The sequence below is a fragment of the Staurois parvus genome, unplaced genomic scaffold (assembly GCF_062004578.1).
Source record: "Staurois parvus isolate SC_StPar_1 unplaced genomic scaffold, SC_StPar_1.0 ptg000013l, whole genome shotgun sequence".
Lineage (NCBI taxonomy): Eukaryota > Metazoa > Chordata > Amphibia > Anura > Ranidae > Staurois > Staurois parvus.
Window position 1 is genome coordinate 15,702,989 of NW_028317809.1, and position 72,089 is coordinate 15,775,077.

The window sequence follows — 72,089 nt, forward strand, 5'->3', positions numbered from 1 at the left end:
TAAATATAAACTGCTAAATATCTTTTATCATCAGCAGTATATAGCAGTCTTGTGACTTCTATCAGTGTCCAGCAGAGCACTGGTTACAGCTTGTAGGAGGAGTTTTCATTCTCCTGTAGCAGGATGCAGGACCCCTGACCTCTGTTTGGAGAGCGCTGATTGGCTCTGTGCTGATCACATGCACTCTCCCAAGAAAAAAAAAACTCTCTAGCAATATGCACTAAACTGAGCATGTGCAGGTTGTCCCTAGCCTCTGTTCTATCAGGACATATTTGGGAGACACTGGAAGAAGGAGAGGATCAGAGAAGACAGGATCAAACATCTGTTGTAAACATTGTGGAGGATTAACCCCATAGGTTCCACAGTGAGTACAACCAGCATGCTTTACTGCATATACAGACTTTACTGTTGTGGGTTTAGTAACACTTTAACTCATAGTGTGCCTTCACTTTTTACAGGAGCTGAATTCCAGCCTGTTTTAGTTGCTGTCTTTGTACTGGGCTTTTCTTGGCACTCTTTGTGTCTGTGTCTAGTACCCCGTTTGCTGTATCCAGTCAGGATTTCAGATATCAACTGTTGTAAGGTAGTGGCGTCGCTACAGGGGGTCAATTGCCCCCCTAGGTTATTCCTTGCCCTCACGTGTGCCCTCCCACTAAATCAGGTATTTGTGGAACTACCAGGGTTGCAGCAAGCAGACCCTGGCATTCCGCCACCTGGGGTGGGGACCTGCCAAGTGGAATGGGGCCCCTGCTGCCATTATGGGCAGTATCGGGGCTCCTCCTGCATGCACGAGCACCTGTGCACCCAGTGACATCGCTAGGGGAGTGCAGACCGCACCCAGGTGACACCCGCCAGAAGGGTGATGTCCAGGGAATCTTTATCTTTAACATGGGGCAAAAGGGTGCATGGAGGCCATGTAACTTCGTCCTCTAGTGCTGTACTTCCCGGCTCTGTACTTCACGGCTCCGGGCTTCCTGCTGACAACAGAAGGGGCTGGGAGTTTGAATGGACCTGTCGTCTTGACCGGGACACTGCTGATGAGCTGACCGTGCTGGAAGTCTGAGTGGTCCTGCGTGATGTCCAGACTGAGACACTGCTGCTAATCTGAGTGAGATTCCTGGGGGGAAAGTAAGCAAGTCTTATAGCTGTATACACCGACAGCAACATCACCACACCTATCCACAGTACTTGTACTATGTTTGCAGTCTCTGATCCTCTCCTGTATTATGTATGCAGTCTTTGACAATCTCCTGCAGTACGTCCGCAGTCTCTGACCATCTACTGTAGTATTTCTGCAGTTTCTGATCCTCTCCTGTAATATGTCTGCAGTCTCTGATTAACTCCTGTATGATGTCTCCAGTGTCTGATCCTCTTCTGTAGTATGTCTGCAGTCTCTGACCATTTCCTGTAGTATTTTTGCAATCTCTGATCCTCTTTGTAGTATGTCTGCAGTCTCTTACTATCTCCTGTAGTATTTCTGCAGTCTCTGATGATCTCCTGTAGTATATCTGCAGTCTCTGACCATCTCCTGTAGTATTTCTGCAGTCTCTGACCATCTCCTGTAGTATCTCTGCAGTCTCTGACCAACTCCTATAGTATGTCTGCAGTCTCTGACCATCTCCTGTACTATGTCTGTAGTCTCTGACCATCTCCTGTAGCATGTCTGCAGTCTCTGACCAACTCCTATAGTATGTCTGCAGTCTCTGACCATCTCCTGTAGTATCTCTGCAGTCTCTGACCAACTCCTATAGTATGTCTGCAGTCTCTGACCATCTCCTGTATTATGTCTGTAGTCTCTGACCATCTCCTGTAGCATGTCTGCAGTCTCTGACCATCTCCTGTAGCATGTCTGCAGTCTCTGACCCTAATTCTGTACTCTGGCCATCTCCTGTACTATGTCTGCAGTCTTTGATCATCTCCTGTAGTATGCCTGCAGTCTGTAACCATCTCCTGTAGTATTTCTGCAGTCTTCTATCCTCTCCTGTACTGTGTCTGCAGTCTCCGATCCTCTCCTGTACTGTGTCTGCAGTCTCTGACCATTTCCTGTAGTATGTCTGCAGTCTCTGACAATCTCCTGTAGTATGTCTGCAATCTCTGACAATCTCCTGTAGTATTTCTGCTTTCTCTTACCACCTCCTGTAGTGTTTCTGCAGTCTCCAATCCTATCCTGTACTGTGTCTGCAGTCTCTGATCATCTCCTGTAGTATGTCTGCAATCTCTGACCATCTCCTGTGGTATGTCTGCAATCTCTGACCATCTCCTGTAGTATGTCTGCAATCTCTGACCATCTCCTGTAGTATGTCTGCAGTCTCTGACCATATCCTGTACTATGTCTACAGACTCTGAGAGTTTTCCTCTCTTTCTCAGGTCTGAAGCAATACCTGAGGAAGAAAGGAAAATTCTTGAAAGTTTGTATTTTAGGTGTTAGGTTAGCACAATAAAAAGGTAACATTGCATACTGCATTATTCTTGTATTTTGGAATCTTATGTACTGTATATATATACTTATTTTGTTTTTTTCAGTGATTTAATGGTGAAATCTATTAGTGCCCCCCAGTTTTGACTATGGTATCTTGCCTCCCTATATATTGTTCCTAGAATCGCCACTGCTGCTAGGCAGATCAACTAATTGCTTTCATCCTTTAATTGGCTACAGACTTTCTGAGGTAAACCTATCACCCAGCTGGGAATCACACTCATCTTTAAATATCTTCTCCCTGAAGTGTTTGTCCGCAGTTAGACCTCCAATCAAGACAAGCTGTCCCATCCTCCCTACCCTTAGTTGTGGCTATCCTTTTGATGGTGATATTGTCACCCACTATTGTGGGTGGACAGTGTTGTTAAAGACTTTCAGGCCCTGTTCACATTTGGGTGATGAGGAATCGTGGGCAGAATCGGTGTGACTCTACCTGTGATTCTAACTCATTTGCAACACTCATTTGGGTGCCATACAGCCTTAATGGCACCCCAAATGTGGCACAGTTTGTCGTGCGGCAAAACGTGAGTGAAAACTATTGCCTGGTTAAGGGCCAAAATTTGGTCCCTGAGCTTCTTTGGCATGACAAAATCATATAGAGCAGCCCATTCAAGGTATTTACATAGAGGAAGGCAAAAATCCCAGCAAAGCATGATCCAATTTGCTCCTGCAGGGGTAAAAATTCCTTCCTGAGCCCCCGAAAGGCAATCGGTTATTCTCTGGATCAACGTTACCTATAAATGTTAGTATCCAGTTATATTCTGTGTATCGAAGAAATAATCCAGGCCTTTTTTAAAACAATCCACTGAGCTGGCCAGAACCAACTCTTGAGGAGTCTATTCCACATTCTCACAGCTCTTACTGTGAAGAAACCTTTCCATGTTTGGAGATTAAATTTCTTTTTCTCCAGATGTAAAGAGTGCCCCTTGTCCTCTGTAATGACCTCAGGGTGAATAGCTCTACACCGAGTTCACTATATGAACCACTGATGTATTTATATATGTTGATCATATAACCCCCTTAATCTCCTCTTCTCAAGAGAGAATAAATCCAGTTCCTCTAATCTTTCCTCATAGCTGAGCTCCTCCATGCCTCTTATCAGTCTGGTTGCCCTTCTCTGTACTTTCTCCAGTTCCCCAATGTTCTTTTTGTGAATTGGTGCCCAAAAGTGAACTGCATATTCCAGATGAGGTCTTACTAATTTGTACAGGGGTAGAATGATATCTCTCTCTCTGGAGTCTATACCTCTTTTAATACAAGAGAGGATTTTGCTCGCTTTAGAAACCGCAGCTTGGTATTGCATGCCATTATTAAGCTTGTGACCTACCAGAACTCCCAGATCCTTCTCTACCATTGATTCCCCCAGTTGTACTCCCCCCTAGTATGTATGATGCATGCATATTCTTAGCCCCCAAGCGCATAACCTTACATTTATCAACATTAAACCTCCTTTGCCACATAGTTACCCAATTAAACAGTGCATTGAGGTTGGCTTGTAAATTGGAGACATCCTGTACGGACGTTATTCCACTGCACAGTTTGGTGTCATCTGCAAAGACTGAAATAGGATTTATAATCTCAGACCCTATATTGTTTATAAATATATTAAAAAGTAAGGGTCCCAACACTGAACCTTGGGGTACACCACTGATGACCCCAGACCATTCAGAGTATGAATCATTAACCACTACTCTCTGAATACAATCTTTAACCAGTTTTCTATCCATTTACATACATATTTTTCCAAGCCTGTAGACTTTACCTTATACATTAGCTGTGTGTGGGGAACTGTGCCAATTGCTTTTGCAAAATCCAAGTATACCACGTCCACCGCCACCCCTCTGTCCAAGGTTTTGCTCTCCTCCTCATAAAAAAGAAATCAGATTTGTTTGACAACTTCTGTCTTTCATGAGTCCATGCTGTCTGTTGCTTAAAATATTTTTTTCCAGCAAGAATTCATCTATGTGGTCTTTTATTAAACTCTCTAGTATCTTCCCAAGTATAGAAGTTATACTAACAGGTCTATAATTAGTCGGTAAAGATTTTGACCCCTATTTAAATATTGGCACCACATTGGCTTAACAGCATTCCAGTGGTACTATGCCAGTCATTAAAGAGTCCCTAAAAACTAGAAACAATGGCTTTGAAATGACAGAGCTCAATTCTTTAAGGACCCATGGGTGTATGCCATCCGGTCCAGGTGCTTTATTCACCTTTATTCTGTCTAAATATTTCTGTATCATATCAATTGTGAGCCAATGTGGATCATCTGGAGCTGTGTCAATACCATGCCCTTTATAGACAAGAACTCCCCCATGCTCCTTTGTATACACAGAGCTGAAGAAGGTATTAAATAAATTTACCTTCTCTTTGTCCCCAGTCACGCACTCTAGATTACTTTGTAAAGGGCCTACATGCTCGGACCGAACCTTTTTACTATTAATATATTTAAAGAATTTTTGGGGTTGGTCCTGCTATCTTTTGCAATCTGTCGTTCGTTTTCAATTTTTGCGACCTTTATTTGCTTTTTGCATATTCTGTTATATTCTTTGTAATGGGCTTCCCTATGCACGACACATGGAAACATGTATGAATCATGCTTTTAAAATCACAAGCAGGAACCCACGTTCCCGCTATGTGATATGTAACAGGGCCTTATGGACTGTTATGTTCAGCTTGAGTCTTGGTGACTGAGCTTTTTTGTTTGATACTAATTTCAAAATAATTATTGGTTTGTTTGTGGTTATAAAGTTTAAAGGTTTAATTATTTTAATTATACGTTTTTAACCCCAATAAAGGGCCAGAGCCTAATATTTCCAAGATGATTGTCTTTTGTTGTTTCCTTTTATTAAAATGTTACTTACCCAGGACCCTGCATTCACTCTATCTGGTCTCCTACAGTACATACTACATGGAAATGCAATTATTTTAGTAAATAAAAACTGCTAAATACCTTTTCTCATCAGCAGTATATAGCAGTCTTTTAACTTCTATCAGTGTCCAGCAGAGCACTGGTTAAAGCTTGTAGGAGGAGTTTTCTTTCTGCTCTAGGAGGATGCAGAACCCCTGAACTCTGTCTGTACAGTGCTGATTGGCCCTGTGCTGGTCACATGCACTCTCCCAAGAAAAAAAAAAAAACCTCTCTAGCAATACACACCAAACTGAGCATGTGCAGAGTGGCTCCACATGATATGTCTTATCATGAAATAAGAGGGGTACACTGGAAGAAGAGGAGGATCAGAGAAGGCAGGATCAAACAGCATTTTTACACAATGCAGGGGATTAACTCCTTCGGATCCGCAGTGAGTATAACAAGCATGCTTTACTGCATATACAGACTGATTTTACTGTTGTGGGTTTAGTAACACTTTTAACTTTTCCTTTTCAGTTGGTTTTGTTATTATTTAGTTAAAGCAGAGTTCCAGCTAAAAAAAAAAAAAAAAGTCAGCAGCTACAAAAACTGTCGCTGCTGCCTTTTAAAATACAGACACTTACCTGTCCCTCGGTCCAGCAGTGTCCTCACCACAGCTGGTTTCACCGACCATCCTCTCTCAAAAACGGTGACACCTCCAGTGTGGGCACCCGGCTGTGACAGCTTGCAGCTTTACAGCCGGGTTCCCACTGCGCACGCGTGAGAAGCGCTGCTCATTGTGAATGGCCCTTTAGTCTTCTGGGACCTGTCACGTGTCCAAGAAGACTACGGGGAGGGAGTAGGGGGAGGAAAACTTCTGCTTCCGATTGCCTTAGGTGATCGCAGTGGAAGTGGGAGCAGGTAACTGTCAAATTCAGGTACCCACTCCCCAAAAGTGCCAATCGTTAATGGGGAGCGGGGGACAAAGACTTAAAGCGGGACTTCCCCTTTTGGGTGGAGCTCTGCTTTAAGGGAGTGCTTGTGGGGTCTGCAATCCCCTGGTAAATGCCTAGCTAATTCTTTATCTTGCTATGCAGCCAGCCAGGTGCCACAATGCAGTACGGCTACTGTATCATCTGAGAACAATTTTTTCCCAAAGCTGCAATTATTACTCTAGGAGTCTAGCAAGTATGAGCTGGGCCACCTGAAACCTACTGATCTGTGTATGAACTCCAGGTTATATCCCCATTCCTTTCCACTACCTGAAACATGATACTGGTTCATTTGTAGAAAGGAGAGGCTAATTTCCTCAATATGTCAATTACAGCTGCTCCAACTCTAACCATACATGTCACAATGCCTTTGTAACGAATCTCCTTTAATTTTATGTACAACTATGATTGTTCAAGGGCATGTCTGGTTGGATACACAGTGAAGGAAATAACTATTTGATCCCCTGCTGATTTTGAATGTTTGCCCACTCACAAAGAAATGATCAGTCTAAAAATCGAATGGTAGGTGTGTTGTAACCCTGAGAGACAGAATAGTAACAACAAATTTAAAAGAAATGCATGTCTAACAAATGATGCACTGATTTGCATGTTCATGAGGGAAATAAGTATTTGATCCCCTATCATTCAGCAGGATTTCTGGCTACCAGGTGTCTTTCATACAGGTAACAAGCTGAGATTAGAAGCAGTCTCCTAAAGGGAGTGCTGCTAAGCTCATTTTGTTACCTGTATAAAAGACACCTGTCCACAGGAGCAATAAAACAATCAGATTCCAAACTCTCCACCATGTAAAAGACCAAAGAGCTGTCCAAGGATGCCAGGGACAAGATTGTAGGTCTACACAAGGCTGGACTGGGCTACCAAACTATCTCCAAGCAGTTTGGTGAGAAGGTGACAACAGTTGGTGCAATCATTTGCAAATGCAAGAAACACAAAACAACTGTCAGTCTTCCTAGGTCTGGTGCACCATGCAAGATCTCACCTCGTGGAGTGTCAATGATCATGAGAACAGTGAGGAATTATCCCAGAACTACACGTGAGGATCTTGTCAATGATCTCCAGGCAGCTGGGACCACAGTCACCAAGAAAACAATTGGTAACACACTACGCCGACAAGGATTGAAATCCTGCAGTGCCCGCAAGGTCCCTCTGCTCAAGAAAGCATATGTCCAGGCCCGTCTGAAGTTTGCCACTGAATCTGAATGATGCAGAGGAGGACTGGTTGAAAGTGTTGTGGTCAGATGAGACCAAAATAGAGCTCTTTGGCATCAACTCAACTCGCTGTGTTTTCTCTGTGAGTGGGCAAACATTAAAAAAATCAGCAGGGGATCAAATACTTATTTCCTTCACTGCAAAAAGAATGGATTGTTCAGGTAGGTCCTCATTATATTTTGCCTCATGCATACTAAGCGTTAAAAACGTATCCCTAATAGCACCCCAAACACTGTTTGACTTTGCCACGATTGTTGTGAGACAGAACTGCAGGGCAGTCACTGCCAAATGCGTATTTAATAATCGTGCTAAGCTTGTCACCCAAGAAGGAGCAGGAGTTTCTTTTGGGCGACAAACATGCATAGGGCAGTGCATTGAACTGTATGGGAAATTGAGCTTTTAAAATCGCAAGCGGAAACGATTGTTTCTGCAACAGAATATCTACACAAAATGTCAACTAAGCAACATTTTATTTATTTGCTCATCCCTAGTTAAAACCATATTTCACTTTATTTTGTTGCTTTTGTTTCATTTTGCAGTTTTATAACAAGTATGTACATCATTACATTGTACTTATAGCTGAGTTTTTTGAGTAGAGAGGGTTTAAAAGATGCCTATTCCTGTCTGTGTCTCGGCTGGAAAGATTCACCCCTCTATGCATCTTGGCGACCACTGTCTCAGGACAAAAAGTGATAGTTAATCCTATTTTTTTACAGTAGTCACAGAACAGAAAGTAAGGGAAAATCTTTCTGTTTGGGAAAAACTGGCGGGGAGGGGGGGCTGATGGGTATCTCCTCAGTTTGTTTATAGAGACTGCTTCCCACTTACTGTTGTGTCTCTGGGGCAGGAAATGAAGGAAAATTTCCCCAACAAGAAGCAGACAAAAAAAACAAACTGTCTGATGTTCTAGCCCAGTGGTCTCCAAACTGGGCTGGATGCGGCCCTTTGCTTGCTTTTGTCTGTATCATCCTATTGTGTATTTATCTATTTCATCCTCAGACACGAACAATGGGGCATAATTTCCTCCACTAAAACCAACGAAGGGGCACAATTCCTCTCAATGACATTAACAATGGGGCACAGTTCCTCCCAATGACACCAATAATGGGGCATAGTTCCTCCCAATGACACCAATGATGGTGTGCAGTTTCTCCCAATGACACCAATGATGGGGCACAATTTCTCCCAATGACACCAATGATGGGGCATGTTTTTTCCCACCCAATGACACCAACAAGGTGCTCAATTCTGCATTGTTTACTCCCACTAATGTTAAGGCATTTTCTACTTCCAGTAGCCACAGTCCGGCCCCCTTAAAGTCTGAAAGACAGTAAACAGGCCCTTTGTTTAGAAAGTTTGGAGACCCCTGTTCTAGCCAACCCTTCTCTAAAAATACTCTAAAATAATTTGAAGGCAGGAAATAAGATTTTAAAAAACTAACAGGAAACAAAGTAAATAATGGAAGAGGTAGCTGGGAAATTCCGTATAGGAATTAAAAAGAAATTCAGGGGAATTCCTAAAACAGATAAAAGTTATTTTTAAACAAGTATTTACCACCGACTGTATGATTCACCTGGCATTAAGTCGTAATGACAATTGAATATACACTGTTTTTATGGTTTACTTAAATAATTAGTAAAGTAAGTCATTATATGGCCTTAAGAGAGCAAAGGGTGTTTTTCCCTTCTTCCCAGTGAGTTACACCAGATTGTCATCAGTGGCTGATGCAATATACGAAACACAGTATCACTATGCAACAGGTTTGCAAATTGCAGAGGAATTTGTGTTTTGCCAACATACTATAGATAGCACTCCTTGTACAGTGTAAACATGTTGTGTTGTCAGTCTCAGACAGCTCACAAAGGAATGTCTCACTTATGACATGATCATTCAGTGTATGACAAAATGTATCCCCTTGTCAGACCAGTTTGTACTAACTATAGAATAATTGTTTGCAGCAATGGAATTATAGTAATTTATTACCTAAAGAGGAGCTCCAGCATGGGCTGCACCTCCCAGATTTCAGATGCCCCCCCCCCCCCAAAGCATTCCACCCACAATCCCCCTCCACACCTAATGATTTACCTGACTGTCTCCTATCCCTGCCCATACATACAGGTGAAACTCGAAAAATTAGAATATCGTGCAAAAGTTCATTTATTTCAGTAATGCAACTTAAAAGGTGAAACTAATATATGAGATAGACTCATTACATGCAAAGCAAGATAGTTCAAGCCGTGATTTGTCATAATTGTGATGATTATGGCTTACAGCTCATGAAAACCCCAAATCCACAATCTCAGAAAATGAGAATATTACATGCAGTCAATAAAACAAGGATTGTACATAGAACAATATCGGACCTCTAAAAAATATAAGCATGCATATGTACTCAGTACTTGGTTTGGGCCCCTTTTGTAGAAATTACTGCCTCAATGCGGTGTGGCATGGAAGCTATCAGCCTGTGGCACTGCTGAGGTGTGATGGAAGACCAGGATGCTTCAATAGCGGCCTTCAGCTCTTCTGCATTGTTCGGTCTCTTGTCTCTCATCTTTCTCTTGGCAATGCCCCATAGATTCTCTATGGGGTTCAGGTCAGGCGAGTTTGCTGGCCAATCAAGCACAGTAATTCTATGGTCATTGAACCAGGTTTTGGTGCTTTTGGCAGTGTGGGCAGGTGCCAAGTCCTGCTGGAAAATGAAGTCAGCATCCCCATAAAGCTCGTCTGTGGAAGGAAGCATGAAGTGCTCCAAAATCTCCTGGTAGACGGCTGGGTTGACCCTGGACTTAATGAAGCACAGTGGACCAAGACCAGCAGATGACATGCCTCCCCAAATCAACACAGACTGTGGAAACTTCACACTGGACTTCAAGCATTTTGCAGTGTGTGCCTCTCCATTCTTCCTCCATACTCTGGGTCCTTGGTTTCCAAATGAGATGCAAAAGTTGCTCTCATCAGAAAAGAGGACTTTGGACCACTCAGCAACAGACCAGGTCTGTTTTTCTTTAGCCTAGGTAAGACGCTTCTGACGTTGTTTGTTGTTCAGGAGCAGCTTGACAAGAGGAATACGACATTTGAAGCCCAAGTCCAGGATCCGTCTGTGTGTGGTGGCTCTTGATGCACTGACACCAGCCTCAGTCCACTGCTTGTGAAAGTCCCCAACACTTTTGAATGGCTTTTTCCTAACAATCCTCTCCAGGCTGTGGTCATCCCTGCTGCTTGTGCACCTTTTTCTTCCACACTTTCCCTTCCACATAACTTTCTAGTAATGTGCTTTGATACAGCACTTCGGGAACATCCAACTTCTTTTGCAATTACCTTTTGAGGCTTTCCCTCCTTATGGAGGGTGTCAATGATGGTTTTCTGCACAACTGTCATGTCAGCAGTCTTTCCCATGATTGTGATTCCTACTGAACCAGACTGAAAGACCATTTAAAGGCTCAGGAACCCTTTGCAGGTGTTATGGCTTAATTAGCTGATTAGAGTGGGACACTTTGAGCCTAGAATATTGCACCTTTTCACAATATTCTAATTTTCTGAGATTGTGGATTTGGGGTTTTCATGAGCTGTAAGGCATAATCATCACAATGATGACAAATCATGGCTTGAACTATCTTGCTTTGCATGTAATGAGTCTATCTCATATATTAGTTTCACCTTTTAAGTTGCATTACTGAAATAAATGAACTTTTGCACAATATTCTAATTTTTCGAGTTTCACCTGTACACAGGCTGAGCACAGGCAGCAAGATCTCCTTCTTTGTTCCTTCACAAACTACACACAGCTGAAATCTGATTCCCAACTGTGACCTCTGTCCTCTCTCCTTCCAGCGGTGACCCTGTCCTCTCTCCTTCCAGCGGTGACCCTGTCCTCTCTCCTTCCAGCAATGACCCTGTCCTCTCTCCTTACAGCAGTGACCCTGTCCTCTCTCCTTCCAGCAGTGACCCTGCCCTCTCTCCTTCCAGCAGTGACCCCTGTCCTCTCTCCTTCCAGCAGTGACCCTGTCCTCTCTCCTTCCAGCAGTGACCCTGCCCTCTCTCCTTCCAGCAGTGACCCCTGTCTTCTCTCCTTCCAGCAGTGACCTTGTCCTCTATCCTTCCTGCTGTGACCCTGTCCTCTATCCTTCCAGCTGTGACCCTGTCCTCTCTCCTTCCAGTGGTGACCCCTGTCCTCTCTCCTTCCAGCGGTGACCCTGTCCTCTCTCCTTCCAGCAGTGACCCTGTCCTCTCTCCTTCCAGTAATGACCCTGTCCTCTCTCCTTCCAGCAGTGACCCCTGTCCTCTCTCCCTCCAGCAGTGACCCCTGTCCTCTCTCCCTCCAGCAGTGACCCCTGTCCTCTCTCCTTTCAGCAGTGACCCTGTCCTCTCTCCTTCCAGCAGTGACCCTGTCCTCTATCCTTCCAGCTGTGACTCTGTCCTCTCTCCTTCCAGTGGTGACCCCTGTCCTCTCTCCTTCCAGCAGTGACCCTGTCCTCTCTCCTTCCAGCGGTGACCCTTGTGCTCTGTTCTTCCAGCAGTTACCCTGTCATCTCTCCTTCCAGTGGTAACCCCTGTGCTTTCTCCTTCCAACAGTGACCCTGTCCTCTCTCCTTCCAGCAATGACCCTGTCCTCTATCCTTCCAGAAGTGACTCTGTCCTGTCTCCTTCCAGTGGTGACCCCTGTGCTCTGTCCTTCCAGCAGTGACCCTGTCCTCTCTCCTTCTAGTGGTGACCCCTGTCCTCTCTCCCTCCAGCAGTGACCCCTGTCCTCTCTCCCTCCAGCAGTGACCCCTGTCCTCTCTCCTTCCAGCAGTGACCCTGTCCTCTCTCCTTCCAGCAGTGACCCTGTCCTCTATCCTTCCAGCTGTGACTCTGTCCTCTCTCCTTCCAGTGGTGACCCCTGTCCTCTCTCCTTCCAGCAGTGACCCTGTCCTCTCTCCTTCCAGCGGTGACCCTTGTGCTCTGTTCTTCCAGCAGTTACCCTGTCATCTCTCCTTCCAGTGGTAACCCCTGTGCTTTCTCCTTCCAACAGTGACCCTGCCCTCTCTCCTTCCAGCAATGACCCTGTTCTCTATCCTTCCAGAAGTGACTCTGTCCTGTCTCCTTCCAGTGGTGACCCCTGTGCTCTGTCCTTCCAGCAGTGACCCTGTCCTCTCTCCTTCTAGTGGTGACCCCTGTCCTCTCTCCTTCCAGCAGTAACCCTGTCCTCTCTCCTTCCAGCAGTGACCCTGTCCTCTCTCCTTCCATCAGTGACCCTGTCCTCTCTCCTTCCATCAGTGACCCTGTCTTCTCTCCTTCCAGCAATGATCCTGTCCTCTCTCATTCCAGAAGTGACTTCTGGCTTGTCTCCTTCCTGCGGTGACCCTGTCCTCTCTCCTTCCAGCGGTGACCCTGCCCTCTCTCCTTCCAGCAGTGACCCCTGTCTTCTCTCCTTCCAGCAGTGACCTTGTCCTCTATCCTTCCTGCTGTGACCCTGTCCTCTATCCTTCTAGTGGTGACCCCTGTCCTCTCTCCTTCCAGCAGTAACCCTGTCCTCTCTCCTTCCAGCAGTGACCCTGTCCTCTCTCCTTCCATCAGTGACCCTGTCCTCTCTCCTTCCATCAGTGACCCTGTCTTCTCTCCTTCCAGCAATGATCCTGTCCTCTCTCATTCCAGAAGTGACTTCTGGCTTGTCTCCTTCCTGCGGTGACCCTGTCCTCTCTCCTTCCAGCGGTGATCCCTATGCTCTCTCCTTCCTGTGGTGACCCCTGTCCTCTCAACTTCCTGCGGTGACCCCTGTCCTCTCTCCTTCCTGCGGTGAACCCTGGGCTCTATCCTTCCAGCGGTGACCCCTGTCCTCTCTCCTACCAGTGGTGACCCTGTCCTCTCTCCTTCCAGAGGTGACTTCTGTCCTGTCTCCTTCCTGCGGTGAACTGTGTTCTCTTTCCTTCCAGTGATGCCCCTGAATGAAAATAAGCGGAATTTCCCATTTTGCATGAAGTTCCGCCTTAAAATGTATCTATGGTCAAAAAGTCAAATCTTCTATACATTTCCACATTGTGTTTCAATTATTTCTAGCCTTCTCCTGTTACTCTGAACGATCTTGAAGACTTACTTAGTGAAGATCCCCACACATTTAGGGTCGTTTCACACTACCACACTGCGGTTTGGCCGCAACACAGGTGTACCTTCAGTTTTCATGAGTATTACCCGCAGTTTCCCAAAGACTTTTTATTACCTTCCATATTTTAAACGTGTTTTTTGAAAGCACACCGAAGATGCTGCGTGCAGGACTTCTTTGTGCGCTTTCAGAAAGCGTGCCGGACATAAAAGAAAATCTATGGGAAACTGCGGGTAACATGCACTATAAAGATAGGTTCACCCACACTACACCTACACTGTAACCAAACCACAGCACAGCAGTGTAAAATGGCCTGTTCTTCCTTGAATATTCTGACACATATTCACTATGTCCTGTGAGTAGGCACTGCTGTGTCACACATTTCACTGTGTTATGGGGAGGAGCTTCAGGAGGTGGAGTCAGTACAGGAATCACTGCTTGCAGAGAGCAATGTACCATGGGATATGTAGTCATTAGAAATGTTAAGTAGCCAACAGAGGAGAAGCTGCAAAGCAGGCAAGGAAACCAGGAAGTTGTGGAAAGAGATGCCCAACAGACAAGCAGTACTCACAACATGAAAGGAGATTGTCCAAGTAAGCTTAGATTGTCAAATATAACTATTGATTCTATTGTTATTAAAATGCTTACATCTCATGTTATTACAATTATTACATTTCAGTCGAAGCTCTGACATCACACCACACACATCCTGCATTTCCTGTTGCATGGGAATGCAGGCCGTACTGATTCCTTCCCTGAATAACACTACGTAACCTAAATAAATAAAGACACTCTTTACTGGCATAAAATTGGCCGCGGCACTTTTATTGGTATAAATTGAAAATTAAATAAATAATAAATAATTCATATCATTTATTCAAATGTAATAAATACACTTAAATAATCAAGAATAGCTCAGTCATTAAGGTCTCAAGCATCAATTGAATATCATAAAACAATAAGTTCCCCCTTTATTAAAGGGTGACAAACCACATAAAGTGCCAGTGACTGGGGAAAGGGAGGGTGGGGAGCTTGTTGAATGACACTTATCAACTGGCAAATTGCCTCAGGAGATCCTTCTTTATATAATAACCCCCCCAGGTTCCAGAACTTTCCAAAAGGTCACGTGGGGAGCTGCTTTTTCCGCTCAAACCACTTATAAATTTCCTAAAGGGCCATACATCTAAAGTGACAGCTGAGGTAAATTGAAATGACCCCTAACATTTGTTTAAATAACCAGAGGGAGTGACAGCCGCATGCCCATGAAAGAGGGCATTGATTGTTTTCCCACTTTTAACATTATGGGAAATGCAGTGCTGTTTCCGCACACGGATGTGAAGTGCGAGAAGACAGAAAGTTCTTCTCCTGGTGTTTTTCAGCGGAATGCGGTGACATCACCAAGGAGAACATGGTTTCACCATGAGCCTAGGTTCACACTACAGCGGTGTGGTAAATCCCATGTGATTCGCACAGGAACCGCACCGCATTTCTGTACAAATCACATACATTTTGTATGGCTCTATTTGTACTGCACCAAAAACGTGCAGGACCCTTTTTTGGGTCCGCACTAGAATCGGATCGCATAGGTATTCACACCTATGCGATCCGATTCTGTGGACCGATGTCGGGGTGTTGTTAACTTAACATACACACCCGCATCGGTTCGTATGAACAGGGTGCGATTGTGATGCGGTGTGTAATTCGCACTGAAAATGCTGCAAATTCCACACCGCATCAGTGTGAACCAGGGCTTACAAGAAAAGTAAGGCAGTCTGATTTACAATTTGTCAGTGTTTTATTAGAGCCTGGGGAGAGGATCTGCAGTGTTATCTGGATATCTCCTGTGCTGACCCTAAAGTATAATAGAAATTTTATGTGAAACTTTTCACCATCTACTGGCTAACTGCACTATTTTCCATTCTAAGTAAATGAAAAACACCCAACCAGCACAGGCAATAGCCAAATAACATTTGTTTTTTTGCTACATTCACACAGAACAAATGTACATGCAATTTCATTGGGTGAATCTATGCACATTTAAATATACACAGACTGCTAAGAGTTGCAGCAAGGGTTAAAATACCCAGTGCTAACAGTGCACCACTCCTATAAACAACTGCTGTTGATTGGAGCAGCCTTTCTCAACCGGGGTGCCCAGCCACTCTGGGGTTCCTTCAGGTGTCTTCAGGGGTGCCTTGGAAAAATGCCTTAAAATTGCCTAAAAATTGTATACATGCCAGCGGGTGCCTTTTAGTTACACAAAGCCACAGGTTTTCATTAAAACCTTCTAGCTGCCAGTGTCCTAACAACTAATCTTGTCATCGGTTGTTAAGGAGGACATTGGGTACCTGCACAGCATCCTTGTTTGCCCATCTCCGTCAGCACTGGGGTCACATTAGCTGAACGAGGGAGAGAAATTCATGGAGAAGAGAAGCATTGGAATACTAGCCAATACCAGTGTGCAAAGGTGTATTTGCTTTGGAAGAATAAATCACCTTTGACTTTGGGTATCCTACGTGTGTGCGGTTGTTGCTGCATTATGTAAAACTTTTCGTTTCGTTTTTTATATTTTAAAATGGGGTGCCACAAGATTGTACAGTATTTTAACCACTTCCCGACCGGCCGTTGTATATAAACGGCCGGAGGGTGGCACTGCAGGGTCGGGTGGCCGTTTATAAACGACCTCCCCGCACCCTGCTTGTGCGCGCTCCCCGATCGTCGGACGGGACCTCTGTATGAGGCCCCGATCATGTGATCACTGATTGGTCAATCAGTGATCACATGCAAAGTAGTAAGCAAGATGTCACTTGTGACATCATTGCTTACTACGTGTGAAATCTGTGAATGATCACAGAGGTCACATGGTACAAGGCTATTCACAACAGCCTTGTACCATGTGACAAGCTGTGACCAATCACAGCTCACTCAGTAGTTCTCAATGGCTGCAGGAATGCAGACAGAGAGAAAGAGAAATGATTGCTTTTACATCCTATATGGGTGTAAAAGCAATCAGTGTAAAGAAAAAAAAACTTCATCACCGCCCAAAAGTTGTACAGTGTCACCATGGTGATACTATACTGCTAGGGTGACAGTATGTTAAAAATAAATAAATAAATAATAATTATATAAAAAAAAATGTTTAAAAATTATAATTTCTGGTTGTAAACTAATTTGGCTTATTTTTTTTTTTACTAAAAAGATAACAGAATAAATTTTGGCCAAGATTTATGATGAAATATTTTTTATTTGTCACATTTTATAAGAAAAACACTTTTTTTCAAAATTTTTGGACATTTTCATTTACATAGCAAAAAAAATAAAAATCCCAGCGATGAATAAATACCACCAAAATAAAGTTTTATCTGTCTTAAAAAAATGGTAAAAAATTCATAAGGGTACAGTGTTGCATGACCGCGCAATTGTCATTCAAAGCGTGATAGCGCTGAAAGCTGAAAATTGCCCTGGTCAGGAAGGGGGTAAAAGTGTCCGGACTGGAAGTGGTTAAAGGGTGTCTTGACTGAAAAAAAGGTTGGGAAATACTGGATTGGAGCACTGTGCAGTGTGAGGTTTGACGCTCAGAAGATGTATTACTGTATATGCAGCCTGATGGCATTAAAATGATAAATACTATGGCTTCTGTTGGGTTTTAATAAATAGGGCTCTTCATCACAGATGATATATGTGGTATGCTGTGTAATAAACACACTTTACTCTGACAACATTGCTACTTTGTAGCAACACATGACATCCACCAGCTGCCATTATGGAATGCCATCAACGTTCCAGACACTGGTCTGGCAATTGGCATAACTACTGTATATATAACACTAGCAGAGTATTTTATTGATTATTATGTCTAAACCTATTTTGTTAAACAGATTTCATGCTTGCTTTGTGTTTTGTGGGAATGAAGGATTAGCTCTAATACTTCTACATAATAAACTACCATTATCCCAATGCCACAAATAAGGATTCTATAGTTAGTACAAACTGGTCTGACAAGGGAATCCATTCTGTCATATGCAAAATTATATCGTCATACCTTACACATTCTTTTGTAAGCTGAGACTGACTAAACAATGTGTTTACACAGTGCAGGGAGGATCTGGATTGGCATCCTTATGAGGCCAGGATAGTGATTTGTGCATATTCATATAATGATGGGAGTTTGAGTTTGATGTACTATAGTTTTAATCCAAATTTTAGTAAACAGAGGTTACATGATTCTAGTTTCCTTTCTCTTTCATGTACGATTCAACGTTGATTCCAGAGTCAACTGCTAAATGCCTCATATATGTGAAAATGGATGACCTCTTTAAATACTTTTAAGTCAACTATTTATTAAAGAGACCTGTTACTAACATAAAAGATTGCAGAAACAAAATCACAGAAAATTAAGTATTTTATGTTTCAAAGAATTTCTTGAGTTTTCTAAGCAAAGTACAGTGAACCGGCATACAAAACAGGGATGCACAAAGATTACATCAAAGAAGAAAGGCACAGAGCAGAGCTCCTATTACCCATAGCAAAAAGGTACAAGTATAAAGACTTCTTGTTTGGAGGATTCATTTATTTATTATTTATTTATTTCAGCTACTTATATAGCGCCATCAATTTACACAGCGCTTTGCATATATATTGTACATTCACATCAGTCCCTAACCCTCAAGGGGCATACAATCTAAGGTCCCTAACACACATTCATACATAAACATACTAGGGCCAATTTAGACAGGAGCCAATTCACCTACCAGCATGTCTTTGGAGTGTGGGATGAAACCAGAGTAACCAGAGGAAACCCACACAGGCACAGGGAGAACATGCAAACTCCAGGCAGGTGGTGCCATGGTTGGGATTTGAACCGGTGACCCTAGTACTGCCAAGCGGAACACTTAGCCACTGTGCTGCTAATAACAGTACATGGAAAAGGCTTGCATGAAAAAGGTTCAGTCCCATGGGTATTCCTCATGTGGAAGAACAACTGATGTTACCTTGTGGATGGTGGAGGGGAATTTGTGAAGTGGCAGTTCATTGGAGCGGTACAAACTTGGCAGCAGAGGAGAGAAATAAAAAGAGAAGTAGAGACAAAAAGGAAATGGAACAGAGTATAAAAACAGAAATCTAGGGTAGTATCGGGAAAGGAGGAGGAGGTGGGTGGGTGTGGAAAATCCCATGAGACCCAGCCGGCAGTAGTGTAACTCAAGGGTCTACAAACTTTCTAAACAAAGAGCCAGTTTACTGTCTTTCAGACTTTAGGAGGGGCCGGACTATGGCCAGTGAGGGTAGCAATTGCCCAAACTTTGATATTAGGGGAAGGAATTGTGCCCTATTTTTAGTTTCAGTGGTAGGAATTATGCCCCATTGTAGGTGTCTGTGGGAAGATTAGTGGCTCATATCAATTGGAGGAATAGTGCCCCAAGGGCCAGGTAAAGGTAAGCAAAGGGCCACATCCAGCCACTGGGCCACAGTTTGGAGGCCACTGCTCTAACTCATAGTGATCACAGAAAACTATTTTAAATGCTTACTAGCAGTCTAAATATTTTTTTATTTGCTTGCAATGTGCTTTTGACCTCACTAGAAAATTTGACTAGCACAGTTTCCTGGCACAACCCACTCTCTCCTTCCTCTTCTGGAAGTGTCTGATTACTGTCTGTGTCAGCACAGCTCCTCAGCCCCTCCCCTCCCTCTATATCTTTTATGTGGCTACCAGAGGGTAATACTATTGCATGTCACAAGGGAGGCATTTACATTTAAAGTGTATCTATGGTCAAGATATAAAAGTAATATATTCATTTTTACATTCATTTTTCAATTATTTCCAGTCAACTCCTACTTGTAAACTTACAGAGATTCTGGGAGGTGGAGTTTAAGGAGGTGGAGTCAATTTAGGAATCACAGCTTGCAGGCAGCAAGGTACCATGGGATTTGTAGTCCTTAGAAATTGAAAGTAAACAGCAGAGGAGAAATTGTAGAGCATGTGTGGAAAGAGATGGCTAGCAGACATACAGCAGGCATAACATGAAAGGAGGGTTTTCAAGTAAGTTTATACTGGATTGTTAAAAATAACTGTTCTTTCTATTGGTATTACTATGCTGGTATTATAAATTGAAAGTGTAGGTTCTGTCCATAGAACTCCTTTAAATAAAATGCATAGAATACATAAAATGGACATATTTACATTTATTGTCAGTGTGGTATATTTTTTGGTATTATAAAGAAAATATATAGAAAGCACTATATATTTTCTCTAAAATGTAAGCAAAGACAGGTGGTCCTCATTTAATGCAGTTCTTTATCTATTAGCTTTGCAGGGTAAAATGACAGTGTCTCTGTAAAGGGCTCCCCCAACCCTCCTAATACTCACTTAATTTATTACAGGTACTTATATAGTACTGTCAACTTACGCAGCGCTTTACATATATATTGTACATTCAGTTCCCTGCCTTCAAGGAGCTTACAATCCATGGTCCCTATCTCATTCATACACATACTAGGGCCAATTTAGACAGGAGACAATTAACCTGCAAGCATGTCTTTGGAGTGCGAGAGGAAACCAGAGTACACAGAGGAAACCCACACAGGGACCCTCGCTGCACCTTCCTTATCTGCAAGTGGTGCTGAAAGGACTGGTTTTGGTGATCTAGAGGAACAGTAACATCATTCTGGCCGTCATATGACACCGCCTGAGGCCTAGCGGTTGGCTGCTGGACCGGAGCGCCATCACAGGGGAGGAGGTCAATGTGCCTCCATATCCAGAAGTACCAGGAACTGTAACCACCTGCTGAAGAGACATAAGTATAAGAGGGTTGGTGGGCCTTTTATAGGAACACTGTCACTTTGCCCTGCATGGACAAGATGACAGTCTTTCCTTAAATACAACCTCCTAGAATCCCTTTCACGTCAGTATTCAGACTGGAAGGGGAACTGGCAGTACAGAAGGTTAATCAAGCCATAAATCTGCCAAATATACAAGGTAGCTTGACTAGTGGAAAGGGTGCAGGGATAACCTCATCAGTGAGCTGCTGTCCTTTCACTATCCAATGTACTTAGTCTTTAAAAATAATGCAGCTCTAATAACGCATTTACAATTAATTGTCATTAGTAATAGTATCATAATTAATAATAATAATGTAATGTAATAATTATGTAATAATAATTACTTAATAATGTGACTCCTTAATGCCTTTTTTTAATGTTTTTTTACCTGACCTGCAGTAAAGAGATTTGTAGGTTTGGATCTTGAGTTTCAACATGACGTTCATAGGCACCAGGCTATGACTAACAGAGATGTGCATTCTAGGTGGTAGGGGTTTTATATGAATGGTTAGAAATAGCACTTCCCTTCTTTAATATATTTGAAAAAGTTATGATAAGGCATAATGGAATCTTTACCTACAAACTTGGAGACATAAAACCTATAAATATGTTCTATGATAAAAATGTTGGGTGGGTAATTTTTCACTTAGGGCCCATTAATATTATTATTATGCTTTTTTGGTTTTAAACACCAACCTAGTGCAGATAGCCATACTATACACCTACACAAACTATCAGGCTGTGTGCTCTTTGGGCCTCAGTATAAACAAAAATAAATAAAAATGAATCAATGGATCCACAGTCAGCACAACCTAAATGTGGTATAGTCACTTTCAGCCCAAAAGGGACCTATTTGATCTCACCTGAATATTTACTGATTTTGTATTCGACACCAACTTCCTGTGTGTTTTTGTGTCAAACAATGACATTCTTAGATTCACTTGCCTGGACTTTGCCATTGAGGTTTGGGGTGAGGAAAAGTTCCTAGTTCAAACTGCATTGTGAGTTTGGTCTTAGTTTACTTTTCAAGTCAAGCACGGTTTTATGGCAGCCTTGAAGCCCTTTAATTTCAGGATCTTTTCAAAGTTGATTCAGTGCTTTTGTTGGATCAACGCCAACAATAAAAGGATGTAGAGCTAAAGTGACACCATTTATTGTCTAAAAACAAGCGGCCTGTGTATTCTTAAGGTGGTCATACACTAGTTGAATTACGTTTGACATTTTACATTTAATTTTTCTCAAACACATGAATTTCTAACAGTAAATGTGGTTTTCATTTGTGAAAGTCCATTCATTCCAATGTTAAAAGCTAACAACATTTTGAAGAACATTCAAATGGCATTTGTCAAGTCATCAGATGTACTGGAAATTTTTGTATGAATGTTTGAAATTCTATTAGTGTATGGCCAGCTTTGTTTTGTATAAATCTTCTAGATCTGTGCTGTAATCCAATGTGAAACTTTGCTTTTATACTGGACCTTCCTGTAATAAAGACAGGTCCCTTTCTCTCCAGGGGTATGTACATTATCACGAGCCGCAGACAAAATGAAGATGCAATTTAGTAAGTGACAAACAAGCATACAATTAGTTGCTAGTAAACAGTCTGAAATTATGTACCTGAATTATGAACATATATACACAAGCTTTGTACAATGTATGATCCCATACAGTGCTACAGTGCCTCTGAGTTCCTGATGAAGCCTCTCACGAATCACATTGAACAAACCCATCCTGCTACTGGATAGAAATACATTGATATAAGAAGAAAAAAAATTAGCACTAACTCGGTGTTCAGCAATGCAGTATAAGGGCTCATGTACACTGCAGCTGCTAAACTGACGTTCAGGAGCTTTTCTGCATTTTTTTCAGCAGCCCCTGAACTCTCCCTAATGTTATATTATGTGTCCATGTACACTATGCCGTTTACAGTCGTTTACAGGCAGTTGAGTTTACGGTCGTTTTTTTTAACGCACCAAAGTTGTGTTCAGGAGTAGATTTTCCCGGCGTTTCAAACGACAAATGTTTGTAAACACGTGTAAACGCAGTTAACCGTGTTTATAAGCATTTGCATTTAGAACCGGTTTTTTAACTGTTCCATATCCAGATGCTGTCCAGAACCTTTTTTCATCATCAGAAATGCATGCAAAGTATTTTCCAGGTACTCAAATGGACCCAGTACACCAGTGCAGTCCGTTTCAGGTTTTGCGTGAAGAAAAAAATGGTAGAACGTACTGCATTATGCTCATGATGGGATCCATAGTGAATACAACCAGAAAAGACAGGTAGTCTCAACAAATACTGCTCTCTCTGCTTCTGCTCTCTCTATTTCTCTCAAAATGTCTGAAATAGTTAATTTTCTACTATTTTTCAGTGCATTCTGGGAAGGTCTCCTGAGGTTATCTTTTAAAAACGCTTCTAAACACGAACGCACATAAATGCACATAAACGCGGTATGCAAACGCGGCTAAACTAACGTTTTTTAACCTACGTTTTCCAGCAGTCAGTTTCCATCATTCAGAAGAGTTTTCCAAATGCCCCGTGTACATGGAGCCCTAAGAAATGTATTATATGCCTAGATCCAAGATAGAAACATAGCAGGACTGGCTTATCACAGTTTTTTTTAGAATGTGCATTGTTATGCATATGTGTAGATAAGGAATACTCAATATTAACTATAGGCATATTTTTTCATTTTGGATAGAGTAAGGGAGGGTTGTAATCCCTGTCAGTTATTTTTGTGCCATTTGTGTCCCATTGGGGAGATTTTCCTTTACCATAGCCAAAGAAGAAAGTGAGAAAATCTCTGAAAATTAAGGGAATTCCATGGGGACCTCAGGTCACCAAAACATTTCCCCTCTATTACTTTTATAAGGACAACCCAAAATTTGAGGTTTCTTTTTTTTTTCACTTTCGATGATAATGGTAAACGGGACAAATGGAGAGGGTGAGTCTACCTAATGGGGACAAAGACTGTAATAAAAACAGAAGTTGTAATCCATCTCCACTCTGTCCAAAACAAAAAAAGTTTTGCCCTTAGTTATAATTTAACTATATGACATATTGTATGATGATTTTAAGGTTAGTTATCTAAATGAACTTGAAAAAATATTCTTAAAAGATTTTGTTTAATGTTGCTAGCTGTAAGTGACACCAAAAAAGTCTGTAACATATAGATATGTACAGGCACAATTCCCCATGTTTTATCCTTTTAGAAAATGCTGCAAGCTCAGGAAATCTGCCAGGAATCCATTGTGTTCCTAACTTTCTGTCTGAGCTGCCAACACAGTACCTGGACTGAAATCCAAAGTGGCATTGTCAGTCCTGCCTGCTAGACTACTAAGCTCTGCCTATCCCCTACCCCTTTCTGTCCCTCTCCCCATGCATATGTAGCATTCTTACCCTAGGATGACTACATTTAATTTTTTGCTCTGCTGTATACAGCTGATAAGCAATTTATGTTTTAGGTCTGGTCAGGTCTTCCTACGCCTGGTGACTGCTCCTGCCTGTTTCTGGAAGTAGGAGGGTTAGCCACTAAGTTATAAAAATTTACCTGACCTCAGCCAATCCCTGGGAAGTAGTCCTAGAAGGTGTGGCTGGGGAGAAGATAAATGTTTTGAAGGGTCTATTCAGAGCTCTCTCTGCTGGGGACTCTAACCCTGGGAGGCAGTCTGTTTTTTTCCTTCTTCACTTCAGGTACAATATTTTTTATTGAGAAAGTACTAAAAAGGAATACACAGCAAAAAAGGTCGTGCACAGGAGATATAAACACTATAACACATAGAAAATGACAATGCTAATGCATAAAGTACAATAAATATATGAAACTGTCAAGCAACAGTCTGGGAGGCAGTTTGTGTTACTGAGCTGTTGCTGTTAGGACTCAGCATGTGCGTGGCCAAAGGCCTGAATGAGCCTGGATTTAGGACAATTTGCTGAAGGACACTACCTTAGGAAGTTGGGTGGGAGAAGGACCTCTTTCACTGAGGAGTGTAGAAGGGAAACTATTGGGGGAGCTGTCTCTGTGCATTGTGAGTAGGACCTTTTGCCTAGAGCTTCAGGTGTTCAAGAACCTTGAGGGATAGACACCAGATGTTGCTACAAGGACTGTGACTGCCCTTTTAGACTAGATGATTGTCCCCTCTGTCTCCAGCAATACCTAAGGCTGCTACTGAAGGACTTTGCCTGAGAATCTATCCTCTAATGCCTGCATGTGTTTAGGAGTATTTTGCACCCTTATCCCTGCGATAAATCTTCAAAAAGACACCCCTAGAACGAGCCTGTGTTTTGTTGAAATGCTTTGTGTGACAGACCCAAACAGGAGAGGAGCTTATGGAGGGGACTGCAGGCTAGCCTCTTCCCTACTGACCATGGGCCCTGGCCTCTGAAGGGGCTCTCTTTTTTGGGAGGTGTGCGCCTGGGAGGACCTTTGGAATAGTTTTACTTTAAATTAAATTTCATGTCTGCCTAAAACACACAGACTCTGAGAACTGGAGGACCAGGATACAGATTTGGAGTCTCTGTGCCCAAACCAGCATTGGCTGCTTCAACCCCCTCCTAGACTCAGAGACTCAAGCAGATGTTAATATAATCAGCTCAAAACAACCTGATGCTGAGCTCTCTTGCTGTAATCTGTTTATTAAGGTGTGTTTACTGTTGTGTCTTTGTCCCAAAGTTAATTGAGTCACCTATTGTTTCTGTCTGTCGGCTAGTCCTCCTGTAGGTTCCTACATGATGGGATTAGTCTTGTGTCAACTTTAGCTTGTTACCTAATCAGGGTGGGATGTTTATCCCAAAGTGTAAGTGTAATATTTGTTTTTATTGTTCATGTGGGGACTGCTCCTTTTTTTGAAGTGTATAGAAAACTGTATTTGTGTTCAATAAAGAGTTCCTTGTTGCACCTAAGCTAGTCTAATTCTTGGGTGTAATGCCAAGCTATAATACCTTGGTCCTGTGTCCCAGCAGTGAGGAAGCATTTCTCTGACGCAAGTACCCAAGTGGGGTGCCAGGTGGTCTGTCATACTTTGAAACCATTATCTGGGCCTGGCAGCCTCTGAACATGTAAGGAGGAGCTGAGTTATTTACCAGTGGCTCCTCCAGAGGTACGTGCTACACATACATTAAATCTCCCAGCAAAACAATGCTTTTGCCTTGACTTCCAAGAGCCTGCCCACACAGTGTAGAGAAAGGGCTCTTGGAACATGTAGTTCTGGGGCTTGCCCATATCAGTAATAACTAGGTTTCCAGCAGATGCCCCTATAAGATTTCTACATAGCTACAAAAACTGTTTTGTTTACTAGAATATCAAAGTAAAAAGAATAAATAAAGCTGGCACATAATCTAGTGCAGGAAAGGGAGGTTTGCTGTTAATAATAAGTAAACCCTGGACATACTCATTTGGGCCATGACAGGCCCAAGTCAAGGGATCATGTGAAGCAACATCAGTGCAGATTTGAAACAGACAAGTGTGACAGCAGAAAACTGGCTGCGTGGTTCATCAAGTTTACTGCATTTTTTTGTATTTTTTTTCCCCTGAATATAGATCTATCTTGGGGAGGTTAAAGAGACAAGCAAGGATCTGTAATTATTCAATTTGACAATGTAGATGATACACTTTAAAACAATCACACCTAAATAACATTTCACGAGAAAAGTCCAGCGGAATTAGACTACAAGGTAGAATATCTAGGGAACAGAGGAAGTCGCTATTTGCCCACACACAATATCCAAAATAGTGAGAAACTTTGGGGATCAAGCACTGGCCTTGTTTAAATGATGCTGACATCAAATTAGTATAGTTTGAGGTTTTCAAATGACCAAATTTTAGTCAAAGTCTTCACAGGATGTAATTTGAACATGCAATAAATATATATCTATATATATCTATAGATATATATCTATAGATATATCTATAGTTATAGATATATATATATATTGCATGTTCAAATTTGTTTTTAATACAAAATATATGAAAAACATTTTTAAAAATACATTTCAAATATACTATATGTCTTAAAAAATACAAATCTACATTTTTGGAATGCATTTACAAATATATGTAAAAATATATGTTAAAATTACTTTTTTATATGTTAAAAAAAATCTGAAGAATATATTTAAAAATATATATTTAAAAAAAAATTTTTTTTTAAATATATTCTTCAGATTCTTTTTTAATATAAAAAAAGTCATCTCCTGAAGAAATTTTGACTTAAAAAGACAAAGTAAGTATAAACAGTAAAAAATATTTAATTTCTAATAAATAAATATACTTATGATATATTAAGTATATACCAATATATGTTACTTTAAATGTTTAGGGGTTTTAAAAATGCACTGTCACTAGAAATTACACAGTTATGCATGACCCAGCAGCCTGGAAGACATTTCTAATTTTGGGAGATAGCTTGCTCATTTAGTTCAATGCAGAGTAGCACTCCTATTGGCGAACAGTACCCTCTAGTGGTGGCCAGAAACAGCATGTTTACTGCAAAAGCGAATGCAGAGCCAGGCCCTCCAGCCCGAAGCAGTATCAATCCTTAGAAAAGTTAAGGTGGAACTTTACATAGAAAATTTAGTCACAACTAGACCACTTCAAAGGCCCCATTTGCAGGTATAGCTATGTAAAACATTAAAAGTTACTATACTGTTTAAAATCTAGTAATACACTGGCCCACCCTGCTCTGTACATGTTCAGTGGCTCTCTATTTTTAGGCACTGCACCGAAAATGTAGAGGCCAATCTGCTGACAGCCTAAAGTATACTGCTGCTCGGAGGCTCTGGGCTTCAACAAAATGGCAGCCTCTGGGAAGAAGAAACAGGAGCAATGCTAGAGCCAATTTACAGCGCACACTAATCTTGATAGCATAATTATTAATGTAATTGTAAAGACTGAAGGTTTTTTTTACTTTTTATGCATTCTATGCATGAAGGTAAAAAACCTTCAGTGTGCTGCTTCCCCCGCAGCCCCCCCAATACTTGCCTGATCGCAATCAAGTTACGTGCATGAGAGCAGTGGCTCTCAGGGTCTCTGCTTCCTCACTGGTTGAGAGACAGCTGCAGGAGCCATTGCTCAGTGTTGAGCAACACATCAGCATGCTACCAGCTGGACCCCATGTGTTCTCATCTTGTGGCTTCCTGTGTATCCACAGCATTTCTATTGCTCCCTAGGTGTCCCATTTTGTTTCCAGCCTTGTTTGCAGTTTGTCACAGTCTGCTCCCAGCCCATTATTCCAGTGTGCCCCAGCCTGCTTTCAGCCTTGTTCCCAGAAATCTTAAACGACATAGTCATGCGCTGAAGCGATTGTGGCGTAAAACCAAATCCCAGCAAGCATTCACCCTATATAAATCTGCTTTCGTAACATACAATTCCTCCCTTCATGCTGCCAAACAAGCCTACTTTGTCACTCTTATTAATACCTTGTCATCCAATCCTCGTCGTCTCTTCTCTACTTTTAACTCTCTACTTTCTCCACCTCCACCCAGTACCTCACTCACTGCTCACGAGATTGCAAATCATTTCAAAAACAAGATTGACGCAATTCGTAGGGGCATCACCACTGCACAGACATCCATCCCACTTAGCATACCTTATACTAAACCTCCCTCAACACTTTCCTCTTTTGACTTTGCTACTACCGAAGAGGTCACTAAGGTTTTCTCGGAAGCCCGTCTCACTACCTGCCCCCTGGATCCTGTCCCCTCACAACTACTACAGTACCCTCTCCTTCCATCCTATGCTACCTCACTCACATCTTCAATCTTTCCCTCTCTAACGGTGCCTTCCCCTCTAAAGCATGCGCACATTACTCCCATGCTTAAAAAGCCCTCCCTGGACCCCACCAACCTGGACAACTTAAGACCCATCTCCCTGCTGCCATTTACCTCTAAACTCCTAGAACGCTTAGTCTACAATCGCCTGAGCTCCCACCTCACTGACAACAACCTTCTTGACCCTTTACAGTCTGGCTTTCGCTCACTACACTCCACTGAAACTTCCCTACTAAAACTCACTAATGATCTACTAACTGCTAAAACCAATGGCCACTACTCTTACTACTTGACCTGTCTGCGGCTTTTGATACGGTTGACCATCCCCTCCTCCTCAAAAAACTCCACTCTCTTGGTCTCAGAGACTCTGCTCTCTCCTGGTTCTCCTCCTACCTATCGCAGCGCTCCTTGAACATTACCTATAACGCTGCCTCCTCCTCTTCACTCCCTCTTTCTGTAGGGGTGCCTCAAGGATCTGTCCTTGGACCCCTTCTCTTCTCCATCTACACCTCCTCCCTTGGTCACTTGATAAACTCCCATGGCTTTAAGTACCATCTCTATGCTGATGACACACAAATCTATCTTTCTACTCCTCACCACATTCCTTCAGTCTCCTCTCGCATTACTAACCTACTAAACGACATATCGGCATGGATGTCACTCCACTTCCTCAAATTCAATCTTTCCAAAACTGAGCTCTTAGTATTCCCCCCAGCCCATGCCCCCTCCCCTGACTTCTCCATCAAGATCAATAACACAATCATCATTCCATCCCCTCATGCCAGGGTACTAGGTGTACTCCTAGACTCCCATCTGTCCTTTCACCCCCAAATCCAATCACTGTCCAAATCATGTAGACTTCACCTCCGCAACATCTCCAAGATTCGCCTGTTCCTAACCTTGGAAACCACTAAGCAAATTATTCACTCCCTTGTTATATCACGCCTTGACTATTGCAACTCCCTCCTCATTGGCCTACCTCATCGCAGGCTATCCCCTCTTCAGTCTATCATGAATGCTGCTGCCAGACTTATTCACCTTACTAACCGTTCTATATCTGCCACCCCTCTCTGCCAATCCCTCCACTGGATTCCTATTGCCCAACGGTTAAAATTCAAAACATTAACAATAATGTATAAAGCCATTTATAACTCTGCCCCAAATTACATCAACGATCTTGTCTCTAAATATCACCCAAACCGTACTCTCTGCTCCTCACAAGACCTCCTGCTCTCTAGCTCCCTTGTCTCCTCCTCCCATTCTCCTCTCCAGGACTTTTCCAGAGCTTCCCCCATCGTCTGGAACTCTATACCCCAATTTATCAAACTATCGCCTACTCTGCTCACTTTTAGGCGATCTCTGAAAACCTATCTCTTCAGGGAAGCCTATCCTGCCCTCAGCTAATAATGGAATCTTCTATTCTTCCAACCAGTCCATCCCCCACAGTTACTACCTTTTGTACCACTAGCCCTTCCCTCCTAGATTGCAAGCTCCAAGGAGCAGGGCCCTCCTTTCCCTCTTGTATTCAACTGTATTGTTGCTCTGTTGTCTCCCGTTATATTGTAAAGCGCTGAGCAAACTGTTGGCGCTATATAAGTCCTGTATAATAATAATAATAACAGTGTGTCTCAGCCTTGCATCCCTCTGTCTGTATCCTGCTTGTGTCACTCCATGCATTTTGTCTTCCTTCACTTCTGTGTCTCCCTTGGCTTTTCAGTTTGTTACTTGATTCTCCACACCAGTTTCCCCTGTAAGTTCCAGCTTGCCTTGTTATCCGCACCCATACATTTCCATCCTGTGTTCCTCATTTGTCTTTCTGTGCTCTTTGGCTATTTTACTGTGTACTCTATTGTTCGATGAGTCCCGGGCCTACGTGCTTGAAGAGAAGCACCCTGCTTGAGTGACTCAGAGGACCGCAACCTAGATACCACCAGCAGTGCAACATCTTCACCTCTAGGAGATGTGGTGAAGACACCAAGCCATCCTTTAGACTCTGTGTCTCGGCCCTTCAGAAGGTTCTTACATCTGATAAGAGTCCTGTTTGTACACTGTGTGGCTTTCACCACCATCCACCCAGCTGCTATCTTAAGTTCAGGTCAGTCCCTAACCCCTGGAGGGAGCAGATTCCCAAGGCATAGCATGCCTACAGATAAAGATGATACACTTGTATAACAACACAAGAAAATGTGCCCTTTTGAATATTTATCCACCAAAAATATTGATAGATTCAATTGTGTGCTGTGGAAAAAAAATAAAAAGCCACCTTTAGCAGAAATGACTTCTTGTAGGCATTTTGTACGACTGCTCACTAGTCTTTGACATAGTGGACATGGTCGACTTCTTTTGGACCTCTGCTGAGAAGTCTGCAAACCCCAACACTCGAACATTTTGGAATGGGATGTTGCTCTATTCCCTGATTAGCTGGACAACAGAATCTCTGTCTTTGTAATTCAAGAGCTTGACTATAAAGGTGCGGGGCAGTGTGCCCTCCGGGGGCTGATGAGCCGGCAGATGGTGTGTACTACAAAGGTGGTGGAGATGGCCACCCTGACAAAGGTAGTAATTAGGAGGTTTTCCAGGAAAGTAGTAGGGTCATGGCCTTCTGAGCCCTCAGGGAGGTCAATAAAGCAGAGATTACAGCACCGAGCTCTGTTTTTTAGGTCGCCCTGCTTCTGCGCGAGTTGTTGAAGCTGGCGCTACATGGAATCAGAGTTGTGCTGTAAAGGATGGAGAGTGTCCTCCGCATGGCTAAACTGAACCCAGTTCCGGAGCTTCTGCATGTCATGGTGTATGAGGGATATTTCCACCTTCACCTCCTCTATTTTCGTTGTTAGAGTCACCTGGCAGGTTGAAATAGCCTCCAGCACCTTGGCAGTGTGAGTTGCGGCAGGCTCTGGGGTGGATTTAGCGGCAGTGCCATCTTTCTCAGAAGGGTCCCACTCCTGTCTTCGAAATTTATTCAGAGAGGGTGCAGCGGAAGCAGCTTTGTGAGGAGGGAGGATAGCAGAGCTCCAGACCAACGAAAGGGGTGAGAAAAGCAGTGGCAGACACTCAGGATAATGGAGACAGGATGAACCGAGAGCAGAGCTCCACACATGTGTGTCTTACTCCATTGCAGTTGAGGTCACACACCCCATTTTTGCCCACTTGTATCTGTACATGCAAATTTCCTTCAGTTGCAAGATGTTTGTGGATTTCCTTCATGGACTTCCTGTTTTAAAATCCAAACCCAAAATTTTAATCACAGTCACAGTCTTGGAGATCGATTGTAAGTCACAGACGACCACAAACTTTGATTTCCCCTTTAATACAGGTTCTAATGTACAGCACTTAACAATAGGAAGGTTTTTTTTGGAGATACTGGCATGTTCTCAAAAAGGAAAGGTACTTGGACTCGTTCTTTCTGAAAATTTGAAAGATGTCCTTGCTCTCCTTGCAAAGAATCAGCTATCACAAAACCTTCACCTATGAGTATGGATATTTTTTTCAAAAACTGATATAGTTAGCGTTTCAAATCCCAAATTCAATAGTCATATAGCCGCTCTTTTAAATCTCAAAATTAGGTCTATACCTGATTACAGGAAAGATACTTCTATCATCAAGGTATCACAGTCATGCTTACTTTTCTAAAATGCATCAAAATAGTTTCCAAAAGTTTGAAACAGTTTTCTGATTCCCATCTCTGTCCTTTACTGGACAACAGATCCCAATCCACTGTCCGTCTCCCACCTCAAATGAACACTCGCGTTCAGATTGTCCCTATATGGCCGAACTTAAGGGTTTATTTAATAAAACTGGAGAGTGCAAAATCTGGTGGAGCTCTGCACATTAACCAATCAGCTTCCAGGTTTTATTGCCAAAGCTTAATTGAATGAGCTGAAGTTAGAATCTGATTGGCTACCATGTACAGCTGCACCTGATTCTGAGTGCACCAGTTTTAGTAATCTATATAGTCTAAAGATAAGTGGACTACAGTGCCCAGCAAGTCTTCCCATGTGCAGAAAGAATGGGGGAACTGTAAAATTATAAATCCAAATGTACTCACAGTCTTATGTCTTACTTATATCATAGACAGAGCAATGCATGGGTGAATCCACACTGCACTGTGCAAATGTTTGCGGCGATCCCTGGCTCTTCTGACTTCCAAGTATCACTTTGGGAATTCCTCTTGTCCAGACATTTTACTTTCCACACTGTGGGGGACTCTCCACCGCCACAAACAGCACTGCTCACTGCTCAGCTCAGCTCTCATCGACCTCACAGTCTTGATACTTCTAAAAATACTTCTTAAAAATTGATCATAACATATGGCCAGATTGACAATCTTCTTAGACATAATTAAAACTTTCTAGTGTATCCAATTTCCATATACATTCAATTTTTTATGAACCCACACACATTTCAGTTTTCTTTACAATTCTGTCTAAATATATTATATATTGTAAAATATTGCTACATATACTAGTGAAGCATTAAAGCTGAACTCCAGGCACAAAAACTTTTATTTAAATCTATACCTTAAAGTGGAGCTCCAGTCAAATGTTAACCACTTCAATACCAGATACTTATACCCCCTTCCTGCCCAGGCCAATTTTCAGCTTTGAGCGCTGTCGCACTTTGAATGACAATTGTGCGGTCATGCAACACTGTACCCATATGACATTTTTAGCATTTTTTTCACACAAATAGAGCTTGCTTTTGGTGGTATTTATTCACCATTGAGTTTTTTATTTTTTGTTAAATAAACAAAAACACCTGAAACTTTGAAAATAAATGCACTTTTCTTCATTTCTGTTCTAAAATTTTGCAAATAACATTTCTTCATAAATTTAGGTTTATGTATTCTGCTACATTTCTTTTGTGAAAATAATAATAATTGAATTTGTATTTTTTTTTCAAATGTTTCTATTATTTTTTATTTTTTTATTACATTCTTTATTTTTTTTTACTATTTTATTTTTCACACTGTGCCCAAAGCAATACATTGTTACCATAGTAACATTGAACTACTCTGGGCAAGTGATCAGCATTTATTTATTTTTTTAACACATTATGATTCCTAGTACCAATGTATTTCATTGATATTTGCAATCATTGATTCATTCAGTCTTTTGTTGTGATTAGCTGTGATTGGGAAGAGCTGATCACATGATACAGATGGGCTGTGAATGGCCCTGTCTGTATCATGTGACTGTTTTGACCAGTCACAGCTAACAACATAATTGTATACAATGGATGGCATGACAGGAAGCCATCCATTATATACAATTGACATGAGATCTGCTGTGATTGGTCACAGCGGTCATATGACACTGGCAACGGGCCGGTGTAGTGATATGTCATCGGCTGTGTCTCGTAGACACAGCCGGTGACAGCGCCACTGCATGGATCGTTTCGACAGGATGTCATATGACGCCCATTCACAATGAGGAGTGTCCCGCCCGGCCATCAATCTGCTATAGGCCGGGCGGGAAGGTGTTAAACAAATACTGTAGCTGCTGACTTTTAAAATACAGACACTTACCTGTCCCTCAATCCCGCGGTGTCCTCACTGCAGCTGGTTTCACCAGCCGTCTTCTCTCCCTGGCGCTGGCATCTTCAGTGTGGGCACTCAGCTGTGACAGCTTGCGGCTTCACAGCCGGTTGCCCACTGCTCATGCGCGAGTAGCGTTGCACTTTGTGAATGGTTCCATAGTCTCTGGGACCAGTCACGTGTCCCAGAAGACTACGGGGAGGAAGGGGAGCAACTTCTTCTTCTGATTGCCTAGGCCACAGGTGTCAAACTGGCAGCTCTCCAGCTGTTCCCAAACTACAAGTCCCATGAAGCATTGCAAGATTGACAGTTACAAGCATGACTCCTAAAGGTAGAGGCATGATGGGACTTGTAGTTTGGCAACAGCTGGAGGGCCGCCAACTTGATACCTGTGGCCTAGGCGATTGCAGTGGAAGTGGGAGCGGTTACCTGTCAAATTCGGGTACGGGTACCCCCTCTGCTCTGCAAATGTGCAATCCTTAACAGGGAGCGGGGGGATGAAGCCACCCTTTTGGATGGAGCTCCGATTTTATAACCATAAAGGATATAAATCCATTTTGTGTACTCCATATGTCATTTTACAACCCCAGATATTGTAAAAGTAGCAGTAATATCCTCACTGTGCTGTACATAGTCTGTGCAGACAAAAACCCACCCACTGCAGGCTGCCTGCAGAAAACTACAGGAGGTGGCGGAGACAAGACCAGTCACCCTGCACAAGGAGAGAATGCAGCAGTGTCTGGTCTTTATTACAGGAAGCTCCTGCACAGAGGTAAAGGGGTTGATTTACTAAAACTGAAGCATGCAAAATCTAGTGCAGCTCTGCATAGAAACCAGTCAGTTTCCAGTTTTTATTGTCAAAGCCTAATTGAACAAACTGAAGTTAGAAGCTGATTGGCTACCATGCACAGCTGCACCAGATCCTGAGTGCTCTATTATTTGTAAATCTCTCCCACAGTTTCACAATGGATTACTGCACAGATCTGGAAGAAATATACAAGCACCCTAAACTTCAAGAAGAATAGTATTAGATCATTATGCACCTATCCAAAGGATGCACGAGTATCCTGATGGAGCCCACAACTATAGGTATCATAAAAATCCCCAAAGGGTAGTATTAAATAAAATAAAGACCAGTGTAACAATTCACAGGAAGCAGTAGAAAGCCATCTACTTTTTCTATCTGTATTCTAAGACAATGTATGTTAAAATGGCAGTTATGCCTCATCAACTCTGTTTGCACTTTGTTATTTGCAGAAGCACATGAATGTTGACAGGAGGATTATATAATTATTGTGTAGAGCTTGTTTGCTGGAATACCAGGTGTTGTGTCGATGTTGAACTCTGATCCTGGTCTGTTTCTATAGGACTTACAAACTCAAAAATGTAAGGCTACACATACTTTTGTATTGTTTTTACCAATACTGTAAAGTCACATTTAAATTCCAATTAGACATTCAGAATGGCTGCCTCTGCACAGCAAATGTTGGTGCCTGCTACAAATGTTTGTATCTGTCAGGGACAGGTACATGGATGTGTCAAATGCATGGATGGGGTTGGGGCGCCACTGTGGTTGGAGTGTTCATATTGCGGACACTTCTGTTCTCAACGCACATCCAGCCTCGTGGAGCATCATAGCTATATTTGTGTACTAATGGCAGCAAACAACCCATTTGTTTACTTTAAGCTGTAGACCAGGAAAACAATAAGGCTCCATGCACATTCGGCATTTTAATAACACTGGTAACGTTAGCTGTGTAAAGTCACGTTAAAAAGGTGCATTTGTAAGCGTTTTTCATCGTTTTTGCATTAGCGTTTAGCAACGTTTTGTTTTTTGTGCTTTTTAGCATTTTTTTTAAACAAAAAAAAATTTTTTGGTCTAAAGACGCCTGTTTGTCGTAATTTACTGAGTTTTGCCGCGTTTTTCAGCATTAGAGCGTTTTTACAGCTAAAAAACTCCTCTAGAAACCCACTAGTTCTGGGTTTTTTTCCAGCAAAAATACGCCCCTGCCAAAAAATGTTGATTACAGTCTATGTGTGCATGGACACATAGGATAAGATGCTGGGGAGTTTACTGGCTGTAGAAAAAAAATCAAAAGCCAAAAACAGCAGCAGCTGTAAAAACGCAATTTTGTCCATATTCAATATATTTATTAAATATTTATATATATATATATATATATATATATATATATATATATATATATAAACACTGCATGTTGAAGTGCGTTTTTATTACAAAATATATGAAAAATATTTTTTAAAATACATTTCAAATATACTGTATGTCTTTAAAAATACAAATCTATGCATTTTTGGAATGCATTTTTTCTTAAATATATTCTTCAGATTTTTTTTAACATATAAAAAAGTAATTTTAACATATATATTTACATATATTCGTAAATGCTTTCCAAAAATGTAGATTTGTATTTTGTATTTGTATTTTTAAAGACATATAGTATATTTGAAATGTATTTTTAAAAATACTTTTCATATATTTTGTAATAAAAACGCCTTTCAACATGCAGTTTATATATATATATATATATATATATATATATATATATATATATATATATATACATTCGTAGATTGTAAGCTCGAAGGAGCAGGGCCCTCCTATCCCTCTTGTATTGAACTGTTTTGTTGCTGTATTGTCTCCCGTTATATTGTAAAGCGCTGAGCAAACTGTTGGTGCTATATAAATCCTGTATAATAATATATTTTTATATATATATATATATATATATATATATTTATTTATTTTTTTAAATATATTGAATATGGCCAAAATTGTAGCATTTCAAATATATGTCAAATATATATATACATATATATATATATATATATATTTATTTATTGAAATATATTTTGAAATATATTGAATATGGCCAAATTTTCAAATATATGTGAATTTATTTGGGAAGAATATTTTTAAACTATATTTCAAATATATTTTTCTTCCATATGGTGAGGACTTAGCCAGCAGCTGAGTTGGGCCAGGTGAGTCATCGGTTGTTAGATCCTAGTAATCACTAGCTCTGTTTGGAAAGCTGTCATAATAAAGACAGCTTCCCAGAACAAAATGTCTCATTCTGAATTGGTAGCTCTCTGTACGCCTCCTCAGAGTGGCAGTAATTCTTTTAGAAACCATCGTAGCAGGAGTGACAGATTCTAAAAGTGGTGGTAGCAACCCTTATGGAAGGAAAATATATTTGAAATATATTTGAAAAAAATTCTTCCCAAATACAGTTGTGTCCAAAATTATTCAACCCCCAATGCTGTAAAGGGGTTTAGGGACTATAGTGTACATTTGGAATTGTATTCAGAATCAAATCCTACAAGGACGTTGTAACTACCCAAATGCAACTAAAATGACATCAATTGTTTATGTAATACAGTAGTAAATGGTTCTTATGTGGTTTCTTCATTGCCACAATTATTCAACCCCTTAAAGACTACCACTCTGAAGAACAGAGGTTCATACAGGTGCTTTCCATCAGGTATTGAAAACACCTGTGGATGTCACCGAGCAGCAATCAAGCATAATAAGCACCAATTAGGCAGCTTTAAAATGACTGTGATACTCAGCTCCTTCTAGACATTTACTGGTGTGGTTACAAACATGGTGAAGGCAAGAGAATGGTCCAGGAAGACAAGAGAAGAGGTGATTTCTCTTCACAGGAAGGGCAATGGCTATAAGAAGATTGCAAAGATGTTAAACATACCAAGAGACACCTTAGGAAGCATCATTCGCAAATTCAAGGCAAAGGGCACTGTTGAAACGCTACCTGGTCGTGGCAGAAAGAAGATGCTGACTTCGACTGCTGTGCGCTACCTGAAGCGTAGAGTGGAGAGAAGTCCCCGTGTGACTGCTGAGGAACTGAGAAAAGATTTGTCAGATGTGGGTACAGAAGTTTCAGCCCAGACAATAAGACGCACACTGCGTAATGAAGGCCTCCGTGCCAGAACTCCCAGGCGTACCCCCTTGCTGTCTCCAAAGAATAAGAAGAGTCGACTGCAGTATGCCAAAAGCCATGTGGACAAACCACAAAAGTTGTGGGATAGTGTTCTGTGGACTGATGAAACAAAATTAGAACTGTTTGGGCCCATGGATCAACGCTATGTTTGGAGGAGGAAGAACAAGGCCTATGATGAAAAGAACACCTTGCCTACTGTGAAGCATGGTGGAGGGTCAATCATGCTTTGGGGCTGTTTTGCTTCTGCAGGTACAGGGAAGCTTCAGCGTGTGCAAGGTACCATGAATTCTCTTCAGTACCAGGAGATATTGGATGGAAACGTGATGCAGTCCGTCACACACCTGAGGCTTGGGAGACGTTGGACCTTTCAACAGGACAATGATCCCAAGCATACCTCCAAGTCCACTAGAGCATGGTTGCAGAGGAAAGGCTGGAACATTTTGGAGTGGCCATCGCAGTCACCAGACTTAAATCCGATTGAGAACCTCTGGTGGGACTTAAAGAAAGCAGTTGCAGTGCGCAAGCCTAAGAATGTGACTGAACTGGAGGCCTTTGCCCATGAAGAATGGGCGAAGATACCCGTAGATCGCTGCAAGACACTTGTGTCAAGCTATGCTTCACGTTTAAAAGCTGTTATAACTGTAAAAGGATGCTGTACTAAGTACTAAGATTGAATGTCACTTGGGGGTTGAATAAAACTGATAATGCTGTGAGCACAGAAAAGACATTTGTGGTTATTTCATTATAACTGTTATGTTATATTTGTCTGACCTACAAGTGCCTCTTTAATGTAAATGTAAGCAAGATGACTGAATGATCAAAAGCAATGTCAAACTGGCCAAAACACTCAATTTCAGTGGGGGTTGAATAATTTTGGACACAACTGTATATTGACATATATTTGAGATGCTACAATTTTGGTCATATTCAATATATTTCAATATATATATATATATATATATATATATATATATATATATATATAAAAGCCTATGAAAAAGGTACCAGGGACATCTCATGGGGCCCCCTACTGACCCCGGGCCCTCGGGCAGTGCCCGACTTTCCAAATGGTCAGTCCGCCTCTGGATATTATCTATGTTTCATGTTTGTGAACGCTGAGGATAACGCTTTATGTATGTATGGTTTTTAGTAAATACACCTATGCATGAAAACATTAATTGTAATACACGTATTAATTGATCTGGGCAGGAAAGGGGTAAAAGTGCCTTGTATTGAAGTGGTTAAAAAAAAGAAAAAAAAAAAGAAAAAAAAATTACACCCAAGCACTTAAAATCCACCCCCCAAATTTTTAAAGGCATTTTTTTGAGACTTTATATTAAAAATCAGTTGAACATAGATTTAAAGGGATATTACCTATGTTTGTGAACACTGAGGATCAGGGGTGGACTGACCATTCGGGAATTTGTGCATTGCCAGAGGGCCCAGGGTCAGTAGGGGGCCCAATGAGATGCCCCTGGTAGCTTTCATAGGCTTTTTTGAGTGTGGTTTGAGTGTGGGCGAGGACATAGTCCCCTATTGCCCGGGGGCCCCATGAGTTGTCAGTCCGCCCCTGGTGAGTATAACACTTTACATGCATGGTTTTAGTAAATACACGTCGGGGGCACCTATGCATGAAAACATCAACTATAATACATGTATTATATATAATGTTTCACAACGGAGTGAGAGCAATAGTTTAAAAAAAACATTATTCTGGGTTAACTCTAATATAATGACCTGTAGAGGCATTTAAAGCATCAGCTGTGGAAAATATAGGGTACTGAAGGTTGTTGCTGTTTTATGGGTCACACAGTATTAAAGTTTGACATGATGGGTAAATATTTACTTGGAAATATATTGTACGTGGGTGAGCGCTGGTGATGACTATAAAGCAGCTAGCACACAAGGTATAGGTAACGATCCCCACAAATATATATATATATATATATATATATATATATATATATATATATATATATACACACAGTTGCAAGAAAAAGTATGTGAACCCCTTGGGATTACGTGGAGTTTTGCATGAATTGGGCATAAAATGTGCTCTGAACGTCATCTAAGTCACAACAATAGAAGAACACAGTCTGCTGAACATAATACTACACAAACATTAGATGTTGCCATGGTTTAATTGCACATAACATGTAAACATTCACAGTGCAGAGAGGAAAAAGTATGTGAGGCCCTAGCTTAATGACTTCTCCCAGAGCTAATTGGAGCCAGGAGTGAGCCAACCTTGACTAAAAATAGTGTGATGATAATGGATGTGTTGCTGACAGCTGTCCTGCCCTTAAAAAACACACACCTGTTTTGGGTTTACTGGTTTCAAGAAGCACTGTCTGATGTGAACCATGCCTCACAGAAAAGAGCTCTCAGAAGACCTACGATCAAGAATTGTTGACTTGCAAGAAGCTGGAAAGGGTTACAAAAGTATCTCCTTGAGCCTTGATGTTCATGTGTCCACGGTAAGACAGACTGTCTACAAATGGAGAAAGTTTAGCACTGTTGCTACTCTCCCTAGTCGTGGTCGTCCTGTAAAAATGACTGCAAGAGCACAGTGCAGAATGCTGCATGAGGTAAAGAAGAATCCCAGAGTGTCAGCTAAAGACCTACAGAAATCTCTGGCACATGCTAACATTTTTGTTGACACATCTACAATAAGGAAAACACTAAACAAGAATGGAGTACATGGGAGGACACCACGGAGGAAGCCATTGCTGTCCAAAAAGAATATTGCAGCACGTTTGAAGTTTGCAAAAGAGCACCTGGATGTTCCACAGCACTACTGGCAAAATATACTGTGGACAGATGACACCAAGATTGAGTTGTTTGAGAAGAACACACAACACTATGTGTGGAGAAAAAAAGGCACAGCACACCAACATCAAAACCTCATCCCCACTGTAATACATGGCGGAGGGAGCATCATGGTTTGGGGCTGCTTTGCTGCCTCAGGGCCTGGACGGATTGTTGTCATTGATGGGAAAATGAATTCCAGAGTTTATCAAGACATTTTGCAGGAAAACGTACGACCATCTGTCTGCCAACTGAAGCTCTGCAGAGGATGGGTGATGCAACAGGACAATGACCCAAAGCATGCAAGTAATTCAACAAAACAATGGCTGCAGCAGCACAGAATACGCCTTCTGGAGTGGCCCAGTCAGAGTCCTGACCGCAACCCGATTGAAATGCTGTGGCATGACCTTAAGAGAGCGATTCACACCAGACATCCCAAGAATAATGCTACACTGAAACAGTTTTGTGAAGAGGAGTGGTCCAAAATGACTCCAGATCGTTGTGCAGGTCTGATCTGCAACTACAGGAAACGTTTGGTTGAGGTTATTGCTGCCAAAGGAGGGTCAACCAGTTATTAAGTCCAAAGGTTCACATACTTTTTCCTCCCTGCACTGTGAATGTTTACATGTTATGTGCAATTAAACCATGGCAACATCTAATGTTTGTGTAGTATTATGTTCAGCAGACTGTGTTCTTCTATTGTTGTGACTTAGATGACGTTCAGAGCACATTTTATGCCCAATTCATGCAAAACTCCACGTAATCCCAAGGGGTTCACATACTTTTTCTTGCAACTGTATATATATATATATATATATATATATATATATAGAAAAGGTTCAGCGGTAATATTTACTTGGCACAACCTCATATTTTATATTTTACCCCAAAAATGGGTAATTAATTGCATTTGTGTGCCCTAAAATTAACTTTACTATATATTTAACTGAAAATTAGCATTTCCTTAACCGTAATATTGTACAAAAAAATTTGGATCTACCACTATTTTATTCTCTAGGGTGTCTGCTTTCAGAAAATTGGGGTATGTAAATATAATCTTCAGGGCCAAAATTATTTTTTAAACATGTAAACAAACAAATAAATGATTAAAAGAGTTAAAGCAAAAGAGTTAAAGAAGGGGAAAATGTATGTAAGCATTTTAAATACTTCAAATTGTGCTTTTACCTGCAATTTTTTATGCCTGTGACAGGGTCTTTTAGGACTCCTGTCCAATTTTGCTGTCTGTGTTCTTTCAAGTAGATTTCCCTTCATTTTCTGCCCCAGAGACAGAACTGGGAGTAAGAAGAAATCTCTCCAAACCGAGGGGAAATTCTCATTTAGATAGCTGTCACCAAAACAGTTTTCCCCATTGGAAGATTTACCCCAATTTATTTTAGGTACTTATATAGCGCCTTCAATTTATGCAGCGCTTTACATACATATATTGTACATTCACATCCGTCCCTAACCCTCAAGGGGCATACAATCTAAGGTCCCTAACTCACATTCATATACTAGGGCCAATTTAGACAGGATCCAATTAACCTACCAGCATGTCTTTGGAGTATGGGAGAAAACTGGAGTACCCGGAGCAAACCCACCCAGGCACAACATGCAAACTCCAGGCAGGTGGTGCCGTGGCTGGGATTCAAACCAACGACCATAGTACTGCCAGGCGGAAGTGCTAACCATTTAGCCACTGTGCTGCCCACCTACTTCCTTTTTCTGTGTAAACTCTAACATTTTGGAGTTATCATCACTTTCCATACCAGAGACAATGGTCACCAGTGCAAATAAAGAGGATGAGTCCCCCAGGTGGAAGACTTTATCCAAAACTAATAATAAATGTTCTGGCTTTACATATCCTTTTATTAGCAGTAAATCAGCTTAATATACTGTAATGTGGTGAATGTTAACAGAGAAAGAAAAAAAAGCTAAAAAATGGTGGAATCTAAAAATTAAGGCAGAATTATTGGAAATAGCAGATTTGTTTTAAAAAATAGGTCAAAAGGCAAATATGAAAAAGGACATTAAGTGTGCCTTTGATTTTTTTAAAAAAGCAGTACTTTTATGACATCTACTGGATGACTTAGGAACTGCAAGCTCAATTCTCTTATTTGCCAAAACGTCCATTTAATTTCCCTCTCCATCTCTCCTTTGGTCTCATTCACTAAACTGTAAAGCATACCTTTTTTGTAATGTTTAAAAAACCCCTTGACTTCAGGTGTGCATTTGTGCATTTATCCAAGAAAGTTTTTGCACACATCAGTGTACTACAAACATGTTGTGTATTCTTCTATTATTATTATTATTATTATACAGTATTTATATAGCGCCAATAGTTTGCTCAGCACTCTACATTACAATAGGAGACAATACAAGAGACAGTACAATAACAATACAATACAATACACGAGGGGTTCGAGGGCAGTACAATAACAATACAATACAATACACGAGGGGTTCGAGGGCCCTGCTCCTTGGAGCTTACAATCTAGGAGGGAGGGGATAGTGGCACAGGAGGAGATAGCTGTGGGGGATGGAGTGGTAGGAAGAGTGGAGGAGATCGGCAATTAGCAGGGGGCATGGTAGGCTTCCCTGAAGAGATGAGTTTTCAGGGTGCACCTAAAGGAGAGGAGAGTAGGTGATAGTCTGATGGATTGGGGTAGGGAGTTCTAGAGGATGGGGGAAGCCCTGGAGAAGTCCTGGAGGCGGGCATGGGAGGAGGAGACCAGGGAACTAGAGAGAAGGAGATTTTGTGAGGAGCGGAGAGTGCATTTTGGGTGGTATTTGGATATTAGGTCGGTGATGTCGTTTGGGGCAGTATCTATTGATATAGTTTACATGTAAACATTTTTGGGGCCTGCAGATGGGCAAGCGGAGAGTACTTTATAACCTTTGAGGTAATATTGTGACATAAAAAATTGAAACTTCCACTTTCTCTAGGGTGTCTGCTTTCGGAAAATATAATGTTTCTGGGGGTATTGTGTAATCTTCATGTCTAAAATTATTTTTTAAACATAAAAAAGTGCAAAAAGTTCAAAATTGGCTCTGGCAGTGAAAGGGCTATGTGAGGCTAACAGCTATAAATAGTTTTTTGGATTAGATGGATTGCTATCTGGTTTTATCATTTGATTGATTAGGATCTAACCATGTATGGTCCAAACAGATATGGATTGATTGGATATCCTTGTAATGTGTGTTTTCACTTTGTATATAGATATACAGTACATTGCATTCATCTGCATACTTATTGAATGGTTTAACATATGGATAATTTGTGTACAATCCTCATTCGATTTGTTTTGTACTTCATTTACAGAGAATCTGTAACATGTATCCGCGGATTACATTGCACTGTGTATGGTCTGTGTTTCCCTTGTTCACCGATGTGACTGTATCCCGGCTATGCTGTCCCCCATCATCCCCGGGTGCCTTTGAGTGTCCCTCTCCTTTCCCAGATGGTGTGTGGGCGCTTGTTCATTGTTGACATGACACCTTCATACCTCTGGGTTTGAGGATGTAAGTGCGCCAGCGTCTAGCCATGAGTGATGCATGGATGCACGTGCAGCAGGGATCTGTGAATGCGGATGCCATTTTGGAAAAACATCATATTGATTTGAATGGTGGTTGCCCAAACTTCACAGCTATACAATAATTGGAACCAATGACTCCTTGGCCCAGACTATATTCAAGGCAGTGATGGTGCATATGGTGTGCTGACGCTGGGGGATGGCTGCTTCTCATTCATGCACCTGGCTACATGGTATTAGTATAGGAGGGTCATTTTGGAATCATCCTGCTTAACTTAGCCTTGTACTTTCCATTTTCTTATACATTTAGTCGGTGGATTGGTATCTCTGCTTTTTGAAAAAAAAAAACATTTAAAAAAAAAATCTTTTTTAACCTTGCACAGCCTTCCTCATCTGCTAACCTTTCTCCATGGAAGCATGTGATTGGCTGACATTTTTTGGCACAGCACAAGGTGTCTTTTTGGTTTTCTTTGGGTTATTTTTGGAAGATTTTTTTCTGTTAACCCTTACATGGTCTTTTGTGGGATTGGCCACATTAATTGTAAACCATATATCATTTTCTCACACAGATATTGCTGCATTGTGAACATTTTCCTCATGGGAGCCTGTGACACCCCCCTTATTTTTAGATTAATTCTGGGCCCTAGATTGCTGTTGGAGAACAGGATGTCTCCATTCCCATGAAACTGCTTCCCTAAGGTATACATTGTAATATCTTGGTGTCTGATTGCTATCACTGCCATGCTTTGAATTCTGGGTCAGAGGGAATTTTCATGTGAGGTACTACACTATATATCTGAATTTGTTTAATTGCCTTTGCTTTTTTATACTTTTCCAAGATGCGCGTTTTGCGGATTCTGTCAGGTTGAGATGGATCTGTCCTACTGTGTGGAGGTGTAGGCGCATTCCCCTATGTGATGTCTCTAACAGTTACATGATATGTGATCCATTTGGTTGTAAGTAGATTAGTGTACAAACTCACATAAATGGATTATTCTGCTCATAACATGTGGAGTCAGTGGAAATGCTGTGCTTTTATGTATTTTCAGTGCATGTACATTAATTTTCGCAGCTTCCCTGGAAAAGAGAATATTTCAAAATGCATTGGAACATGAGAAACTTGCACCCATATTGTACCCTGATCACTATTACGTCTGTTCTCGTTTTTACGTGAGTTTAATGAGATTTGTTGAATAAGATTTGTATTATTTTTATAATTTGTTTATTAATATCTATGCCTTAAAAATCCCATTTCAAACCAATTTTACTAAATGCTTCCAATTGGGGACATGGCATGGTTTATCTTGGGAGTCAAAATACTCAATGCTATTGTACATTGCTGAAATACTAGAAACTACGCAAAGTCAAGCGATAAAACGAAGCAGAGTGCTCCTAGAGGGTGATTGATGGATTTTGATTGATGCAGCTAGACAGGTTGTCAGGCACCATGGTAAGCAGGGGCATCCTGCATTATTTACTACATTTTGCACAATATTATAAAATATGGAGCACAGATAATTAAAAACTTTTTAATGAGGTTTAAAATATTTTTGGGATCTGATCACAATGTAAACTTGTCTAAATACCTCTCTTTATGCCCTGTCAAGTATTCAAAAAGAAATTTCCAGTGGCTTTGCTGCTTTTTGCATATAGTTAATTTTTTTAGGCCCCGTAACATCACATGGTCTACAAAAGAAGGAAAAAGAATGAAAAAACTGGTGAACTGGTGACAGGGTCATGGGCAACCAAGGCTCACTGATGCACATGAGGAGTGAAAAATAGTCTGATGCAATAGAAGAGATACTGTAGCTCAAATTGCTGAAACAGTTAATGCCGATTCCCATAGAAAGGTGTCAGAACACACAGTTCACCACAGTTTGCTGCACATGGGTCTGTGTAGCCGTAGACTGGTCAGGGTGCCCATGCTGACCCATGTCCACAGCCAAAGGTGCCAACAATTGGCACATGAGCATCAGAACTGGACAATAGAGCATTGGAAGAAGGTGGCCTGGTCTGATGAATTTAAGAATGGTTTGAAAAACACGTGTTTAAGGTGTTGACTTGGCCTCCAAATTCACCAGATCTCAAGCCAACTTGCAACTTACAGGACTTAAAGGATCTGCTAATGACAGCTTGGTGCCGGATACCACAGCATACCTTCAGGGGTCTAGTGGTGTCCATGCCTAAAAGGGTATGGTGGGTAGTCCTAATGTTAAGGCTTATTGGTATTAGTTATGCCATAAAAAGTAAATTTATTACATAAACTATAAATACAAAGGGAGTACTTTTACAAAATAAAAATTCACATTATAATTGTCTATTTCTTCATCATTATTGAAATTAATACATGTGATATATATGTGTGTGCGTGTAAAGGCACTACACACGTATGCTTATGAAGCATAAATCTGCATATGATATTTGAAGCCAACAGTAAGACACACTTGTCTGATACATTTTCCTCTCACATAAGGGCAGCTTGCTTCGCTTGTTGAATGCTCCACACTGGAAACATTTATAGAGCATACTCTTTAAATTGCAGCTGACCCAGTAGAAAAAATATTTCCATGCTTTGTGTTTTATAGGTACATTTCCTGCACATCAGGAAGGAGAGTATTTTTAGTGTCAAATAAACAAGAACAATTACCATTTATTACAGTTAGTTATTACTGTAATATTTGTTTTACGTCGGAATTTATTTTCACGCTTGAGAGCAAATTTTGCCATACTGGAAACAAATAGATTATAAAATTAGTCATAATTACACATATGAGTTCATAATGTGAGTGTGCCTACCAATGAATCAGCATAGACTTTTACCAGGCAACATAAATATAATTATGTTTTATTTGAGCTGTAGCTTGATATTTAAAGGATAAGTTCACCTTTTGACAAAAAATAATAAATGCACATTTTTTGCAGTTTTTTAAAAAAATGTACATTAATATTTTTTGTTGCAGGTGCCTATAAAGCATTGCACCAGGGATCATCAGATCGCTGGTGCCATGCAGGTCTCCTGCAGAACTGTCAGTACAGGCAAGCAGGTATACTGACAGAAGAGAATCAATAAACTACCACAGCGCTCCACAGTACCGACATCTGCAAATGATGTTGGTACTTGTACTTCATTCATTCACAGAACTTTGTGAATGAATAATATGTCTGTGTGTGCGAAGCCCTGCACAGCCGCATTGTTTTTAAAAATTGACAGCTTCTGTCACGGGTTGGGGGGGTGGAGGTGTTGGGCAGCGACTGCAGCATTGGGAACATGTTACATGTTCCACCCTAAAAACGGGTGGAAAATGTAACATGTTACCAAAGGTGAACTTTAAGTATTGTTCACAGTGAACAAAGATTAATAAGAATTAGAAAAAAAAATTTTAATAAAAAAATTAACTTTTTTGATTTTGCATTACTTTCATTTCCAGGGACAGAGGTTGCCAAGCAAAACGTTATTATAAATCTACCGAAAGGAGTTACAGTTTAAAGTACTAAATCTCACTATCCCAACAAACACACTATGTAATCTACAGACAAATTTTCATTTCAAATTGGCTTCATCCCACAATAAATATTTGGGTATTTTACTACCTTCGAACTTATCTACCTTGCATTCGCTTAATTTCTCTCCATTACTCTCCAAATTTTGCTATGAACTGTAATCCTGGCCTTCTTGTAATTTTTCACGGACAGGCAGCTGTAATGTTTTTAAACAGAATGTTCTCCACAGGATCCTTTACTTTTTTCAAACAATCCCAACAAATATTCTTGCAAGTTTTTTCAAATCGTTACAGTCTATATTTAACAAATTTGTTTGGGCTTTCAAATCCATCAGGATTAAACAGAATATTCTCTGCAGGCCAAAGATCTTGGGAGGACTGGCACTCCCTGACAATAAACTTTACTATTTAGTTGCTCAACTTTCGAGAGCCATAGATTGATTCTGATATGAAACAATAGGTTTCCGTAGAACAATCTTTTTCTCCCATTCCCTTCTCTGCTTTCCTATGGAGCCCAATGCTTCCGCAATCCAAACTAAGAACTCATCCTACTACTACAACTACATGGAAACACTGTAAACACATTTTAAAAAAAAAAAGGGGATCTCCCCCTGTCTCTCTCTATTTCTACTGGTTTTAGACCATCCTAAATTTGCTCCAGGCAGACGAGATAAAACGCTTCGTACGTTGAAAACTAAGGATAAATATCTCACATTCCGCTATATACAACATTCCACTTGGTTATAGGCCGATCAAATGTCACCTGACCCCTCTTTTTCTTCATTTGAACCATTACAGATCCTTTAAATATCAAATTTACTATGCTCTTTTCCTAATGCCGATTTATTTAGGTGCTCACTTATGACATTCGAACAAATATGCTGAGCTACAGGTCCTTTTCCCAATGCCCTTTACTTCTCCTATAAACGCATACTCTCTAATTCATTACAACAAACTCCAAGATTTATAGATAAATGGGAACAAGATCTGGGCATTAAATTTACACCTCAGGGTAGATCTAAATTACTTAAATTATTGACTCATTCGTCCATAAGTAAACAATACAAGGAATCTGAATATAAATTACTCTCTCACTGGTATTGTACTCCTACATTGTTAAATTCAATAAACCCACTCGTTTCAGATTCTTGCTGGCGATGCAACAACCCACAAACAGACCTAATACATATCTTCTGGACTTGTCCTTGTCTTAATAATTTCTGGACCCAAATTCATACCATCACTCAGAAGTTTACCGATCGTTTTAAACCTTAAGATCTAAGTTTCTTCCTCCTACATCATACTGACATTCCTCTTAAAACATACATTTGGTCCTTATTCATTTAGTAAATGCATCCCAGCACTTTGGAAATTACCTTCGCCAAGCACCTTGTGACAGTGGTGCCATTGAATTCATGATATCGAACTTATGGAAAATGTTACCACTTTTCTCAAACATGCAGTGAAAAAAGTTTTCAATATATGGTCCCGCTGGCAGGACAAATACGATCCCATCCCTTTACTCTTAGGAGAGCACTTAACAAACAATAACTTTACTCCACTCATCACATATATGATATCATATATATATATATATATATATATATATATATCCCTCACATTTTTGTAAATATTTTATTATATATCTTTTCATGTGACAACACTGAAGAAATGACACTTTGCTACAATGTAAAGTAGTGAGTGTACAGCTTGTATAACAGTGTAAATTTGCTGTTTCCTCAAAATAACTCAACACACAGCCATTAATGTCTAAATCACTGGCAACAAAAGTGAGTTCACCCCTAAGTGAAAATGTCCAAATTGGGCCTAAAGTGTCAATATTTTGTGTGGCCACCACTATTTTCCAGCACTGCCTTAACCCTCTTGGGCATGGAGTTCACCAGAGCTTCACAGGTTGCTACTGGAGTCCTCTTCCACTCCTCCATGACAACATCACGGAGCTGGTGGATGTTAGAGACCTTGCGTTCCTCCACCTTCCATTTGAGGATGCCTCACAGATGCTCAATAGGTTTTAAGTCTGGAGACATGCTTGGCCAGTCCATCACCTTTACCCTCAGCTTCTTTAGCAAGGCAGTGGTCATCTTGGAGGCGTGATTGGGGTCATTATCATGTTGAAATACTGTCCTGCGGCCTAGTCTCTGAAATGAGGGGATCATGCTCTGCTTCAGTATGTCACAGTACATGTTGGCATTCATGGTTCCCTCAATGAACTGTAGCTCCTCAGTGCCGGCAGCACTCATTTAGCCCCAGACCATGACACTCCCACAACCATGCTTGACTGTAGGCAAGACACACTTGTCTTTGTACTCCTCACCTGGTTGCCGCCAAACACACTTGACACCATCTGAACCAAATAAGTTTCTTTTGGTCTCATCAGACCACAGGACATGGTTCCAGTAATCCATGTCCTTAGTCTGCTTGTCTTCAGCAAACTGTTTGCGGGCTTTCTTGTGCATCTTCTTTAGAAGAGGCTTCCTTCTGGGATGACAGCCATGCAGACCAATTTGATACAGTGTGCGGCACTGACAGGCTGACCCCCCACCCCTTCAACTTTTGCAGCAATGCTGGCAGCACTCACACGTCTTTTTCCCAAAGACATCCTCTGGATATAACACTGATCACCTGCAATCAGTTTCTTTGGTCGACCATGACGAGGCCGGTTCTGAGTGGAACCTGTCCTGTTAAACGGTATGGTTAAGCTGTATGGTCTTGGCCACCGTGCTGTAGCTCAGTTTCAGGGTCAATCTTCTTATAGCCTAGGCCATCTTTATGTAGGGCAACAATTCTTTTTTTCAGATCCTCAGCGAGTTCTTTGCCATGAGGTGCCATGTTGAATTTTCAGTGACCAGTATGAGAGAATGAGAGCGATAGCACCAAATTTAACACCTGCTCCCCATTCACACCTGAGACCTTGTAACGAGTCACATGACACCAGGGAGGGAAAATGGCTAATTGGGCCCAATTTGTATATTTTCACTTAGGGGTGTACTCACTTTTGGTGCCAGCGGTTTAGCCATTAATGGCTGTATGTTGAGTTATTTTGAGGGGATGGCAAATTTACACTGTTATACAAGCTGTACACTCACTACTTTACATTGTAGCAAAGTGTAATTTCTTCAGTGTTGTCACCTGAAAAGATATAATAAAATATTTACAAAAATGTGAGGGGTGTACTCACTTCTGTGAGTTACTGTGTATATATATGAATGTTTTTATTTTACTGTTATTTCATTTGTTCATATGTTACTGTTCATGTTAAACATGCTTATATATGTTTTTCTTTGTAAAAGGTTACAATTTTTAAATAAAAGAATATATAAAAAGGGGTTACAGACAGCAATGATAGGAGGAGGCATATATAATTTAAGTTTGGTATCTTTAACTAAGGATGAAACAACTGACTGGCTTCTTGTGTCTTCTACGTCTCCCAGCCTATACTCTGCAATACAGGGTATTTCAAGAGGCTGATGTGGTGAAAGTAGAACTAAAGCCAACATATTTTTTCTTAGTTTTGGATAGAGTGATTGCTGTCAGAGTTTTTAGCTGTCTCTGTCCTTGTTAGGTAGATTAGCCCTCTCTACTCATCCTGGTGACCCTTATCACTGAGAGGAAAATTGAAAGAAAATATTGCATTTTGAGTTCTCACCAGAACAGGAATTTAGGGGAAGCATTCAAATTGGAATGCCAGTTCTGATGACCCTGGTGGCAATCAGGGATTTCCTTCCTTTAAAGGGATTTACTCCTGCTTCCTGTTGTAGCTATAGGACAGGAAGTGAAGAGAAATCTCCCCTATGGGTCACAGAGGACACAAAAAATTTACAGTTTATAATTCTCCCTTACCCTATCCAAAATGAAAAAAATGTTAGTTCTACATTAAGCCTTAACCCCTTTACAACAGCAATACATACAGTATATAAGGCCTTAGCACCCAGCTGATATACTGTATATATGCGGCACTTTCTTGTTCTGGGGTGCGCTCTATTGACATACCCATTACTGTAACTGAGCTGTCAACAACAGCTCATGGTGAACTACTGTTGATCAGGAACTGAAGATCGGCTCCCAATGACATCAGCCCTGTACAGAAAATCACAGTACCACCTACCGTCCTCAGGTGTCACAGCCCATTTAAAGCACTGACTGCCACCGGCATGCAGGGGATAAACCAATGATCTCTCTGCCACTCTGCTTGCTTCTCCTGTCAGCATGTTAAGTGGCAGCACATGCGCGTCAAATTGGCCCCTAGTACTGCCCCTCCTGCTCCCAATCTGTGTTCTGCTGTGAAGAATATTACCGGGAACTGATACCAAAGCAATTTCAGATACTTATACCAGTGGCATTTGAAAATGCATTTAATGAGTTATTTTTAATAAATCCTGTACATGCTACATTCATTGATGAAGCTACAATAAAGGCCATTGATTGTATTATGTACATACAGTAAAAGTATTGCACAACATAGAATGCTTCTTGATAGCAGACAAGGTAAAGGCCTGATCATAAAATCGACTTCCTTCCATGTAAACCACAGCTTTTCTTCTGACTGTAAATGTTTTTCTTACTTAATATCTACTTCCCACTCTTACCACCATCTGTAACTTATTTTGTAATACAACTTTCTCCAAAATCAGTAAACTATGCAAAAATGTTTTATTTAAAAAAGACTGAATTCAAGAAGTAATTCAAGAAGTAATGTAAAACGGTTGTAAAGCCTGAAGGTTTTTTGCCTTCATGCATAATTCAAAAAACTTACAATATGCAGCTACCCCTGTAGCCCCCTAATTCTTACCCAAGCTGGATCCTGATCCTGTGATGTGCACAAGAGCAGCTGCTGTCTCGGCTCTCTGCTTCTTCATTGGCTCAGAGACTGCAGCAGCAGCCATTGGCTCCTGCTGCTGTCAATCACAGCCAGGGTGGAGGGAGTGGGGGCAAAGCGGAGTCCCATTCCATGTGTCTTGTGGACGCTCAGGATAGAGCAGGCATGAGGGCCCCCATAGCAAGCAGCTTGCTACAGGAACACTCAGCAGGGGGGGAAAGCCTACAGTGCCAGGGGGGGGGACCCGAGAGAAGGAGGATTGGGACTACTCTGTTTGTTATAAAAAAAAATGTAAGCCTTTAATATCTCTTTATTATTGTTAGCAGTAGTGATAATAAAAAATAATTCTCATTTTGTCTTGTACCTGTAGCTACTGGCTATAACACCTTGTGGATAATTTGCAATCTCTTTGAACTAGTAATATTTTTTACAAACATTAGCAATTTGACATCTTGTGGAGATATTTTTTTACAGACAGATATATACTATAAAATGCACAGTACTGAAGAACACACCAAATTGTGCTGATGGCATGGGCACAGGATTGTAATGTTTTACACACTAGCACATACAGACACATACATTCTAACATACGTCTTTTAGCTATAGTACATTTGAATATCTTTTGAATTTGAATATGTAGCTATAATACATTTGAATATCTGACATACAGTCATGACCAAACCTATTGCCACCCCTGCATTTCTGTCAGATAATGTACCACTGCATCCAAAAAAATGTTGCAATTACAAATGTTTAGGCATTCCCATGTTTATTTCTTTTGTTTGTATTGGTATTGGACACAAAAAGGGAAGAAACAAGAAGCCAAATCTGGCACATTCTACGCAAAACCCCAAAAATGGACTGGACAAAATTATTGGCACCTTCTCAATATTGTAAGAAATAATTGCATTTGAAGTTTGTGATGCTTCTGTAATTTGTGGAAAAGCATGGACAATCTCAATGTTATGTCCAATCTCAGGTCCAACTTGTCCATGGACAATCTCAAGTCCATCTCAAGAGATCTTAATATTCCTGTGTCCACTGTACGCAACATTTTCAAGAAGTTTACAGCCCTTGGCACTGTAGCTAATCTCCCTAAACGTGGATGAAACAAAAAACTTGATGAAAGATTGCAATGAAGGATTGTTCAAATGGTGGCTAAAGAACTTTGATCAAACTTCCAGACTTTCAGGCAGAGTGTACAACTGTGTCAGCTTGCATTATACATCGCCATCTGAATGAAAAGGTATGCTATGGTAGGAGACCCAGGAGGACCACACTGATGACACAGAAACATAAAAAAGCCAGACTGGAGTTTGCCAAAACTCCCAAGGAACCTGAGGAAGCCGAAATCCTTTTGGGAGAATGTGCTGTGGACAAATGAAACACAATTACAGCTTTTCGGTAAAGCTCACTATTCTACTGTTTTCAGAAAAAGCAATGAGTCCTTTAAAGAAAAGAATACAAACCCTACAGTCAAACATGGTGGAGGTTCACTGATGTTTTTGGGTTGCTTTGCTGTTTCAGGTACTGGATGTCTTGACCGTGTGCATGGCATTATGAAATCTGAAGACTACCAAAGATTTCTGGGATGCAATGTAGGGCCCAGTGTCAGAAAGATGGGTCTCTGTCAGAGGTCATGGTTCCTACAGCAGGACAATGAACCAAAACACACGTCAAGAAGCACCCAGAAATGCTTTCAGACAAAGCCCTGGAGAGTACCGAACTGGCCAGCAATGAGTCCAGATCTCAATGCCATAACAATGCTCCATTCCTCTCAGCATTTCCAACAGTACATCTTCTACCTTCTGGATGGTGGAAGTGCTGATTCTTACACACTGAACAATTAAGCACAGCTTTTACTTTAACAATATGATCCTTGACTCATTGATAGGCTTTCACAAAAGTCTCACAAAGCCTTTCTGTTCACTACACGCAGTAACTATTAGCTATGATATAGTCCTCATAGCTGGTGTGCCTGTAATTAGTATCTGTTTCTCAATCAGATGCAGAACCACCTCCAAAGAAGTAATTGTAAACTAGGTCCTTTTGTAAGCACAAACAGCCCCTTTTGCCTCCAAAACAACCCTGACCTGTTGAGGCATGGATGCCACTAAACCTCTGAAGGTATGCTCTGGAATCTTGCACCAAGTCATCAGTAGCAGATCCTTCAAGTCCTATAAGTTGCGAAGTGGGGCCTCCTAGGATCAAACTTGTTTTTCTAGTACATCTCACAGATGCTTGACTGGATTGAAATAATTGAAATCTGCAGAATTGCATGGCTAAGTCAATACCTCAATCTCGTTGTTGTGTTCCTCAAACCATTCTTGAACCATTTTTGAAGTGTGGCAGGGTGCATTATCCAGTCAAAAGAGGCACTTGGTCAGCAAAAATGTTTAGGTAAGTACATGTCAAGTAACAGCCACATGAATTGCAGGACCCTATGTTTCCCTGCAGAACATTGCTCAAAACATCACAATGACTCCGACAGCTTGTTTTCTTCCCATACTGCATCCTGATTCCATCTCTTCCACAGGTGACGCACATGCACCTAGCCATCCACATGATGTAAAAGAAAGCATGGTTCATGATATCAGGCCATCTTTTTCCATTGCTTCCTGGTCCAGGTTTGATACTCATGTGCGCATTGTAGGCACTTTTGGCTGTGGATGCAGGTCAGCATGGGTACCCTAACTGGTCTGCAGATCAGATCAACTTCATGGACAGCATGTTTACTTGCTGCCTAATGTATCCTACTGACTTTAAGATGCCATTGTAACAAAATAATTAGTGCTATTCACTTAACCTGTCAATGGCCATAAAGTTATGGCTGAACATTGTGTGTGTGTATACATATGTGAGACTTATCCCAAAAGGTAATTAAAGTAGTATTAAACCCTCAGCATTTTTTAGCTCATCACACTGAGCACAATAAAATAAACATTCCCCAGTAATATTTGGTAAAATTCTTAACCCAGCACTTGCAGTTCACAACAGTTAATACTGCTGGCTCCTGCTCTCTCAGTGCTACTTCCCTGAACCTTTGGTCTTCACAGGAAAGGGTTAACAGTGGTCAGTGCAGTCTAGAGTCAGTCTGTTAGCTTGGAGGGGTGAGGGGAGATCAGGAGATGGGAGGAGCAGGGGAGTTCCTTGCCATCCTAGGCTATGGGGCTGTGTGATTCAAATTTCAGTTAGTGTGTGGCCATCCCTGTTTAACAGAAGTTCATTGTTTGATCTATTTCTGTCGAAGTGACATGCTGGAAAATCAGCAGCTGCAACCAATCAGCTGAAGTCACTAATCAGTGTATTTTGACAGCAGCAGGTGCTGTTGTCAGAATACAGTGTTCCAGCTGGGGGATTTTTTCATGTGGATGGAGAAATTTTGTCATTTAAAAAAGAAACAGTGTGTAACAAGATTAAAAGACATAGAAGCCATAAACTTGGTAAGTGATTAGATTAGCTACTAAAAGTGCCTAAAACTGTGGGTTTAATATTATTATAATTTTTATTATCAGCAAATTGCATAGTAACAGTATGAAATTCATGATATTGAATCACCACCACCAACATTAATAAAAGGACACCATAGTTACGCACGCTCAGTCTTAGACTCGCAAAATGCAGCAGAAACTGTTGGAATCAGCAAGTACAAATAGATGATTCTCCTGGAATAGTAACATCAGTAGAAATGTATCAAACACAGCACTACTATGTTTCCAAATGCTAAGTGCTGGAAGTAACCAATTTCTTCTGGAATAGTATCAAACACAAAACTACTGTGTAACACAGCTACTGGATGTAGCAATGTCTAAATAGTTCATGCATGCAGAGCAGGCCCTTCAATCCTGTGCGTGTCGTAAAATGACCTAATCTTAGTACTGGCAACACTGTAGATACAGTCATTGGAAGCAAGCCATTAATGGCATGAATTTAAAGGTCTCATGCACACTGGACATTTTTGGTGCTGCTCTTAGGAGCGTCAGGCATTATCTTTTGCTGTCTGTCAACACCTTTGCATGTTAGCCTAGGTGTTTATGCACATATAGGCTTTTAGTCTGGATTTCGCCCACAACACTCCACAGAAACTGCTCTCCTAAAACTCACAAATGACTTACTAAACACTAAAACCAAATGGTCACTATTCTGTGCTTTTAAGGTGGGAATACACGATTAGAAAATCGACCGATCGGTCATCCGACGACCGAGGGGCGTTCGTTTGTTGGTCAAAATCGTGGCCCACCTTAACCAATCTAAAAAAAAATCGTTCGGCAGACCTTTGGTTGATGTCTTCCGTACAAGTGGAAGTGATGCAGTCTGCATGTGACCTTGTAGCCACGCCCTTCCAGCCAGAATGAGTGATATACATGACAATTACCAGCAATGAGTATAATATAGTTTATTACATTAACTATATACATAAATATTGATACATAAAATATAATATGCATAATTCTGGTTTCATTATCTCATTAGGCCAATCTACTTTTAGCATTTGGATTTTTCATTCATGTTTACGAAGAATCCTTGGACATAAAAATCCGAGTCATCTTCTGTTTCCGCTCATACATGATAGCGCTTGATAGATTTTTTTCGTACGACCGTCATACCACCGCATAGAAAATCGGTTGTTCGTATGCGAAACGACAACATTTCTCACTGTTGTGCAACTGGATTTTTACATTCACAATATCGTTATCAGTTAAAACATCCTGCTCATCAACAAAGAGAAAATTGTTTAATCAGTGGTTCCACTAAATTTTCCATATGATTTTCTTATCGTGTGTACGGGGCATTACTCTTGGACTTCTCTGCTGCCTTTGACACAGTTGACCACCCACTCCTCTGCAAAAAACTCTATTTACTTGGTCTCCGTGACTGTACTCTCCGCTGTTTCGAATCTTATCTATCTCACTGCACCTTCAGTGTCACTTACAACTCTACTTCCTCCTCTCCTATTCCCCTTACCGTCGGGGTCCCCCAAGGTTCTGTCCTTGAACCTCTCCTTCTCAATCTACACTTTCATCCTTGGGTCAGCTGATAGCTTCCCATGATTTCCAATACCATTTCTATGCTGATGACAAATCTATCTCTCTACTCCTCAGTTCACCCCATCAGTTTCCTCACATATCACCAATTTACTAACAGACATATCAAACTTGATGTCACACCAGTTCCTAAAGCTCAATTTATCCAAAATTGAGCTCATAATATTTCGTCCCCCACATGCCTCTTCCCCTGATTTCTCGGTCAGGATCAATAGCAACTCTATCAACCCATCCCTGCATGCCAGAGTGCTAGGGGTAACCCTGGATTCTGAACTATCCTTTCAGGCCCACATCCAATCCCTGTCCAAATTATGCCGCCTCAACCTCCACAACATCTCCAGAATGCTCCCCTTTTTAACCAATGATACCACAAAGCTCCTAATTCACTCCCTGGTTATCTCTTGCCTTGACTACTGCAACTCCCTCCTCATTGGTTTACCATTACATAGGCTATCCCCCTTCAGTCCATCATGAATACCGCTGCCAGGCTCATCCACCTTACCACCCATTCAGTGTCTGCTGCCCCTCTCTGCCAATCTCTCCACTGGTGTCCACTCGCCCAACGAATAAAATTAAAAATACTAACAACTTACAAAACCATCCACAACTCTGCCCCACAGCTACATCACCAACCTGGTCTCAAAATATCAACCAAACTGCTCTTTTTGATCCTCCCAAGACCTTTTGCTCTTTAGTTCCCGTGTCGACTCCTCCCATGCTCACCGCCAGCACTTCGCCTGAGCTTCTCCAATCCTATGAAACTCCCTACCCCAATCTGTCCGACTATTTCCTAATCTACCCACCTTTAGATGATCCCTGAAAACCTTTCTCTTTAACCCCTTGAGGCCGATGTAACACAAAATATGCAGCCTCAGAGAACTGGGCTTTTTTCTGTGGGGCCACATATTTGCAAACCTGTCTTTGTGCTAGGAGCACGCCGCACAGCATGCTCCCAGCACAAAGATCGTGGTGTCACTGAGAGCCCTGTGGCCCGTTCTAATGATCGGGACCTGGGACTCCCAATTCCGGGTCACATGATCGCTGTGGTAGCCTCTGAGTGGCTATCACAGTGATCAGTCACTGTACAGCCCGGCCCCCTTGTTTTTTTCTCTCTTTATGAATGGAGGAGAGAGATACATTGTATCTCTCTAACTCCTGGCATAGAGGAAAAAAAAGTTTGTAAAAAAAAAAAAATATTTAAAAAAAAAAATTTAAAAAAATACCTAGATCAAAGTTTGATCTAGTTCAGTTCCACGGTTAGTATTTGGGTCAAGGTAAGGGTCAGGGTCAAAGGTCAAGGTCAAAGGGTCAGAGTCAAATGTCGGGATTGAAAAAAAAAATTGGTATCAGTGTCAGTTAGTGTCAGTGTGTTTTAGGTAAAAAAAAAAAGACAAACACAAAATGCGCACTATTGTTTCTGGGCTGTACTACGGGTACAAACAACCAATAAACATACACATATGTTATTGCATACACAAATAACATACACATATTGCTACGATCGTCAAGAGATGGAGAATTTATTTTGGGTTGTTCTTTGGTAGTATGTTATATGGTAGTAACAAGGAAGTATTTTACTGCAGACTCCAGACTGGTTTTGTTATTGTTAGGCACATTTTTATTGTTCTACTGTAAGAGTTATACGTAGGTTTAGTGTTAGGGTTACAGGAAGGGATAGTGTTAAGATTACAGAGAGGGTAGAGATTACAAGGCAAGTGTTTTTAAAAGTTAGTGCTCATGTTGCAGTGAGGAGATAACCAGATAAATGTAGCTACACAAAGAAACTGGGACCAAACAATATATAATAAAGTAAATTAATAATTAGTAAGCCAAAAGATATGCACACACCAGCAAATAGCGAACACAAACAAGAAGTGACCCACAACCAAAATTGCCCAAGAAACAGAAACCTAGCAAACTAACTATGCAAAGTGTACAAATATATACAATATGGGAAGCAAGGATAACAAGGGCAATGCAAGAAAAAGGGGGAATCAGGACTGGGTACAGGAACAAGGCGAGCAGCAGTAAGGGAACAGGATGCAAAGCTAGTTCAAGAGCAGACTGGATCTGGTAACAAGTAAAGCAATCAAAACTCTGATGTCAGGAGCAATAGCAAAGGTGGAACATAAGTGTCCTCCCAGTAAGTGTTGCCAGGTGGAGCTGATTTCTGGAACCTGCTGGTAGACACCTTCTGGTGGACACTGAGACTAGGGCTTTCTGCTCAGAGATCCACATCACCACCAACAGGTGAACCAGGTTGTGACAGCCCCCCCCCCCCCCTTAAGGAGCGGCCTCTGGACGCTCCATCATGGCCAACCACCGGGGTCTGGAAGCTGAGTATCCCAACATTGGGCCATGGAGGATGAACCACCTGGGTCCAAAAACTGGCTGGGCAGGTCAAACACCTGAGGAACCACAACACTTGGAGCGTACAATTCTTGAACGCAGCATAAGTCCTAACACTGGAACTCCAAAGGCAGCCTGAAGACTTAACAGCAGAGTCCTTGGTCCATACTGATGCCCTGACCCAAGGGTGTCCCATCACAACTGGATCTTCCCAATTTAGATAGCTAGAGACTGCCATGCATTTTAACTACAACTCAGGTCTACTCAGGGCATGGGTTACCCGACCCGGTTCACCAAATGCACCTGCAATCACAGAGATATCGCCTAGGTCAGGAAAAAGCTCAAATGGAACTTTCCCTTCCTTAGAAGACCTCTACTAATGGCGGCTGTAATAGCGAGTGGAGCTCTCATATTCAAAGTGGGTATCTGGACCTCCTGGCCTAGGCAGAGCAGGTGCAAACGGCTGCAAAAACAACTCGGAACAGACAACAATAGACTAGACAGGTAATACATGAAAGCCACATGACAATGGAAACCCAGAAGCCCCAGACCCAGCAGCAGCTGGGGGCTTAACACTGTCAGAGTCCAGCTGGGCAGCAGGTTAGAAATTGGCATAGTCCAGCTGAACAGCAGGTAAGGAATTGGAATAGTCCGTCTGAACAGCAGGTAGGAAATTGGCAGTCTGGCTGGGCAGCAGGTAGGGAATCGGCACAGTCTGGCTGGGCAGCAGGTAGGGAATCAGAATAGTCCGGCTAGGCAGCAGGTAGGGAATCGGAATAGTCCGGCTGGGCAGCAGGAATGGAATCGGCATAGTCCAGCTGAACAGTAGGTAGGGAATTGGCATAGTCCAGCTGGGCAGCAGGTAGGGAATTGGCATAGGCCAGCTGAACAGCAGGTGGGGAATCGGCATAGTCCGGCTGGGCAGCAGGTAGGGAATCGGAAAAGTCCAGCTGGGCAGCAGGTAGGGAGTCAGCATAGTCCAGCTGAACAGCAGGTAGGAAATCAGCATAGTCTGGCTGGGCAGCAGGTAGGGAATCGGAATAGTCCGGCTGGGCAGCAGGTAGGGAAGCGGAATAGTCCGGCTGAACAGCAGATAGGGAATCGGCATAGTCCGGCTTGGCAGCAGGTAGGGAATCGGAATAGTCTGGCTGGGCAGTAGGTAGGGAATCAGAATAGTCCAGCCAGGCAGCAGGTAGGGAAATCGGCATAGTCCAGCTGGGCAGCAGGTAGGGAATCAGCATAGTCCGGCTGGGCAGCAGGTAGGGAATCGGAATAGTCCAGCTGGGCAGAAGGTAGGGAATCAGAATAATCCGGCTGGGCAGCAGGTAGGGAATCACCATAGTCCTGCTGGGCAGCAGGTAGGGAATTGGCATAGTACGGCTAGGCAGCAGGTAGGGAATTGGCATAGTCCGGCTGGGCAGCAGGTAGAGAATTGGCATAGTCTGGCTGGGCAGCAGGTAGGGAATCGGCATAGTCCAGCTGGGCAGTAGGTAGGGAATTGGTATTATCCGGCTAGCCAGCGGCCGGGAAATCAGTATAGTCTGACTGGGCAGCGGTCCAGGAGTCAGCATAGTCTACTTGGGCAGTAGACCGGAAATCAGCATGGTTTGGCTGATTAGTTGTCCGGGAATCAGCATAGTCTGGCTGGGCTAGCGGCCCAGGAATCAGCAAAGTCAGGTATAGCAGTAGACGGGAGCGTCTGAGGAAGGCATGACAGCAAACAGCAGGTCAGCAGAAGAGGGCTTGGCAGCAGACCACAGATCAGAGACGGGCCTGACAACAAGCAGCAGATCACCAGAGGCAGGCTTGGCAGCGGACAGCAAGTCACCAGAGGCAGGCTTGGCAGCAGACAGAGGGTCACCAGAGGCAGGCTTGGCTGAGGACAGCAGGTCACCAGCAGACATAAGGGTAGACTGTACCCCATTGGCAGGCTTGGTAGGCATAGGGTCAGACAGGACCCCATCAGCAGGCATCGGGTCAGACTGGACGCCATCAGCAGGCAGCATGGAGGAGGAATGGACCCCATCAGCAGGCAGTATGGAGAAGAAATGGACCCCATCAGCGGGCAGCATGGAGGAGGAATGGACCCCATCGGCAGGCAGCATGGAGGAGGAATGGACCTCATCGGCAGGCAGCGTGGAGGAGGAATGGACCTCACCAGTAGGCAGCATTGATAGTGGCAGAGTTGTATGAGCAGGAGAAAATGTCTGTTTCTTGTTTGGTTTAGATACTGAAGTCCTGCAAGTAGTTACAGTTGTGGCCAAAATTATTCAACCCCCAATGCTGTAAAGGGGTTTAGGGACTATAGTGTACATTTGGAATTGTATTCAGAATCAAATCCTACAAGGACGTTGTAACTACCCAAATGCAACTAAAATGACATCAATTGTTTATGTAATACAGTAGTAAATGGTTCTTATGTGGTTTCTTCATTGCCACAATTATTCAACCCCTTAAAGACTACCACTCTGAAGAACAGAGGTTCATACAGGTGCTTTCCATCAGGTATTGAAAACACCTGTGGATGTCACCGAGCAGCAATCAAGCATAATAAGTAGAGATGAGCGAAGAAATGAAAAATTCGATTCGACTGATTCGGCGAATTCGTGGACAATATTCGATTCGAGTCGAATAAATTCGCTGTGAATTTAACTTAAAAAAGGGTGTTTCTAGGCTTCAGAGAGACTTAATATTAGTGCAGAACACTGTACCTTTAATTTAAATGCCCTTGGAGTCTGCTGGGGAAGAGAAATAATACTGTCAGTCAGTATGACATGCAGATGAGTGCCGTCGATCTTAGAATCACCGCACACTTCACTCATTTGGGCAGTCACGGGGCCAAAACCAGAGTGTGGAGCCACAGTGTGGCGGTGGAGGCAGCAGCAATGGGAGGCCATACAGCACCCTATGACAAAAATGGAAACCACCAGCAGTGTGAGGAGACCTGAAAGTGGCACATGGCAGAGTGTGGCGATAGAGACAGCAGCAATGGGAGGCCGTACAGGGACCCATGACACACTCTGGACCTGGCAGCAGCATGAGGAGGCGGTACAGGGGCCCATGACAGATTACGGGCCTGGCAGCAGCATGAGGAGTCGGTACAGGGGCCCATGGCAGATTACGGGCCTGGCAGCAGCAATGGGAGGCCGTACAGGGACCCATGACACACTCTGGACCTGGCAGCAGCATGGGGAGGCGGTACAGGGGCCCATGACAGATTACGGGCCTGGCAGCAGCATGAGGAGTCGGTACGGGGGCCCATGACACACTCTGGACCTGGCAGCAGCATGAGGAGGCGGTACAGGGGCGCATGACAGATTACGAGCCTGGCAGCAGCAACTTGGACAGGAGGACGTTCAGCTTCTGCACCGTCGGGTGCGTGCTCGCAAACTGTTGTCTCTTGGAAACGGATTCCAAGAAAGACTGCTGACGGAATCCGTGAAGAGGAGTAGCAGGAGAAGGAGCATCTGAACGAGCGGAATATGCCAACAAGCGACAACAGTGGCCCATGACAGATTACGGGCCTGGCAGCAGCATGAGGAGTCGGTACGGGGGCCCATGGCAGATTACGGGCCTGGCAGCAGCTATGGGAGGCCCGTAATCTGCCAGCACCCTATGACAAAAAATGGAACCCACCAGCAGTGTGAGGAGACCTGAAAGTGGCACATGGCAGAGTGTGGCGATGGAGACAGCAGCAATGGGAGGCCGTACAGGGACCCATGAGAGACTCTGGACCTGGCAGCAGCATGAGGAGGCGGTATAGGGGCCCATGGCAGATTAGGGGCCTGGCAGCAGCTATGGGAGGCCCGTAATCTGCCAGCACCCTATGACAAAAAATGGAACACACCAGCAGTGTGAGGAGACCTGAAAGTGGCACATGGCAGAGTGTGGCGATGGAGGCAGCAGCAATGGGAGGCCGTACAGGGACCCATGAGAGACTCTGGACTTGGCAGCAGCATGAGGAGGCGGTATAGGGGCCCATGGCAGATTAGGGGCCTGGCAGCAGCTATGGGAGGCCCGTAATCTGCCAGCACCCTATGACAAAAAATGGAACACACCAGCAGTGTGAGGAGACCTGAAAGTGGCACATGTTTGGGGCATGATTCATGGCGGATTTAGTCAGTTGTGTCAGGAACTGGTGGTTTGAAATCCAGACTAATCCACGCCTGATTCATTTTCACAAACGTGAGTCTCTCCACACTTTGGGTGGACAGTCGTGTCCTCCGCGGAGTTGCAATACCTCCTGCCGCACTAAACACGCGCTCCGATGCCACGCTACTGGCCGGGCATGACAGCCTTTCAAGGGCAAATTCAGCTAGTTGGGGCCAAAGGTCAAGTTTCGTTGCCCAGTAGTCAAGGGGATTGTCTACCTCGGTTGGCAGGGTGCTGTCCAAGTAGGCCTAAGCCTGTTGTTTGAGGTCCTGCTCCAGGTCCACCTGATGCTGCTGCTGCTGCTGCGGCTGGTTAGTAGTTTCCTCACTGCGCTGGTGAAGAAAGCTACTCATCATCGACTGCAGACTGAGGCAGCCGCTGCTGGTGGAGCTGCCACTGCTCCTACCACCCCACCCCTCCCCTGCTGCCATGGCAGCGGAACACGAGCGCACAGGGCCCACAGTGTCTGAGGATGGACGTTGGCGCAGACAGGCAGAGACCAGCTGACTACATAGGTGTTTTTTATAGTACGTTATTTTGGCCTCCCTCTCAGCAGGTGTGAAAAAGGCCACCATTTTTGAACGGTAGCGAGGGTCCAACAAGGTGGACAGCCAAAAGTCATCCCTCTGTCTGATGGTTATTATTCGGCTGTCGCTACGCAAGCAACCGAGCATGCTATGGGCCATTTGTGCCAAGGAATGCGAGGGACTCCCTGCCTCCATCTCCACAGCATACTGCCACGGTGCGTCTAGGTCCTCTGTCTCCTCTTCCTCCTCCTCTACCAGATGCTCCTGCTCCTCCACTCCTGTCCGCTGAGTGGAAAAACCACCCATTTCACTCAATAATTCCTGAGCACCAATGTCCTCCTCTACCTCCTCCTCTTCTTCCAGTCCTGCCCCCACAGGGGCCATGTGGCGTTGAGATCTGTGCGCCACGTCTACCGCACCCTGACCAGCCATTGTTAACAGCATTTGTTCCAGGACGTGCAACAGAGGAATGACGTCGTTCATCCCATAGTCCTGCCGACTCACGAATAGCGTGGCCTCCTCAAAGGGCCTGAGCAAGCGCAGGTGTCACGCATGAGCTGCCAATGGCTGACATCTAAGTTACACAGGGAGTACCTTTATCTGCTTTTAACATCAGGAAATCTGTGATGGCCTTTTGCTGTTCGTAAAGGCGGTCTAACATATGTAGGGTTGAATTCCACCTTGTTGCAACGTCACAGCATGAGGAGTCGGTATAGGGGCCCATGGCAGATTAGGGGCCTGGCAGCAGTTATGGGAGGCCCATAATCTGCCAGCACCCTATGACAAAAAATGGAACACACCAGCAGTGTGAGGAGACCTGAAAGTGGCACATGGCAGAGTGTGGCGATGGAGACAGCAGCAATGGGAGGCCGTACAGGGACCCATGAGAGACTCTGGACCTGGCAGCAGCATGAGGAGGCGGTATATAGGGGCCTACGGCAGATTAGGGGCCTGGCAGCAGCTATAGGAGGCCCGTAATCTGCCAGCACCCTATGTCAAAAAATTCAACACACCAGCAGTGTGTGAGGAGACCTGAAAGTGGCACATGGCAGAGTGTGGCGATGGAGACAGCAGCAATGGGAGGCCGTACAGGGACCCATGACAGACTCTGGACTTGGCAGCAGCATGAGGAGGCGGTATATAGGGGCTTATGGCAGATTAGGGGCCTGGCAGCAGCTATAGGAGGCCCGTAATCTGCCAGCACCCTATGTCAAAAAATTCAACACACCAGCAGTGTGAGGAGACCTGAAAGTGGCACATGGCAGAGTGTGGCGATGGAGACAGCAGCAATGGGAGGCCGTACAGGGACCCATGACAGACTCTGAACTTGGCAGCAGCATGAGGAGGCGGTATATAGGGGCCCATGGCAGATTAGGGGCCTGGCAGCAGCTATAGGAGGCCCGTAATCTGCCAGCACCCTATGTCAAAAAATTCAACACACCAGCAGTGTGAGGAGACCTGAAAGTGGCACATGGCAGAGTGTGGCGATGGAGACAGCAGCAATGGGAGGCCGTACAGGGACCATGACAGACTCTGGACTTGGCAGCAGCATGAGGAGGCGGTATATAGGGGCCCATGGCAGATTAGGGGCCTGGCAGCAGCTATGTGAGGCCCGTAATCTGCCTGCACCCTATGTCAAAAAATTTAACACACCAGCAGTGTGAAGAGACCTGAAAGTGGCACATGGCAGCAGAGTGTGGCGATGGAGACAGCAGCAATGGGAGGCCGTACAGGGACCATGACAGACTCTGGACTTGGCAGCAGCATGAGGAGGCGGTATATAGGGGCCCATGGCAGATTAGGGGCCTGGCAGCAGCTATGTGAGGCCCGTAATCTGCCTGCACCCTATGTCAAAAAATTAAACACACCAGCAGTGTGAAGAGACCTGAAAGTGGCACATGGCAGCAGAGTGTGGCGATGGAGACAGCAGCAATGGGAGGCCGTACAGGGACCCATGAGAGACTCTAGACTTGGCAGCAGCATGAGGAGGCGGTATATAGGGGCCCATGGCAGATTAGGGGCCTGGCAGCAGCTATGTGAGGCCCGTAATCTGCCTGCACCCTATGTCAAAAAATTTAACACACCAGCAGTGTGAAGAGACCTGAAAGTGGCACATGGCAGCAGAGTGTGGCGATGGAGACAGCAGCAATGGGAGGCCGTACAGGGACCCATGAGAGACTCTAGACTTGGCAGCAGCATGAGGAGGCGGTATATAGGGGCCCATGGCAGATTAGGGGCCTGGCAGCAGCTATGTGAGGCCCGTAATCTGCCTGCACCCTATGTCAAAAAATTAAACACACCAGCAGTGTGAAGAGACCTGAAAGTGGCACATGGCAGCAGAGTGTGGCGATGGAGACAGCAGCAATGGGAGGCCGTACAGGGACCCATGAGAGACTCTAGACTTGGCAGCAGCATGAGGAGGCGGTATATAGGGGCCCATGGCAGATTAGGGGCCTGGCAGCAGCTATGTGAGGCCCGTAATCTGCCTGCACCCTATGTCAAAAAATTAAACACACCAGCAGTGTGAAGAGACCTGAAAGTGGCACATGGCAGCAGAGTGTGGCGATGGAGACAGCAGCAATGGGAGGCCGTACAGGGACCCATGAGAGACTCTAGACTTGGCAGCAGCATGAGGAGGCGGTATATAGGGGCCCATGGCAGATTAGGGGCCTGGCAGCAGCTATGTGAGGCCCGTAATCTGCCTGCACCCTATGTCAAAAAATTAAACACACCAGCAGTGTGAAGAGACCTGAAAGTGGCACATGGCAGCAGAGTGTGGCGATGGAGACAGCAGCAATGGGAGGCCGTACAGGGACCATGACAGACTCTGGACTTGGCAGCAGCATGAGGAGGCGGTATATAGGGGCCCATGGCAGATTAGGGGCCTGGCAGCAGCTATGTGAGGCCCGTAATCTGCCTGCACCCTATGTCAAAAAATTTAACACACCAGCAGTGTGAAGAGACCTGAAAGTGGCACATGGCAGCAGAGTGTGGCGATGGAGACAGCAGCAATGGGAGGCCGTACAGGGACCATGACAGACTCTGGACTTGGCAGCAGCATGAGGAGGCGGTATATAGGGGCCCATGGCAGATTAGGGGCCTGGCAGCAGCTATGTGAGGCCCGTAATCTGCCTGCACCCTATGTCAAAAAATTAAACACACCAGCAGTGTGAAGAGACCTGAAAGTGGCACATGGCAGCAGAGTGTGGCGATGGAGACAGCAGCAATGGGAGGCCGTACAGGGACCCATGAGAGACTCTAGACTTGGCAGCAGCATGAGGAGGCGGTATATAGGGGCCCATGGCAGATTAGGGGCCTGGCAGCAGCTATGTGAGGCCCGTAATCTGCCAGCACCCTATGTCAAAAAATTCAACACACCAGCAGTGTGTGAGGAGACCTGAAAGTGGCACATGGCAGAGTGTGGCGATGGAGAAAGCAGCAATGGGAGGCCGTACAGGGACCCATGAGAGACTCTGGACCTGGCAGCAGCATGAGGAGGCGGTATATAGGGGCCCATGGCAGATTAGGGGCCTGGCAGCAGCTATGTGAGGCCCGTAATCTGCCTGCACCCTATGTCAAAAAATTAAACACACCAGCAGTGTGAAGAGACCTGAAAGTGGCACATGGCAGCAGAGTGTGGCGATGGAGACAGCAGCAATGGGAGGCCGTACAGGGACCCATGAGAGACTCTAGACTTGGCAGCAGCATGAGGAGGCGGTATATAGGGGCCCATGGCAGATTAGGGGCCTGGCAGCAGCTATGTGAGGCCCGTAATCTGCCTGCACCCTATGTCAAAAAATTTAACACACCAGCAGTGTGAAGAGACCTGAAAGTGGCACATGGCAGCAGAGTGTGGCGATGGAGACAGCAGCAATGGGAGGCCGTACAGGGACCCATGAGAGACTCTAGACTTGGCAGCAGCATGAGGAGGCGGTATATAGGGGCCCATGGCAGATTAGGGGCCTGGCAGCAGCTATGTGAGGCCCGTAATCTGCCTGCACCCTATGTCAAAAAATTAAACACACCAGCAGTGTGAAGAGACCTGAAAGTGGCACATGGCAGCAGAGTGTGGCGATGGAGACAGCAGCAATGGGAGGCCGTACAGGGACCCATGAGAGACTCTAGACTTGGCAGCAGCATGAGGAGGCGGTATATAGGGGCCCATGGCAGATTAGGGGCCTGGCAGCAGCTATGTGAGGCCCGTAATCTGCCTGCACCCTATGTCAAAAAATTAAACACACCAGCAGTGTGAAGAGACCTGAAAGTGGCACATGGCAGCAGAGTGTGGCGATGGAGACAGCAGCAATGGGAGGCCGTACAGGGACCATGACAGACTCTGGACTTGGCAGCAGCATGAGGAGGCGGTATATAGGGGCCCATGGCAGATTAGGGGCCTGGCAGCAGCTATGTGAGGCCCGTAATCTGCCTGCACCCTATGTCAAAAAATTTAACACACCAGCAGTGTGAAGAGACCTGAAAGTGGCACATGGCAGCAGAGTGTGGCGATGGAGACAGCAGCAATGGGAGGCCGTACAGGGACCATGACAGACTCTGGACTTGGCAGCAGCATGAGGAGGCGGTATATAGGGGCCCATGGCAGATTAGGGGCCTGGCAGCAGCTATGTGAGGCCCGTAATCTGCCTGCACCCTATGTCAAAAAATTAAACACACCAGCAGTGTGAAGAGACCTGAAAGTGGCACATGGCAGCAGAGTGTGGCGATGGAGACAGCAGCAATGGGAGGCCGTACAGGGACCCATGAGAGACTCTAGACTTGGCAGCAGCATGAGGAGGCGGTATATAGGGGCCCATGGCAGATTAGGGGCCTGGCAGCAGCTATGTGAGGCCCGTAATCTGCCAGCACCCTATGTCAAAAAATTCAACACACCAGCAGTGTGTGAGGAGACCTGAAAGTGGCACATGGCAGAGTGTGGCGATGGAGAAAGCAGCAATGGGAGGCCGTACAGGGACCCATGAGAGACTCTGGACCTGGCAGCAGCATGAGGAGGCGGTATATAGGGGCCCATGGCAGATTAGGGGCCTGGCAGCAGCTATGTGAGGCCCGTAATCTGCCTGCACCCTATGTCAAAAAATTAAACACACCAGCAGTGTGAAGAGACCTGAAAGTGGCACATGGCAGCAGAGTGTGGCGATGGAGACAGCAGCAATGGGAGGCCGTACAGGGACCCATGAGAGACTCTAGACTTGGCAGCAGCATGAGGAGGCGGTATATAGGGGCCCATGGCAGATTAGGGGCCTGGCAGCAGCTATGTGAGGCCCGTAATCTGCCTGCACCCTATGTCAAAAAATTAAACACACCAGCAGTGTGAAGAGACCTGAAAGTGGCACATGGCAGCAGAGTGTGGCGATGGAGACAGCAGCAATGGGAGGCCGTACAGGGACCATGAGAGACTCTGGACTTGGCAGCAGCATGAGGAGGCGGTATATAGGGGCCCATGGCAGATTAGGGGCCTGGCAGCAGCTATGTGAGGCCCGTAATCTGCCTGCACCCTATGTCAAAAAATTTAACACACCAGCAGTGTGAAGAGACCTGAAAGTGGCACATGGCAGCAGAGTGTGGCGATGGAGACAGCAGCAATGGGAGGCCGTACAGGGACCATGACAGACTCTGGACTTGGCAGCAGCATGAGGAGGCGGTATATAGGGGCCCATGGCAGATTAGGGGCCTGGCAGCAGCTATGTGAGGCCCGTAATCTGCCAGCACCCTATGTCAAAAAATTCAACACACCAGCAGTGTGTGAGGAGACCTGAAAGTGGCACATGGCAGAGTGTGGCGATGGAGAAAGCAGCAATGGGAGGCCGTACAGGGACCATGACAGACTCTGGACTTGGCAGCAGCATGAGGAGGCGGTATATAGGGGCCCATGGCAGATTAGGGGCCTGGCAGCAGCTATGTGAGGCCCGTAATCTGCCTGCACCCTATGTCAAAAAATTAAACACACCAGCAGTGTGAAGAGACCTGAAAGTGGCACATGGCAGCAGAGTGTGGCGATGGAGACAGCAGCAATGGGAGGCCGTACAGGGACCATGACAGACTCTGGACTTGGCAGCAGCATGAGGAGGCGGTATATAGGGGCCCATGGCAGATTAGGGGCCTGGCAGCAGCTATGTGAGGCCCGTAATCTGCCTGCACCCTATGTCAAAAAATTTAACACACCAGCAGTGTGAAGAGACCTGAAAGTGGCACATGGCAGCAGAGTGTGGCGATGGAGACAGCAGCAATGGGAGGCCGTACAGGGACCATGAGAGACTCTGGACTTGGCAGCAGCATGAGGAGGCGGTATATAGGGGCCCATGGCAGATTAGGGGCCTGGCAGCAGCTATGTGAGGCCCGTAATCTGCCTGCACCCTATGTCAAAAAATTTAACACACCAGCAGTGTGAAGAGACCTGAAAGTGGCACATGGCAGCAGAGTGTGGCGATGGAGACAGCAGCAATGGGAGGCCGTACAGGGACCATGACAGACTCTGGACTTGGCAGCAGCATGAGGAGGCGGTATATAGGGGCCCATGGCAGATTAGGGGCCTGGCAGCAGCTATGTGAGGCCCGTAATCTGCCTGCACCCTATGTCAAAAAATTTAACACACCAGCAGTGTGAAGAGACCTGAAAGTGGCACATGGCAGCAGAGTGTGGCGATGGAGACAGCAGCAATGGGAGGCCGTACAGGGACCCATGAGAGACTCTGGACCTGGCAGCAGCAGGAGGAGGTGGTATATAGGGGCCTATGGCAGATTAGGGGCCTGGCAGCAGCTATAGGAGGCCCGTAATCTGCCAGCACCCTATGTCAAAAAATTCAACACACCAGCAGTGTGAGGAGACCTGAAAGTGGCACATGTTTGAGGCATGATTCATGGCGGATTTAGTCAGTTGTGTCAGGAACTGGTGGTTTGAAATCCAGACTAATCCACGCCTGATTCATTTTCACAAACGTGAGTCTCTCCACACTTTGGGTGGACAGTCGTGTCCTCCGCGGAGTTACAATACCTCCTGCCGCACTAAACACGCGCTCCGATGCCACGCTACTGGCCGGGCATGACAGCCTTTCAAGGGCAAATTCAGCTAGTTGGGGCCAAAGGTCAAGTTTCGTTGCCCAGTAGTCAAGGGGATTGTCTACCTCGGTTGGCAGGGTGCTGTCCAAGTAGGCCCAAGCCTGTTGTTTGAGCTCCTGCTCCAGGTCCACCTGATGCTGCTGCTGCTGCTGCGGCTGGTTAGTAGTTTCCTCACTGCGCTGGTGAAGAAAGCTACTCATCATCGACTGCAGACTGAGGCAGCCGCTGCTGGTGGAGCTGCCACTGCTCCTACCACCCCACCCCTCCCCTGCTGCCATGCCAGCGGAACGCGAGCGCACAGGGCCCACAGTGTCTGAGGATGGACGATGGCGCACAAAGGCAGAGACCAACTGACTACATAGGTGGTTTTTATAGTACGTAATTTTGGCCTCCCTCTCAGCAGGTGTGAAAAAGGCCACCATTTTGGACCGGTAGCGAGGGTCCAACAAGGTGGACAGCCAAAAGTCATCCCTCTGTCTGATGGTTATTATTCGGCTGTCGCTACGCAAGCAACCGAGCATGCTATGGGCCATTTGTG